Here is a 72,089-nt window from a genome sequence, read left to right on the forward strand (position 1 = left end):
GAACCTGGGTAAATCGCTCTCCCCGCTTGTCTGTGTACCGATGTCTCGTGTCAGCTTGCAGGATTCCATCAACCCTAAGCCCCTATCGGAGGGCATTGCCGAGGAGCCCCCTCGACAATTGGCGCCGTCTGTGGGAAGCCTGTCGGCACAAGGCAGGGCATCGGCAATACCAGTCACGTCCGCAGCGTTCGTGCTCGAGTCACCAACACCTCCAGATCCGAAGGACCCGATTCGTTGCGGATCCTTTGAGTTCGTACCACACCTCAAGCCGCCGCACTCGATTCCTGCAGAATCGTGTGACGACATGACCGCCACCTTTGGAGGCGTTCACTTCATCATCGACTCCGGAGGCTTTCTTCGCCTCCCTAGGACAAATACGTCCGGTTCGGGGCCCTCAGCTTCGGCAGATGACACCCCGACAGCAACTCTGGAGATCCCTCCTAGAAACGCGCATGGAGGCAGCCGAGGAAGTTTCGATCTCACAACAGGGCGAAAGAAAAAGCGAAGGGACTTGCATCATGGAGAAGAAGAACGTACAGCACCTCACCCTTGTCAGTCTGAACGGGGTCAGGAGGGCGCGCAACCGATCCACGGCCGCGCTCGTTCACCGTACTTATCGGCCACGGAGCAACTCGATGCGCCATGATACCTCCACTCCTACATCGACCCGAAGGACGGTCGGGAGAAATCTAGTCACCTATTGAGGAACTGCCGACACTTCCTGGAGATTCGACAGTTCTGTGATGACCTCAGGGGCGAAGCTATATCAAGAGTTCACATAATGGAGAAGAGGGCAAGATCATACAGCTATCGGTCGGAACCATACGTGCCAGAGCCGTACGAATCGATGGAAAAGGACGAGTATGTACCAGCCGAGATATTCCCAGAACCGCGCGGGCAGGTCAGCATGATCCACAAAACCAGCTTTTCAAAAAGGGAAATCAAGAAATTCTCGCGAGAAGTGAAGTACGCAGAAGTTGCTATGGTCGACACACCCGAATTCATCGACTGGTCAGAACAAAGTATCTCCTTCGACAGGACAGACCACCCGAAAGCTGTCCCTCGACCAGGCCATGCGGCCCTTGTCCTTGAGGCGCAGATCGGAGGGTACAACATGAGCAAAGTATTCATGGATGGAGGAAGCGGCTTAAACCTACTATTCGCCAACACGATGAGAGCAATGGGGTTAACAGTCGATATGCTGAGAGAATCTGACACAGGATTCCATGGCATTATACCGACTCGACGCGCTTATTCTCTCGGAAAAACGTCATTGGATGTAGTCTTCGGTACGCCCACCAATTTCAGGAAAGAAAAGATCGAGTTCGAAGTAGTCGACTGGGAGTCTCAATATCATGCCATTCTCGGCAGGCCGGCGTTTGCCAAATTTATGGCCGTACCTCATTATGTGTACCTAAAACTGAAGATGCCAGGCAACAACGGGACCCCAATAACCGTTCACGGGAGTTTTGCCCGATCAGACACCTGCGACAGGGAGTTCCAGAAGATCGCCTCGAAATTCGGCGCTAAGGAGGAACTCAATGCGATCGATGCTGCCGTGGATCATACGCAGCCGCCAGCCGACAACCAAAACGTAAGATCCGACGAGTTTGATGCTACAAAGGAAGCCAAGAAGCTGAAGGTGCATCCCACTGACCCGAAGAAAATGGTCAATATATCGGCTGATCTTACGGTCACATAGGAAGGCGCGCTCATCGAGTTCCTCCGTGAGCGCTGGGAGATATTTGCATGGGAACCATCCGACATGCCAGGTATCCCCAGGGAACTCGCTGAGCACGCCCTTAACATTGACCCGATAGCCAAACCAGTGCAGCAGTCGATGCGTCGATTTTCTGAACCAAAGAGGAGAGCAATTGGTGAGGAAATCAATCGACTCCGTAAGGCAGGATTTATCCGAGAACTCAAGGAATCAGAATGGGTGGCCAACCCTGTCATGGTGCCCAAAAAGGACACCACCGCTCTGCGTATGTGTATCGATTACACTGGCCTCAACAAACACTGTCCGAAAGACCACTTCCCGCTGCCTCGAATGGACCAGATAGTCGATTCCACAGCCGGATACGACCGCCTCTCCTTCCTTGATGCCTACTCTGGGTATAATCAGATCAAACTGAAGAAAGAAGACCAGGAGCTAACCGCGTTCATCACCCCACACGGCGTTTTCTGTTACAACGTCATGACCTTCGGATTGAAAAACGCGGGAGCAACTTACCAACGTTGCATGCAAGCTTGCCTTGGAGAGCAGATCGGGCGAAACATCGAAGTCTATATAGACGATATCGTGGTGAAAACAAAGCACACTGCCACCCTTGTCGATGATCTGCGGGAGACCTTTGATAACTTAGACAGGTATAAGATCAAGTTGAATCCCAAAAAATGCTTCTTCGGAGTACCAGGGGGGCAAGTGCTAGGATACTTCATCTCAGCCAGGGGAATCGAAGCCAACCCTTTGAAAATCAAAGCTATTCTCGACATGGAGCCGCCAAAGAATCTGCACCAAGTGCAGCAATTGGCAGGACGGTTAGCAGCGCTCAGTAGGTTCATCGCCAAGCTAGGAGAAAAAGCTTTGCCTTTCTACAATTTGATGAAAAAATCTGAAAAGTTCGAGTGGACAAAGGAGGCGCAGGAATCCTTCGACAACCTGAAGAAAATCTTGTCGACATCTCCAGTCCTCGTAACCCCCCGTGAGAAGGAAACGCTGCTCATGTACATAGCCGCAACAGCCCAAGTCTTCAGCAGCGTCTTGGTCGTCGAACGAGAAGAAGCAGGGAGAGTCCATGGCGTGTAGAGGCCCGTTTATTATCTCATTGAAGTGTTCACACCAACAAGACAGAGGTACCCTCATCATCAGAAGCTGGCATACGCAGTGTGGAGGTCAGCCCGCAAGTTACGGCATTACTTCACAGAGCATCTGATTCTCGTCGTGAGCGAAGCACCATTGAAGAACATCATGACCAATCTAGAGGCCACGGGTCGAGTGTCCCAATGGGCTATCGAAATCGCACCACACGACATAACTTACGTTAACCGGACAGCTATAAAATCCCAAATCCTCCCAGACTTTGTGGCGGACTGGATCCAATCCCAGACACCAGCGCCACCCGATATGTTGGGATCGTGGACAATGTACTTCGACGGATCGAAACGAAGCACAGGCGCAGCAGCAGGAGTGGTGCTGATATCACCACAGGGAGATAAGATGAAGTATATACTACGTATGAACTTCTCTTTGCCGACGAACAATGAAGCAGAATACGAAGCGCTGCTGCATGGAATGAAGATGGCAAAGGCGTGTGGGGCAACTCGCCTGGAAATCTACGGAGACTCAAACTTGGTAGTACAACAGTCAATGAATCTGTGCGACGCAGTCAGCGACAACATGATCGCCTATCGGCAGCTGTATCAAAATATGGAAGCCAAATTCGAGGGATGTGAGCTCAAGCATATCGGCAGAGCCAACAACGAGGAAGCCGACACCTTAGCAAACATCGGCTCCATGTGCTCCCCCATTCCAGACGGAGTGTTTTACGAGGTGATCACTCAACGATCAAAAAAAGAAAAGGCGTCGGCACCTCTAAAACCATCGACTGACGAAGCAGGGGCAAACCCACAGCAAGTTGCCGACGAAGCCCCAATTCTCCCTGCCGAACAAGTACTCCTCCTTGAGCCACTATGGACCAAACCGTTCCTAGCATATCTAACAAAGCAGGAACTGCCGACGGATCCAGTAGAAGCAAAACGAATCGTCAGGTGATCGAAAGCCTTCACCATAGTAAACGGTGAACTCTACAAGCGCAGCATTTCCGGTATCTTCCAAAGGTGCATTGCCATTGACGACGGAAGAGCACTATTGCGTGAGATACACGAGGGAACTTGTGGGCATCTTGCGGGAAGTAGGGCTCTCGTAGCAAAAGCCTTCAGGGCAGGATTTTATTGGCCAACGGCGGCGTCGGATGCTCGAGATCTGATCATGAAGTGCGATCCCTGCCAACGGTTCTCCCCAAAACCGCACGCCCCTGCAACAGACCTGATGACGATACCATTGGCGTGGTCGTTCGCTCAATGGGGACTCAATCAAGTTGGACCGCTGCCGAGATCATCGCCTGGAGGACACATGTACTTATTAGTCGCAGTCGACAAATTCACAAAGTGGATCGAGGCAGTACCAGTGCGAAACCAGAAAGCAACAACAGCAGTCCAATTCTTCAAGGAAATAACATGTCGATTCGGCGTGCCTCACATTATCGTCACAGATAATGGAACTAACTTTGACTCCAAAGAATTCCGAGAATTTTGTGACGACAGGGGAATAAAACTGAAATTCGCATCAGTGGCTCACCCGCAAACCAACGGCCAGGTGGAAAGGATCAATGGTCTAATAGGGGACGGTATCAAGAAATGTCTTACAGGCGCGGAAGGAGCTTGGGTCGAAGAGTTACCATCGGTACTTTGGAGTTTGCGTACCACACCTAACAGGTCGACGCAGTACACCCCATTCTTTCTGGTACATGGAGCCGAAGCAGTCCTGCCAGCCGATGTTCGATTCGAAGCCCCTCGAGTGATGGCATACACAGAACCCTCCTCCAACATCGCACTGCAGGATGCCGTAGACCTCCTAGACGAAGCTCGAGACATTGCTCTAGCCAGAACCACAGTATACCAGCAGGAGCTGAGGAACTATCACAGTCGACGAATACGCAACCGATGCTTTAGTGTTGGAGACATGGTACTTCGGCTAAAACAAAAAAGACCCTCGAAACTCGAGTCTCCATGGGAAGGACCTTACATCGTCACTGAAGTGATACCAGGAGGAGCGTACAGGCTCAAAAATCCAACTTCGGGAAAAGATGTCGGAAATCCATGGAATATTGCACACCTGCGACGGTTCTATACATAGGACGCGATCGCTTTTTTACTATTTGATAGCCTTTAAGGTTGCTTTTCGTTATGAATAAAGTTTTAATCAGGTTTTCTACCTTTTTTCTATTCAATTTAGGCCCTACCACCTCAACAGGTCGACTGCGGCCCCTACCTTTGGCTCTTACTCCCATCGGGAGCGCTGGCCCTGAAAACACGCAGTGTCATTAATTAAATACTCTCAACGGGAGCTAAGATTAGTGACACAAAAAAAAAACCAATCCAAGCCTCGAGAAAATACGCGAGTGCTGCAGTCGATGGTTACATTATCACAAAATAAGGCTCAAACCGGTGCACCGCGTGACGATGCCAAGTGTCTAATTCCCTCGACTAAGTCGACGGGTCTCGCTCTCATAAAACTTACATAAAGGCTTCGCAATAACATTGCATAATCCAACGAAGTCATCGGGAGAGCAGGTTGAACTGATCACTCAGCCGCCCTCGACAATAAAACATCAATCAGCTTAACGTAGCGTGCAACGTACGCGATAAATTCATACATAACAATCTTATGCAGGAAATAAGGCTATTACATTCATGATCGGGCCCCCCGGTCCCAATGGGCCTTCAGATCCTTCTCAAGACACGACTCCATCCGAGAAATAATGGTGTAGGCGGGACCTCTAGCAGCATCATAATATTGGCCTAAGCTCCTCTCGGTGTTTGCTACGGCTCCCAAGTCTAGAGATGGATGGCATGCCAGTATAGAAGCAAAAGCAAGCTTAGCACCAGCCAGGAGTTCCTTACGCACCAGCTGTCGAATCCTTTCGGGAGACTTGAATCGGGTGAACAAGGCAGACAAGGTTTCAGGTGCCTGGTCCAGAGGGAACAAAGTGTTCCAAACCATCGTGAGATGAGCATAGAACTTATCAAAATAATGATGCACCTTCTCCACCCGATACTTAAACTTCGCCATGACAACAGCCTTCGAACGATGCAGCCATAAATCATGCTTCGGGTGTGCTACGTCAGTCATCGCCTCGACCTCTTCATGGATCCTTTTGTTCTCTTCAGCCACATCTGAAGCTACGACTGGAAAGGAATAAGAACCAGTTAAAGGAACATTCAAACTATGGCAGAAAGCAGAAGATGGGCTAATACTTACAGCCCAAACTTTCGGTAGCAATATGAAGACCATCAAGAGCGTATTGTTCGATAGCAGTCGCTATCTCCCCCTTTTTCTTCACCAAGGCCGCCATCGCACGAAGAGAAGTGATATCTCTGTCTAAACTAGACACTTGGTCACGCAAGCGGCGAACGAGGCTTGACTCATCATTACTTGAAGGGTTCGGAAAAAGCTCAGCACGAGAAGAAGACGGAGGAATCTGCAGTACAATCCTTAGTTCAGACTAGCATCAAAGTAAAAACTCCCATCGGGAGCACTGGGCATATATGATACATTCAAAAGCATGTTCAAATTGGCAACAGAGCCGAAATAAAACTGGACTACGACAAAGTTACGACTGATCTTATTTACAACAAGTCAAATGAAAAGTTCAAGGATTCGCCGATGATGAGCCAGGGGCAGATTCGGGAGTAGGCTTGGCTTGTGCTTCATCTACCAGCGTCGTCAGAAGTTGATTGGCACAAGTTACTGCCGATCGCTTGTAAGGCTCAAGGTCGACTAAATGATTGTCATCATCGACAGGCAATGCCTTGGACAACTCCTCCAATTCTGACCCCATCCCATGGCCCATGAGTAATTGGAAAGTAAGAACCGCCCCAAATAAACGGCTACGGCGTTTCAATACCTCCACAGGCTCGGAAGGGTCAACGAGGAAAGAAGCCGCCATCTCGTCGAGAGTCTTGTCCTGCTTCATCTTCGGAAAGATCATCGAGTATAACCTCGACAGCGCTCCTTTGGCCTTTTTCAAAAGACCAAGGACTTGGACATTAGACTCGGCAGCAAGTGACAAGGCGTCGGCTGTAGAGTCCTCCCGAAGCTGATGACGTTGAGTGACGGTTAAGTCGGCAGCATCTGAAAGGAAGACAGATCAGTAATCAATAATAGAAACACCAAGACAGAAAACGGTGAACTATGGATTTTACCTAGTAAATCCTTGATGGACTCGCGAAGGACGCCTTCCTTTTTGTCGACTGCAGCCGCCGCCGCACGCCTGGCATCTTGTTCATCCTTCAGCCGCTGCTTCAGCTTCTTCACCTCTTCCTTCAGCAAGACGTTCTCATTCTTGGCATCGGTGGCAAACCTGTTGGCTTCAAGCACCTGATCAGCCGAAGATCTGATAGTCTTCCGAAGCTGGGAGTTTTCGGCCTCTAGTCGGGTGAACTCTTCGGCGAATTCCGCCACAGCATCGACTGTGGCATAAATTGGCTGCAGCAAAGTAAGATTATGAGGATTCAGTCGATAAAAAAAAACTCGGCAAAGTGAAGCAGGTTGAATACTTACATGGTCGCGACCAGCCGATGAAGTAGGAACGTCGCCAGGAGGAATAATTGTCGACACTAGAACCTTCTCTACAACCGTTCGCGAGGGAGGCGTCGATTTCGCGGGAGAAGGATTAGATTCCTTAGCCGATGCAGCTCTCTCAGAGACAAATTTGGCCCTCTTCGCAAGAGGGACTTCATCATCATCATCATCAGAGCTACTTAAATACAGTGCACAGTTAGCATGCAAGATGATACAAAGTAAATCAAGAAAGGAGTATAAGACACTTACAGGTCAAGGTCATCTTCGCCTGCAAAGAAGCTTGTTGAACTCTTCTTGACGGGAGGAGGAGTGGCAGCTTCATCGGCATCATTATCTCCTCCGCTAGGACTTTATTCAGCCGTGGTGATAAATTCATCGTGTACCTGCTTCCGACGCCTACTCCTGATGAAGGCATCATCTTCGGTAGCCTCTTCCCCTTGGACATCGCTGTCCTCAAGGGCGCGCTGGGCATCCTCGGTTCCATCAGAATCTTCATCGTCATCCTCTAGTACCACACCGCTTTCGGGTGTAGGAGGATAGCATCGGGCAGCAGCGAGCGCCTGCCGAGGAAAAAGAAATTTGTGAGACACGGCAGGAGAAGGAGTAACAACAGCAAAAAAGCAAACAAAGGATTACCTCGGTTGGGGGATGATCAGAATCATAAGGAGAACGAGCCGATGTCAGGACGATGTTGTCCTTCATACTAAGGCACGTTAAGCGGCGGACTCCGTCTCGGAGGTCTTCAGCCGAAAGATCGGCAGAGCTAACTCTGGACTCATCATCCTTGCCCGTGTAAAGCCACAACTGATGGGGGAGAGACATTAACGGTTGCACTCGACGTTGTAGGAACACTGAGACAACCTCAGTGCCGCACATTGTCAAGCCTCCCGTGTTCTTCAGGATGACGATTTGGTCAAACAGCCTGTCGGCTGTCAATCTCTCTTCGGGAGAAAGGGTATTTTGCCAAGATTTCTTCGGCTTAGCTATCAGTTTATCTTCGAAGGGAGGAAGGTTTGAGCGTCGCCCAGGCACCAAAGGGTCTCGCAGGTAAAACCACTTGTTGCGCCAGCCTTGGACGGACTCCTTCATTGGATAATCAAGGTAGTCAACCTCCTTCCTAACAACAAAGCCAACGCCACCGACGACGGGGGGGGGGGGGTGGGGGCGTTGCTGTCATTGTGGCGCTTCACGTAGAAGATTTTCCTCCAGAGACCCCAGTGAGGGTCAATGCCGAGGAAGGCTTCGCAGACAGTAATGAAGATAGAAAGGTGGAGGATGGAGTTTGGGGTCAGCTGCCAGAGCTGGATCCCGTAGAAGAAAAGAAGAGAGCGAAGGAACTCGTGCGCCGGAAGAGAAAGGCCACAGAACAAAAAGGCAGTGAACATGACGATTAAGCCCTTCGGGGGCTTTGGGCGAGAAACCGCACCTGGAAGACGAATATCATCCTCGGATGCGGAGATGAATCCAAGGGCTCGCAGCTTGTTGATGTCGCGGTTGGAAATGGCGGAGGCACTCCAATCGCGGCTAACTTTGGCCGCGTCCGAAGCACTGGCACCCTTCTTTTTACCCATGGCGCCTGAAGCTTCTGAGGGAAGGATGCAGGAAGAAGGAAAGGATGGGCGAAGAAGATGAGCAGTAGGAAGCGTAAAAAAGTAAAAACGAGGAAGCCCTCTATTTATACCGTGAGAATTAGCGTGAGATCGTGGCCATAACTCCATAGGCGTCGTGGGAGGTGGAACGAATCTGGCTGTACACGTGGCGCTTGGAAAGGGAATGGAACCGGCGGCCCATTATTCCCACGTCGCGCGAAAATCGAGGAAATGCCTCGGTCGCTGCGCGTGCACTGGTCAAAACCTAAAAACTGCCCGCGCAGAACTAGGGTGGGCCCGCTAGGTCAAGTCTTGTCAATCGAGCCACGACGGCGATACATCATCAGTGACATCATGGGTGCTGCCGAAAGCACTCGAAGAAATGAAAAGCTATCGGATGGTCAATTTGAGTCATCTGCACTTAGACTCGGGGGCTACTCCCATCGGGAGCGCTGAACGCGCACCCGACGGAATGAGGACTCGAAGGAAAAACTTGACTCGAGTCTGCACCCGGACGCGAGCGCCCGTGCCCAGACTCGGGGGCTACTCCCATCGGGAGCGCTGGACGCGCACCCGACAGAACTTTTTTCAAAATTCCAGGATCATGCCCGAAGACTTGATTCTGTGTAGGGTAACGTTGTTTTGCCATCGGCAGTTAACCAACAAAAGTTGGGCACGTTATTCATTATCCCTTGCATAAAGAAAATATATTGGATGACTTACGAAGACTTGCAGGAAAAACTTCGACAGAAGATGTTCGAGTGGTACAACTTGAGGCTACGCACGGATTGCAAGCATCCGTACCTAGACTCGGGGGCTACTCCCATCGGGAGCGCTGACGCGCACCCGATAGAAGAGAGTAATACAGGCAGAAGAAAAGCAAGAATGATCAAAGAGAAGGACGTCGGAAGAAGACATGCTTCAGTCTCTACCCGAACTATGTTCGGCTAGACACTCGGGGGCTACTGACGTGGGCATTACCCTTCGGGTAACCGATGTTGCCTTACCCTATGCGGTCCAGCTGGAGGCCCATGAAGGTACCCGATGGCAAGATGGGCCACTAGGACGGTGCGGCGGAAGCTTACTTGAAGTACAAGACACGGAAGAAGCCAAACAAGGAAAGTTTAGAGATAGATCTACTGTAAACCTACTCGTACTCGATTAGACCTCTCGAGACCTGGCCACCTATATAAAGGCCAGGAGAGGGGCTGTCGAGGGACACAATCAATCTTAGCGATCTTAGCCAGCAGAAGCTTAGAGCTAGGTTACCCTAGCAATTAACCATCTCGACGAGATCACAGCCGAACTATTCGGCACCCCATTGTAACCTGTTATCATCATAATCAAGAATAGACAGGCAGGACGTAAGGGTTTTACCTCATCGAGGGCCCCGAACCTGGGTAAATCGCTCTCCCCGCTTGTATGTGTACCGATGTCTCGTGTCAGCTTGCAGGATTCCATCAACCCTAAGCCCCTATCGGAGGGCATTGCCGAGGAGCCCCCTCGACAACGACCTTGCAGCCTCCAATCCCCACAGACGGCGCCAATTGACAATGGATTAACTTGTCAATGCCTACGGATTGTAGAGTTAGGGTTTCATAAGAAGTAGAGGGCAAGTAGATCTCGAAGGTTCAGCCAAAAAGGTGCTCGACTCAAGATTACGGTGGTTTCGATGGAAAAAGATTCAATCCTTTGTTTCTCTCTCGGCTCCCCTTTATATAGGAGGTGGAGGCGAGGCTTTTCGTGTCGTTACAATCTACTCGAGGCGCATTGGGTCTTTCCTATGTTGATACAAATTCCTAATACAACTCTATTTTCCTTATACGGAGAACTCTGGGCTTCTGGGCCTCCAAAACTTCAGGTACATGGGCTCCACGTCCTCTTTATACGACCAAGGTACTTTATTCGGCATATGCCCATTAGGCATACCTATGTCATCGAGCGAGTAATATTTTTTTATTCTCTACCATGCAAAATTATAGATGTTTCGGTTTATTTTTTATAAAAGGAATATATTATTATTAAGATGATACCAATTACACTCAGCCTCCTAGACATCAAGGATGCACTTAGCCAAAAAAAATTAAAGAAAACGAAAAAAGAAAAAAAAGACCCCTATGGAGTAATCACATACTCGCAGCAACGAGAAGAACTAGTGGTGATGACATCAAGACCCCGGAAAGGCTCTCCAAAACCACGCCTCCAAAAAATTACCAGTGCACAAACATTGTCGTCGTCCGGTCTAACCAATATGGCAGATCATGGGTTTTCACCCTGGAGAAGATCCAGTCTCCACACGATGCCTCCAACAAGAAAACAACTAGAAAGCCGTCATTGCCGGGTAGAAGCAACAAAGATCAGACCACGGATTTTCTCCTCGGAGACCGAAGCCGCCAAGAATGAAGTCAGCGTTGCCATCCCTCTCTGAGAACACTGATGTGAAACACTGATCATTCAACACGCAAACTTCTCCTGATCCGGTGCAAGTACACTCTAAATCTTCACTGACTCCCAACTCAAGCCGAGCATGCGAGATTGATCTTCGAGAATTTATCCGATCTTGTACAAACACCCGCCATGATCGCTCCATCAACACCTTGGAAAATTGCAGCAAGAAAGGTGCCAAGGTGGATCCAAGGTGCAGGTGGGTTGCCACAAACTAAAGGAACACAAACTTTCACATCGGCATTGATGATGGTGGCACAACAGACTTCCATGGCGAAATCAGAGGAGGTGGAATAGCCCAATGCTCCGGTCACCACATGAGCCAATCTGGCGCCTGCAAATCACAAGTTAGCCCAGAACGCGTGTGATACGTCGTTGTCTCCTTCGCTGACCTTCTCAACCTTGCCATCGTGACGCTGCCACCAAACTCATCGGCCTGGCGAGATCCCAATTCAATAGATCGAGATGTAGGGCCACCCAAGCCAGCGACACTGGCGAATAGCGTCCATGGGCTCTGTAGAGGTGTTCGGTAGCGCAACATGGAGCGCACCACACGAGGCCAAGCCAGCCATAGGCGGAGGGAGATCAGTACATGAGTGTACAAATGTACACCCATTGTTTTTTACAAAAGCTTGTACACATGTGCATAGTTCACATGTAGAGCAATAAAATCAAGTAAATAAGCAGAAATATGAGTAAAACGATGACTATGTACACCCATTATTCACATGCTAACTCCGCCCCTTAGCCGGGGCGCTGGATCGGAATCCACCGAGGACAACAACCATAGAAGATCAAAGGGAAAAATCAACAGCGGTGAATGAAACTGCTAGGGACAAAGAAAGGAAAAGCTAAAAAGGAGGCACACCACCGCCGCCGGTAGGGTGAATTGCGCGACAGCACAATAGTTTGTTCAGTGGGTAGACAACCATTAAGCTTGAGTACCAGGTTCAACTTGGGTCTCAAGTATAAATAGGAATCTAAATTCGTGTTCGTGAATATTTGACCTCAGGTTTTGGTTTGTACATCGACTTCCCCAACCAGTTGAGTATGCTCACTTCCCTATGTAATCATTTCTTCCTTTGTTTCTTTCATTAGTATTACATTGTGTCTATCTATCAATTCTATAGCAAAATGAACATGTGGTGTTCTCCTCTACGCACAATGTTAATCCACATCAAAGAAAACTCTGATGGTTGGATCTCCAATTTACCGTGAGGATTTATCTGGAAATCATGGTCATATGACCACATAATCAACTTTACAGGATCTCCATCCAGACTCTTGGTGTGGAATGTGGACCCCTAAAGCAAAATGGAGTGTGGTATGTAGGATTTGAACCCATGGAAATTTTCAATTGGTAGCCGTTTTATTCAGAGTATCATCTCCCATAGGAGACAGTCTCACGGGAAACTTTCAGTGTAAATTTTATAGAAAAAATATCACTTGCTTAGATCTCATAGGAAATTCCTTCATAATAAGCAAATAGAATTCTTCTTCCCATAAGATTAAAGTAAACATTGCATCCCAATCTTATAGGTTTCCTATTCCTATAGTTTTTCTATCCTATGAATCAAAAGAGTCCATAGTTGATCAATATATTCCTACCAACTCTTTCATAGTGATTGGGATGGAACCTAGGTTCCATCTGGTTTTGTTGAGTTTAAATTTCCGTGAATATTGGTTAGAACTACTTGTAACATTTTTGTAATGTGTATGACACGAGTCATATAAACGGATATTAGGGTTTACTTTTTTCCTTTCTTCATATGTTTTCAAGTAAATTCTCGTGAGAATAATCATGCTTTTCTTGTATTGATATTTTCTAATGATATCACCATTCTTCCTTGTGCAAGCATATGACTCGTTACTAATGATCGAGCATCCACATCCATAAACATCGTACGCCAAACCTCTCTATCTTCTATTTGATGTCCATTATTGTGCCAACATGTAATGGATGATCGTACGATTGAGTTTAAATCCAATTACAAAACACCCATCTAGTTCACCTTTTGTAAGGTGACCATACTACGGAACAAAAGGTTGCACACTTTTGACCAAAGCCTTTTTTCTCTCTTGAATTTATATTAACCCAAACAAATTACTCCACAAATTTTGAACTAAAATCATTGTGTTTCTCAATTTTAAGTTTTTCTTTCAATTTCCCCATTTACTACTCAACCAATGCTTGCATGAGTACCTACTTAGCTCATCAGTTGTCGCCAGAATATATAATAGAATATACTGTATTTAGGGCTTGTTTGGCTTCCATGATTTGTAGCTAGCATCAAGATATGCATTCGTGATTTAAAAAATTAAGTTCGCTGGCTGCCACGAAATTGGTCACATAATTCATTTGAGAATTCCATGGTTTACATCCTATGCCTAACCTTAATCCTTTATGTACCCTATCATTTTGTGGATTTATCAAATAAAATGATACCATCAATATCATTCATTCCATCTCTACCAAATGAAATGATAAAATGATGGGTGCCAAATGGGCTCTAGATATTGTTGATGGCTATATGATTACTTCCCAACACATAAAACCTAAATTCCATGATATCATAACTTCAATTTTCAATCACTTGGAAAAAAGTACTAGGATGCACAACCATTTTGTAGGCTAATAAATAAAGTCAATTCCTGCAAAAAAAAATTAAAATACCATCCCTTATATTTTCTGGAACTCTCTGTATAGGTTTAATTGCTCCGGTAAATCCTGTATTCAAGTCAAGTCACCATAACATGTGGCTGATGATCGAACTAAAGCGCTTTCGATCTACTTGCCCACAATGTCTGGTAAACTTCCTTTCACCGCTCATACCTTTCTCTCCTCTTCTCCTCGCCTACAGAGCTCCAACGGCGCCGCTGCTCCTCGCACCCGCGGGGACGCCACCGCCGTACCCGATCTACCTCGTCGGCACCGCCGCCCGCGATTTCGGGCGTTGGTCTTCGAGGTACGAGCCCCCTTCCGTCACCCAGGGATCACTGAGGTCCACGGATTCCGGGCGCGCCCCATCTGGATCCGTCCCCTGAATCGTAGGGGCTCCCGGAGGATCGGATGCGGCCATGAGTTTGCCGGGGAAGAAGGCCCCGGCCGGGGCCGGCGGGATCCGGCGGTGGCTCTCCACCGTCGTGCTGTCCGCGCTGGCGCTGCTGCTGGCCCTGGTGGTGATCTCGCTCTCGTTGGGATCGCCCCTGCCCGGGGCATCGATACACGAGTACCTCACCGTCAGACCCAGTGACCCGAAGGGGTACGATGCAGCCATCGATGGGAACAATGATTCTACCATTGCTGTTCCATTATCAGAGAAAGAGTTGCAGGGTGGCCAGGAACCCTTGGCCGCGCGCAGTGACCAGAGTGGGGGTACCCTGAATTCGAGCGAAGCCTCTCTGAATGCACGAGAGTCCGACGACACAGCATCGGATCCAGCTGCGGTCGGTAACAAGATACTGGATCCAGTCGTTTTAGATGATGCCACGCCGAAAATCGAAGAGGGGACCATCCCTGGCGCACCAGATTCATCCAGTGATTCCCAAAGGCCTGATCAAGGTGAGCTTTCAGCTAATTACCTTTTTAAATTTCTGCACAACATCTTACAGTACAGTAAATGAAATGCTGTTTTGTGACTGCACTACACTGATTTATTCATGATAAGGGCATGGCGCGGATACGGCGGGTTGACCGGTGTTATTTGTGCAGGTACCTGCGATCTGTACCGCGGGGAGTGGGTTCTTGATTCGTCCGGGCCGTTGTACACGAACAACTCTTGCCCTATTATTACGCAGATGCAGAACTGCCAGGGAAATGGGCGGCCGGACAAGGACTACGAGGCTTGGAGATGGAAACCTGAGCAGTGCGTCCTCCCACGCTTTGATGGAAGCAAGTTCTTGGAGTTGATGAGAGGCAAGACGCTTGCCTTTGTTGGGGACTCGGTTGCTCGAAATCAGATGGAGTCCCTCCTTTGCATTCTGTGGCAGGTGAGATACTTCTCTCATACTATCAATGATTTATGTTCTCACTGTAATTAGCCTACCCGGAGGTAGCTTGCCAGTTACTGTTTGTGACCAACTTTAGTGACATGAATTATTTTTCCTGAAAACTGATTAAGTTATCTACAAGATCTAAGACCTTTTGATGATTGATTTAGCATTGAGTTTTATTTTTTGAACTTAGGCTTATTAAATAATGGAACAACGTTTTGCATACAAACCTGATTGATCAAATCCTCCACGCAGGGAGGGTTTGAATCAATCACCACATGCCAACACGACATGCTATTTCCTACCTGGCCAGAGTATGAGCCACACGGTTCCCTTCTCTGTTGACTTTATAAACAACACAACCTGGAAAAGAGGACAGTGGAACCTTTTATGTGTTCCACAGTCCTGGCACAAGCAGATTTGTTGGCACCCGAAGCATTTAGCTGGGCAATCAGAGATGCACAATCATTTTCTAAGCAGAGTGGCCTAGCATATACTTACAGCTATTTCCGCCGACTGACAGTGATCTATCACCCCAAGCAGACATGATCACTTTGCCTTCACTATTTCTGAGAATGCCTCCCCACGCACCCTTTTTTTCCTTCTTCCCAAAAGCTAGCAGCGAAATTCAACTTTGCCCACCCTGAATTAGGCATCCAGGTGCCTTCCCCAATCATTTGCTCAGGTTTATCTCTCTGTTGATGATCAACCAAGGAAATTTGAGTTATTGTGAAATAAATAATTTGATTAAATCGTGATACCAGCTCATGTGAGAAGCTTATCAAAGCATCAGAACAGCTGCTGATGGGCAGAAGAGGGGCAAAATAATTTCCTGCGGTGAAAGTGTAAAAGCAAAACTAGTTGTTTCTCATCGTATGCCTGACAGGCATCTTTTGCAACTTCACTATACTGATTGGTGTTTCTCATCACATCTCTTACATAATCTAGTCAGAGGATGTTTTTGAGATATTATTGCTCGAAACTGTGTACTTTGTCAAGTTATAAGGCCCCTCACATTTTGGGAAATCTTCCACTTGCAAAGTATATCTCTAATATTAAACCATATTATTAGTTTTTGATGCTTTGTTGCTTTGTCATTATGTATGACTTCTTATGTAACAGAAACACATCTGAATTGGCTTTCTTCGATGTACTGGCTTAAGGTTTAGATCGACCTTATCAACTCTGTGATCCCATATTGAATGTATCTGTAGCTTATTTCCTAGAGCAACATATTATTTGATTTTTTATGTTGATAGCAATTTTTTCTTCCCCTTTTGACAGGTAGAAACCCCAGTAAATCGTGGCAGCCGCAAGTGGAACAGGTGGATCTTCAGGTCAACATCAACAACTATCATCCGCATCTGGTCTTCTTGGTTAGTACACAGATCAAGTGAAGCTGTGGGGATTGCTCCTAAGGGTCTTGATAAGGTTTTCCTGGATATAGCAGATGAGACGTTCATGGAACATATCCCAACTTTTGATGTACTTGTCCTTTCATCTGGACATTGGTTCGCCAAACGATCAGCCTATATCCTGAATGGCAATGTTGTCGGAGGGCAGCTCTGGTGGCCTCGTCAAGCTGGAGAAATGCAGATCAACAACATTGATGCCTTTGGAATCTCAGTCGAGACTTGCCTGACTGCTTTGGCGACTAACCCAAATTTCACAGGTATAGCTGTTCTGCGCACATTCTCGCCAGATCATTACGAAGGTGGGGCATGGAACACTGGTGGATCATGCACCGGGAAGGTTAAGCCCTTGGATGAGGTGGTGAGGAATGGGTTCACAGATACAATGTATGGAAAACAAGTCGCGAGCTTCAGAAAGGCAGTGCAGAATTCTGGGAAACATAGCTCCAAATTGAAATTGATGGACATAACTGAACCCTTTGCCTTGAGAGCTGACGGTCATCCTGGCCCGTACAGAAGTCCTGACCCAAACAAGAAGACTCAGAGAGGGCCAGATGGAAAACCTCCACCTCAGGATTGTCTACATTGGTGCATGCCAGGACCTGTCGATACATGGAACGAGATGTTGTTTGAGACTATACGAAGAGAATTTGAGGGAGATAGCAGCTGAAGAAAAATGTTTGCTCATAACTTGGTACTACGCGGTACGTTCTGTGACTCTGCTAAACATCAGTGTACATGAGATCGCTTGCGATGTTGTTGTTTTACCACAAATAGGAAGGAATACAGTCTTAGATGCAAAAAAAAAAAAAAAAACAGATTAGGAGTGCTTGACAACACTTGAGATAGGACTGGGAGGTTAAGAGGAGATTCTTTTTGGTTGGTTGGGATGGTGGGAGGGTGTTGGGCATGAGATTTAGCTCTTCGAGTCCAAAACTCCCAATCCCTTGCAAGAGGTATGGAAAAGGGTGGAGATAGTGGCCATATTTTTTGCCTGGCACCTTGTCGTACAAAACAATTTGTCGCCAAATTTTGTAGAACTGAATACCCTATGGCTCAAACTGGTGTTACGAGCTCTGACTGAGTATTTGCAAGTTGCTAGGAGGGAAATGCAATTTCTCTTTTGCCCAAATAATGTTCTTCTCTTGCCACCATTGTATTATGATTATATGCAAATATTGATTGTAGAAAGCACACATGTATTTGCTCTTGCTTAGATGTGTCCAGTACTATGATATTGTTCTGTTGTTGAAGAAACGGTATAACAAACACACACTGGTCCTACTTCCTTCGGAATCATTTTAGTACTTAGCTTGGAGAGGTTGCTGTTGGTTGCTGGATTTTGAACTCTGAAGCCGTGTAATATACATGCCACTTGTTTACTGCTGGCAACAAGCTGGTGCATCTAGGATTTTCTAAAACCGTTGTATACATATTGCAAGGGAAGGATATAATATCAAAGCTTGAATTACCCTCTGTAAGACAAATGTCTAACGGAAATGGCCTAATATCAAGACCTGATACAAATGCCTTCTTACTCTTTTTTGTGCGAAGAAAAAAACTTGCTGGTTACTTGCAATTATGCAGTATGATCTGCAACACTGCTAAACATTGGTGCATATGAGATTGCTTGTGATGTTATACCATGAGTAGGAATGACTGCAGCTTTAAACGCATATACAAAAACAAATACATATTAGGAGTGTATGACAACTGAGATGGGGAATGGAGATTAAGAAGATCATTATTCTTTTTTGGTTGGTTGGGAGGGGAGGCTGCTTGAGCAATGGTGGAAAAAAGGTGAGTAATTCATATGTGTCTGGAGATATTGGCACACAAAACAATTTATCGCTGAATTTTGTGGAACTGAATACCCTATGGCTCAAGATGTTAAGAGCTCTGCCTGAGTATTTGCAAGTTGCTGGGATGGAATTGCAATTTCTGTTCTGTGCCAAATATTGTTATTTTCTTGCCACCATTTTGATGTGATTATATTCAGATATTCATTGTAGAAAGTGCACATATGATGTTGTGCTTTCTTAGATATGTCTAGAGTATTATGAAGTTGCTCCGTTGTTGAAAATGGTATAACAAACGCACACACTAGTCCAACTTTCTCCGGCAGCATTTTATTACAACTTGTTTAGCTTGGTAGAGGTTGCTTTTTTGTTGATTATATCAGATATTGATTGTAGAAAGTGCACATATAATGTTGGTCTTGTTTAGATTTGTCTGTTGTTGACAAACAGACAACAATCACACATTAGTTCAACAAACACACATAGGGTGACTCAGAGATGCCCCCAATACCTGTTGGTTTCTGTTTTTTTTTTGGGTATAAGGGCATTGTTGGGTTTGTAAGTGTTGAGTGGTGGCTTCGGGTTTTGTGATGTATGTCTTTGGCAGATCTTTGTTGAAAGCATTGCTTTGATGTAGAGAGTGGGGCTTCGGCCCCCTTTCAAAAAAAAAAAAAAAGTTCAACTTCTTCGGGCAGCATTTTATTAGTACTTATTAGCTTGGTAGAGGTTGCTTTTGGTTAGTGAAAATTTGAACGCTGAAGCCTTGTATGTGCATGTCACTCGTTTACTGCTACCAACAAGTCAAGCTGGTACATCTAGGCGTTTCTGAAACCTTTATATGCTGTGAAAGACAAACGACCGATGAAAATGGCCTACCTCAAGATTTGGCACACGCTTTCTTCTGCCCGGCGATTTTCTTGTGGGAGCCTTTATCTTTTTAATGTGTAATAATTTGATCAACAAGTGCAAGCATGATGTAGCCAGTAATTCAATACTCCAATGAAGTGTAAAATACCAAGCACCAAATAGGCTCCTCAACTGTTACCTCTTAACAACCCCTGAGAATGAACGGAGGGTCAAATGGTTAGCTCGAGTTAGTGGCTGCCTCGGAAAATCTCATTGGACGTGGGTTTGTGACTTATTTAGCATCTTCTATAAAAATATGCACCGAGTGCTAGTGTCCATGGGTCTCGTTTTTTTTTCTCCTAACAACTCCATGATTGTATCGTCTTGACATGAAAGATCTTGGCTATCTTTCCGTTCACCATGAAAAAGAGAGTTAATGGAAAGAAATTACAGGGCTCCAAACAAATTATATTCCCATCAAGACCCCAGGAGACTAAACAATGTTCCCGTGACTTGTGACCCTTCTTAGTCACTAACGTCAATTTGTTCCTGGGAGGAAGATAATATAGTTTATCTCGGTGGTCATCTGAGCGTCTTGATCTCATCTGTTAGGTTTCTATATATGCTTGGAATATGCCACTTGGCCCTTGCCTCCATGCCATCTCTTCCTCAAAGATCTCTCCAAAAGATAAACTATCATATCACATAAGATTGGTACGATATGAAACCACCTGTCATCGTGGCATTACTTCTCTTTCAGTTTTCTTTTTGCACTGAAACGCGTTGTTATCTTTTAGGGTTAGTTTATGCCCTAGCACAGAACCACCGGATCATGTCTGCTCTTCTTTTCGGCAACCATGGGAACAACGTGTCAATAGTCTACAAGCTTATTATGCATTCAGCTTACCTAGCTACTGCTAGTACAAATCAGGGTGGCTGCTCTTATCAGAATTTCATGCCGAAACTACTGCTTGGTATGAGATCAACATGTGCCACTAGTATATGCTCGTTCTTGCCAAACGACAGCAAACGGGATGTATGGTCAGAATCGTCACCGCAAACAAACACGTGCCTCACACAAAGGCCAAAGTAGAATGCAAATCCCATGGATATATATTACAGCAGTCAAATAGTAGCAGTATATTATTCCGCGGAACAAAAAAATCTGTAAGCAAATCCCTGGTCCAAATTCTGAAGAGTTCCAACAACAATAAATAAAATAAAGAAAAAAGACAAGTTCAACACGGGCTAAACCCATGGATATATATTACAGTAGTATGTGATCGAAGCCCTCCAAATCCTGTAGTCGTATAACGACCACCCGTGTAGATTGTCGCCAGGCAGAGATTTCATCTGCATTTTGACCGGGCATTTTTCATCTCTGGCCAGCCAGCATGCTGTCACCATTTTGTCACGTCAAGGCTGCGCTATCACCATGCCTATAATTGAACACGTGCCATGTGTCCATGTCGTTGTGTGTTCCAGGCCTGTCCAAACGCGTGATACGTGCTCTCCAAACACACGATTGGCAGATATCTCAGTGGTGGGTTTGTGGACGAGCCTAACTTGCGTTCCTTCACGCCCAAGACGAACAAATCTGTGGGCACGCTCCTCTACCAGCCAATGGATCGCATCCTACCTCTGTTTTTTGAACAGTCCAGAAGGGCCTGGAACCTGCATTCAATGGCCTGTGCAAACTTTTACAAGAAAGACCTCAAAGAAAAACAAAATTACATCGCAGTTCAGATATTTTGCACTAAGCACCCTAAAGGTTCTCGCAGAAACACGAGTCCGAGGTCGCCGCCGATGAAAATGGGCTCGCGTTCACGGCCATCCACACCTCCGCCGGGGATACAACAACTTGGGGAGGTTTGGACTTGCTCGGTTGCACCGAAAGCCATCGAAGATCGTCCGATGGAGGACAAAGAAATTCGAGCTAGCCCTAACTCGAGTGCAGCAGGACCACACTTGGCCGATGATAGCAGCGGGGAGCCTGCACCATTCTTTGGAGGCTACTGCAGAGATTGCAGATTCCACCGCCTTGCACCACCACCTCCACCTCGCATGGGTCGTACTCGTACCCCTATCATCCTCCTCCTCCCGCCACCACGACCGACCACAAGGATCAGGAGCACACATATACCACCGCTGAAGAAGAAATCGCCAAGAACCGACACCGTAGCCATCTTTGACCTCTAGATCTAGAGGCTGCACTTCGAGCTTATTGGAAAGTGACATTGCAACTCCGGCTCCGACCACCGAAGCTCCATGGATAGGAGAAGCACCACCGCGGGCTAGCTGACGCAGCTCGGGTGCACCATTGACTAAGACCCCCTCGACATAAAGCTAGCTCCACTAGGGGAACGACTGGTAGACCTAGACTATTGTATGTACAAAGGGCTCGGCCTCCCCTCTACCAGTCACTCCGGCCAGCGAGGCCACAGAAGGAGGGAAGCAGGCAGACGAGTGGCCATTCTCAAGGCAAGGAGAGCCAGAGAGGAGGCGAGGGTGGGGGGGGGGGGGGGGGATGAAAAAGCCCACTGCCTCGACCTCATCATACCTGAATCTATCTTTCACAAAAATGCGAGAAAAATATCATCGCGTAGAGCAGACATTTGGCATCCCCGGGAGCAATGAACACCACGGCTACACACATCTGGCTTGACCCAGCTGGTCGATATGGGTGAGATTGAGATATGGTCATCTCTCTACGGCTGGCTATAGTGCTAAGTATCATATAGTTGTATCATGCATATGATACTTATATATGATACTATCTTTATAGTGAGTAATATCATGGAGTAGTATCATAGTTGTGCTATATTTATTGCTATTTAGAATCTCAATAAAAATTGATGTACATGATTTGTTTGGTATTAACTTTTCTCGTGATATGCGCTATGATACGGTATCCACCTACGATACTCTAATCTCATCTCTCCTCCTTAATTAGCTGCCACATTAGCATTTTTGTGGGATCAATGTGCATGATACTAGCTAAGATACTACCACTACGGCTAGCCTACACACATCTGGCTTGACCCAAAACCATAATTAATCATTTATGCAATCAATCTGGCTAAAACTGGAGGTTAACAATCGGCAGTCGAGATGTCACTGGTTGAGCGGAGAACCAGAGCCTACTACACGTGGCCACTTCACCGACGGGCAGGAGGACCATTGGAAAGCGATCACACGACGATCGGTTCATTCATCGCAGATTAGATTAGCATACATACATGGTCCATGAAAACCTCTCACACCGATCAGAGACGAGTAGATTGGAGCCTCGTCAGCTCGACGATTCCGCTGCTCTGGTTTCAGTGATCGACGACGGATTGAACAGTGAGGCGCCGGGCCCCGCGCATGGCGCATGTGTGAAGAAGCTGGAGCTAGACGACGAGCCCTCGAGTGGACAGGCCTCGTCGCTAGCCCCCATTACTCGCTAGTACGTTATCCATCTAACCCTGGACCATCCTGACAATTATTTCCTCCATCCCAATCACCTTTTCCTTATCCTGCCCTCCAGTGTCCAGTCCCTGCTACTACCAGCAGCATCGCTTATCGCTATTGTTTTTTTTTTTCTCAAATGGCGGATGAGACACATCGAAAAGATGCACACATCGTTTTTTATTAATTTATTTAACAAATAACGGTTAAAGATCACACATCAAAAAATTTGAAGCCTACAAGCAATACCAACAAACCAAACAATGAATGAAGATCATGTCAACAGAGCATTATGTTTGGAACAAAATGAAATCCCTCCATCAGCTAGCACCGTGATCACCGCCATCTAGATGAAACGAGAGAGCTCATCCGTTTTACGAGACTATTAGGGAGCACCTCGAGCACACACTACAGATGTCGTCACCGCCATCGAACTAATCTTCATTGTTAAGATCCGCATAAACTTCGCCGATACTGCTGATGACGCCTCCTCCCTATAAGCGTGCCCCAACATACGTCCTCCATCGAGACTCTGCGGTGGCACGCGACCGAGAACCGCTATTGTCGACGCGGTAAGAACCACGTTGCTCCGCCTCTGAGCCCCTCCGGCTAGCATCTATTCCAAAAACGATGTCCCTAAAGAGAGAACGGTGCCATGCGTCGCTATCGTTCAATCCGGGAGAACCAGATCTAGAATATCCCTCGGAGTAACTTGGACAAGGAGACGAAGGTTGCAACAACGATGCCGTAAACAAGGTAGCAACGAGCAGGAGCTACTATTGTTCGCCATGACCAAGTAAGGCTCCTGTTTCAGGGTAGCCACGTCGCCCCAAACCCGCAACCGGCTAGATCGCCACCAACTGAAGTTCGGTGCCGCCACCATCAAGCTGTTGCGCCATGAAGCCTGACCATGCCATGGCCTCCTAGCTCGTTAACATCGGTACTACCATTGTGGCCACCGATATGCGCCGAGATTGCCTCCCCGAGATCCGCAACATCGCGCCGAAACCCACCGTCCATGAAGAAGGCATGCCACTGTTTTCCCGTTGTGTGGGTTTTTCCCAGTGGCAGCTAGGAAGAAAATGGCGAGGGTGGCAGCTAGGGTTAGGGGGTGGGGGTTGAAGAAGAAGTGCTTTAAGGTATATGTCAATGCAAGTTCCTCCTTAATCTTATTATTAAGCCTGATATGTAATGAGAGGGTGCGTAGAATATTTCGTGAACGCTACTCCATGCTAACACGGCGGCCATGTGCTTATGAAGATCCTACTGCTGCAATGCCATGACAAGATATCATACGGGTGATCACACTGCAAATTCTATCTCGCGTGATTCGTGTAAGATAACATATATAATCTCGCTTGCTTGCTTGATTGCATTGTATATTAGGATCTCGTCGCCGACAACCACCGCCGATTAAAGTAGTGCCATCATTCGACCCATGCTCATCCGGCTACACCTGCCCGCCGCGTACACCATTTCTCCATTTCCTTTTGGTGATCTCTCGTTCTTTCTGCGGTTCACTTTTTGCGCCTTTATTTTATTTTCAAGTGAAGATCAATCAATAGTTTAATGACTCCGTGCTTGCAAGAACAGTTTGCTCTTTTCATAATCTCGGCCAAAAAATTATGTACAAAAAAAAAAACGAATTGGAGACCAGCTCGAGCTGATCCAGCTTCTCTCTACATTAATTAATTAATTAATGATGGTCATCACCGGCCGGGACGCGGGCAGCGGCGCGCCGAGGGGCTGCTACTTGATCCTGGCGGCCGGCGCGGCGGTTGGCGACGGGAAGAAGCCGACCGCGCGGCACTTGATGTCCATCCCGGTGGCGCCGGGCGTCGGCATTGCCCCGGAGGCCTGCGAGGAGGCGGACGACGGCGAGCGCTTGTAGGGCCCGAGCCACTTGGCGAGCATGTAGCGGGTCTTGCGCCACGGCGGCACGTGCAGGCCGTGCGCGCGGAGGGAGCGGCGAGCGGCGTCGGAGGCCAGCCGCACGGCGCGGCCCACGGCATCCTCCCGCGCGACCACCGCCGTGGCGGGCACGGCCGCCACGACCACCGCGTACTCCGCCGTCGCGCGCGCCACCTCCAGCCCGGCCCGGAAGTCCGCGTCCACAATGTACCTGGCGGTTTTCTTCGTGCCCTTTGCGGCCGGCACGACCACGTCGAGGTACTCGTACGTCCCGGCCGTGAGGCCGCCGGAGGCCTCCCAGCGCGACCTGCACACGCCGGCGTCGTACCCGGCGGCGCGCAGCCGCCGCATCACCGCGCGCCGGAACGCGGCCCCGTGCGCCCGCAGCGGCGCCTCCGCGTCGAGCGCGGCCGCCACGGCGGCCGCCAGCCTGATCCGGAACGGGTCGTCGGCGGCCGGCGGGTCGAGCAGCTCCCGCACGGACGCGGCCGTCTCCGCTCCGTCGTCCTCGTCGTCGTCCGAGTCGCGTCCCTTGGGCGCCGGCCCGGCGCCATCCTCCCCGGCGCCGCCGGCGGGGTCCGTCTCGAGGAAGGCCTGCACGAGGTCGGAGAGGCATGCGGATGCGTCGTGGTCGCTGCCGCTGCTGGTGCAGCCCCCGTCCCCGCGGAGGCGCGCGCGCACGGCGTCGTCGAGGCGGATGTACACGGCCATGGTCGTGGTCGTCTTCGTCGCCGGCGAGCTTGCTTAACTCGCGCTCGGCTTTTGTGCGTGCGTTTGTGGTTGAAGGTTGTGCGATGCGGTGCCCGGAAGAGGTTGACGCTTCCGGACCCTGGTTTTATAGGACGGTTGGCGAGGGCGCTCCCAAGGGTTTATTCCGCGGATTAACCCTTTGCGTGATTGCGTTTGTAGGTGACGCCCTTTACTAATTTTTTTTCTGCACCCCGGATGTGAGGATTTAGGCTGGAATATGCTCCAATGGTACGAGCTTTGGGGCCAGGTTAGGTGGCCAAAATAGTCACCTCGGAACCTAATTTAATCGGTAATGGATTGATTAGTTCCACGTTTGCGAGTTGATTGACCGATGGCTGACAAATGTTAACCAGAAAGAAAAGTTGATTGGCTTCGTTTATCTTCCAGAAAAGTTCCATCCATGGTTCGACACGGTTGCCGCTGTTACAGTGTTTCAAAGATTGTGAAATGTAAACTCGTGCGATCGTGCAAATGGAACGTCCACATCAGCGTCGAAAACGTGGTATAGCTAACGTATTCTTTTTTCTGGTGTCAATCTTTTTTACGGGATGACATCGGAAAATTCGGTTGCCGCGAAATCTCATGATTTTTTGTTCATATTAATAAAAATGTAAATTCATAACATTTGTGCAGGTGGTCCGGCCAGGCACGACGAGGGCTCCGGCGACATCTACACGGGGCAAGCTGATATGGATCTGTTTCGAGCTGGCCACGAGGCAAGGCAGGGCTGGGCATCGGGATCCCAGGGCGGCGCTCGAGCTGCGGACGGAGCCCTGGTGGCGGCGACGCGACTAGGCCCTGGCTTCGGGTTGTGCCTCTGCCTGTCGATGATCTGCTCTGTGTCTGGCGGCCTGGCGCTCTCTTTTTTGCTTTTTGTCAGTTTCTCTCCTCCCCGGGTGTCTGCTTTTATTTTGATAATTTGCTTTTAGAGGGAGCGGCGCGAAGCTTTGTTCTATGTTGCAATTAGATGATATTCTGGTTCCTGGTAAAATCAGAGGCGGGAAATATCATGAAAGCCGTATTGAGGAAATAGCAATAGAGGTTTGAGTCTCAATGCTATTGAGGGACTTGCTTGGTGTTGTAGGTTTCACACCAGCAATGTGCAAGTGAGGGCGGCAGCAAGGGTGAAGTTTGGAGTATTACCTTTCGGTGTAAAATTTCAAGATCTAGCCTTAATTGGTGTACCTGATAATGGCCTTTATTGAAGGCATTATTTTGAGAGCAGGGATTATCTCCATGGTGAAACCTAAGAAACGTTGTGCGGGCGACGGCAGTTTTATGCATTGTTCACATCTTGGAGGTATCGTTTTTGTAGAGTATGGAGTTCAGGTGTTGTCTTGGTGATGGATGTGTTGTTGTTGGTAGAGCTGGAATACCATAGCAAGACTTTTAAATTGCTTAGTTTTTTATTTATTGTTGTGTGTATCCGTATTGTTATTAAGGTATGACGATGTTGCAGATGCTGGATGTTACCACAAGCTACTGGTATTACGCCAAGGGTATGATGCTGGTATGATGACGTGTATATCCATGATATTTCTACTACTAGTGATGCTGGTTAGGGTTGTAGTAATTTTGTGTGTGGGTGACAGCAGCAGGCCAGCAACCCAGCTGTTGTAGAAAGCGTTTACTAGATGTTGGTGACCCTCCTTGACCGTGAACGGTTCAGGGATTGAGCATATTCGGCGGTCGATTGGGTAGCGCGATTAGGCGGAGCGTCTTCTGGTGGAAACTTTCCGGAAAGAAAGTACAGGTGGCATGGTGGCTTAGCAGACAGGCAGGATATACCCTCTCGCGGCCGGGGCCGGGTCCGGGGCCATGCAGCGGCGCGCGTCGCGGGAAATGGAATTGGACGGGATATGCCGCGGCATCTGGCGAGGGGTGTCTATCCTCATCCTGTCCGCCGCTCCGCTCTGCCGGTCACCGGGTCCGGCGAGGGGCCGACAGGTGAGCACGTGCGGCTGCGTGCCAGGCTCGAGGCGACGGCTTTGGCCCTTGGCGGTGGCGTGGGGACGTGCCTGCGTTGCGTGCGCCGCCGCGGGGCGTCGCTGTGGATGGTCGCGGCTGCGTTTACTTGCCCTGGGACGACGGCTACGAGAGGGACTACTTGCCCTTTGGCCATCACGGTCACCCATCTCCTCCTCTCATAGCTGGACATCAATCCGTAAACTACATACATGTGCACCTGTTCTAATGGATAAACATATCTAGCCACCCGCGCGCGAATGTGTGGAGTACTGCACTACCTAGCTAGATCCGGCGCGCGCACCGACTGGATGCGTTTAACTATTCCTGACTCGAGAGCACACGTCCGACTCGGCCGCTCCTCCTTGCTTTTCAAACGACGGCGCTCGGGTCAAGCTTGGAGGACACGACGAGGATCCAGTCCCACACGCGCGCTCCCTCGCTCACCCCAAGAGCTCCTCTCCTCCATCGGCAAACCTGGCAAAGCGGCCGTAGCTTCGAACAAGAACAATGCACATTTTCATCTCCAATTCTATATGTGGGTCTCTTTGGTTAACTGCATGCTTGAGATGCTCGGCTAAAACAAGACCCCTTAAGGCCTTAAACCCTAACCTGCAACGCATTTGCGGACAGTTTTAAGGGTTTGGACATTGTTTTGGGTCTCGCAAAATATATGTCGGGTCCTATTTCTAGCCCGCATCCACCGCTACATATCAGGGTCAGAGCGGCCGATGTGGGTCGATACCCTTTCCCCCATCCGCCGTTTCACCTGCCGCTCTACTGCATTCACCACCTCCATTTTAGGGCGCATTTTGTACATAAATGCCGCACTTTTGTATGTATGTAATGATCAAAAGTCAAACATAACACGATTTTGCCATATGTGGTATGCGCGAGCAAATTTCGATCTGCAAAACATGATTCTTCCGGCCTGCATCCGCTCTTTTGCAGGTTACACTTTGAGGGGCTCTAAACCCATGCTCAACCTGGTCTTCGATCCTTCACCCACCGTGGCTAGGTTTGAGCCTCGGCTTTTTCTTCCGTGTGACCTACTCCCTCGGTGCGTGAATAAGTGTACTTTTTTTTTTCAAAAGTCTAACATTTTTCAAACTTAACCAAAGTTTTACAAAAAATAGAAACATATGTGACATAAAATCACTATATTATCATGTCAAGATGAATCTAGTAATATTAATTTAGTGCTATAAATGCTTCTATTTTTTATAGGTGTTAGTCTAAGATAATAATGTTTTGCATAATACATGTTTAAACATACACTTATTTGTGGGTGGAGGGAGTATATATGAGCTTGAATGTTTAGTGTTTGTGTACACATGACGTGGGGTCTTCATGGCAATGCCAATTGTTTCTGGATTTGGGTTTTAGGGAAGAACGTGCGCTGGCGAGTTCGTCCGCTAAAAAGAAAAAAAGGAGGCACGATTTTCCTAGGTTCAGACCCCCGGAGGGTAAAAACCTACTTCATTCGTATATGTTCTTGATTGATTGATGATGATGATGATGGTTACAAGGTCACCGTGATGGATATGGTGTTGTCTCGGTGTTGTCTCTCTAGTTATCTCCATCTGTATCAAAAATCCTCCTACCAGCAATCCCTCCCAACCCATATAAAGGAGGCTAGTTCTCAGGTATCGTGTAAAGGTCGGTTACAAGTTGGATGCGAACTCTAAGGTTTTCTATCTTGGGTATGTCCTTGTTCCACATGCCAGAAATATGGGCCTTGAGTTCCTGATGATTCCCATATTGTCTTGAGCTTCTTGATCTTTAGCAGGTCGTCAGGTGAGCCTCTGGTTACTCCACACCAGGTATGTTAATGTAGGGCACCTAAAGGGCCATGCCCATGTCAACATCCATCTTTTTTGCTCGACTTGTGCATAAATGTGTGGTGTTTAATTTATTGTATCCTTATAAGTGTGATTTGATCGGAGAGCACCATGCCTAAGGAGATACATTTCGGGGGCATGACAAGTGTGGGATAACAATGACGGATCCAATTATGCTAACTTCCTCTGGTCCATATCAAGTTTGTGGAGGATTTCAATAACCGCGCACGAGAGCCTACAAGTGCTAACAACAATGGAGGTGCAGCCAAATCTCTTTTGGGGAACTAATGCAGAAAAATGGTAATTTCTGTTTAGGTACCTAGTGGTACCGATGCATTACAAGATATTAGCTAATAGTGATTAGAAAGACTTGGAGGAAAAGGTTGGGAAGAAGGCTGTTTTTTTGAAAGGGGATTTAATTTCGATTGATACTAGATCGATTCTAGTTTAAACTTGTGTGTGTAATGTTACAAGTTTTATGATGTCTTTTTTACGGTTCCTAAGGGAGTAGTTAATTGATATGACTTCTTTAGAGCTAGATTACTTTGGCAGAAAAATACAAGGAGTTCGTCGTTGGACTGATGTGTGTCAACCCAAAGATCTGGGAGGTTTAGGGGCTACGAGTATTATTGTTAAAAATATTAGTTTACTTTGTAAATGGATTTGGAAGCTGGAAAATGAAGATGGGTTATGGCAGAAGGTAATCAGAACAAACTAGTTGAAAAAAAGACTTTCACTCAATATGCGCGGCTGCGGCGTCCCTTGCGGTCGCTGCGTTTTAGAGCAAGTTCAATAGTATAACTAGCTGCTGGTTATAAGCCAAGTGTCATATCATCTATAGCTAACTTAGAGCCAACATATACAATAGTGAGCTATAAAAATTTAGTATTTTATCAATGTATGGCCCATATTTCACTCTCACAAAGTGCTAAGGAGCACGTGCTAGAGCTGGCTCTTGCATAAGGCTGGTCATAGTGGTAAGTATCATGTAGTACTATCATGCATATGATACTTGTGTATGATACTATCTCTATAGTGGTTAGTATCATAGTCATGCTATATTTATTGCTTTTTAGAATCTCAATGCAAATTTGTGCACAATATTTGTTTGGCATTAACTTTTCTTGTGACATGCGCTATGATACAGTATCTACATATGCTACTCCCTCTCTCACAGTTTATAAGGCGCGCGCGTACCCCTAGGTCGCAAATTTGATCAAGTTAGCATTAGTTATATGTTATAAAAATTATATCATTAGAAAGTTTAGATGTTCTACTTTCTAATGATATAATTTTTACATTATATAATTTAAAATATATAGGTTAAATTAACGACCTAGGGGTACGCGCGCGCCTAATAAACTGTGAAGGAGGGAGTACTCTAATCTCCTCTCTCCTCCTTAATTAGCTGCCACATCAGTATTTTTGTGGGACCAATGTGCATGATACTAGCCATGATACTAGCACTATGGCTAGCCTAAGAGCTCGCTCCTCTTCTCTCTCCTCCTCTCTCTCCTCCAACTAAGCAATAATATAATATTTTAATCCTTATAGCGAGCTGACTAGAATTTATTAGAAAGGATCTAATTGCCCTTTGACCCTCTCATCTATCTAAAATCTCTCTGCCAGCCTGGCAGGTCTCCCAGGCCAAATCCCAACTCCGTAGCTCAACATCCATCCATTTCCATATCCTACACACATGTGTACCTATTCTAATTCTGTAATTCATACTCTATCTAGCTGAGGGTGCGTACTCCCTCCGTCCACAAATAACTGTACATCTAGGTTTTTTGATAAGTCAAATTTTATTACATTTGACCACCTTTTTAGGAAAAAGTAGCAGCATTTATGACACTAGATTAGTATCACTAGATCCACCTTGAAATGTAGTTTCATAATATAGTAATGTAATATCACATATGCGTATAATTTTTGATAATAAGTTGGTCAAAATTAAACAAGTTTGACTTATCCAAAAACCTAGATGTACACTTATTTGTGAACGGAGGGAGTAGACGAAAACAAAACAACTGCACCAACTTATTGGATCCGGCGCACCCACCGACTCCCGATCTGTTTAACTAATCGTGACTCGAGAACACAGGTCCGACTCGTCCGCTCCTCCTCCTTGCTTTTCAAATGACGGCTCAGGTCAATCTTGGAGGACACGTTCAGGATGCATTTCCGCTCTGGCACGCGCGCTCCCTCGCTCACCCCAAGAGCTCTTCTCCTCTCCTTCGGAAATATGGCAAAGCGGTACTACTAGCTTTGAACAAGAACAATCCACCTTTTATTCTCTGAGTTCTAATTGATATGCTGCTGCGAGGGGACGATCAAACCGGCGTAGCGGTAGGTGAAACCGTATGGTTCAGCGCTTTGTTCCGTGTAAACTACGATTGGATGAACTCGCCCAACGTTCACTACCAGTGGTCCTTGCCTAGTTACACGTGGATCATGTATCACCAATATGGTGCTACAACCGTAAGTAGAGGGAGAATGTTTTCCGTAGACGAAAAAGCAACCAAATATATAATCAAGTATCCCAAAAATACATTGGCGATAAAGGCACCGACATGATCGTCTTAAAATACCGACATAAGTTCGATACATTCACTAGTAGAAAAAGGGGCAATAGGCCCGGTCCATTTGGGCCTTCAGTCCCGGTTGCCGAACCGGGACCAATTAGGCGGGACTAAAGGGGGTACCCTTTAGTCCCGGTTCAAAGATTAACCGGGCCTAAAGGCCTCGACACGTGGTGCGGCCAGGGAGCTCGCGGTGGAAGGCCTTTGGTCCCGGTTCGTGGTACGAACCGGGCCTAGGTTTCTCTGCCGCGGCAGAGAATTGCTATTTCTCTGCCGCGGCACAGATTTAGGCTGTACCAGCGTTTCTCTGCCGCGGCAGAGTTTCAGCAATGCATATATATCATTCAAAAAACCACAAAAAATCGTCATGAATATATATAGACATCGTCAACAGTACACGACATAGTCAACACAGTACACGTAATGCATGCATATTTACAATACAACATCTCCTCGACGAATATCCTCCGCCGTCACGATCTTCCGATAGTGCTCTCCACCTGGGGTAAGGACCTCGGTAATAAAGAATCCCGCGATTTCCTCTTGAATTGCTTTTATTTGATCCGCTGTTATGAGAGTGTCCCGCAGGCGTGTCATCTATATTTAAAAAAGGAGATCAATATATGAATGGAACTCAATACAATAGATGGTACTAATTAAGATTAATTGTGAAATTTTGTTATCGTACACGAGTGTGGTGTATACGGGCATCCCCACCCTTGGGACAGGCCATGTCACGCATGAAGGTGCAGACGTAGTATCCACATAAGTTATTCCCTTGTTCCTGCCTCATACACTTTACGAAAAAATAGTTCGATCAAACTAATAATCAAGCATCGTATTGAAAGTAAATATCATATATAAAGTTTCACGGACATAGCTATATATATAGTACTACTTACAGGGTAATCTTCAAATGTAAGCTCCGGTTTCCATTTACCCGGAACAGTATTGATGAACCGTTTCCAAGCCCTGCCCGGCAAAAAATAATGAGTAAATGAGTAATTGATTAGTTGATGATATCTTCGAATTAGAGCAGATGAAGATGCCAATACGAAATTGATTGAAACTACCTCTGGAGGATGGCAGCCATGTCCGCCCATTCCGCATATTCTTTACGTTTCGAGTCCATGACTTTTACGACTCCAAGGTGAAGATCAATGATTAGGAGAATAAAGTGGAAACTGCACAAGCATAGCTCAATGATTACGAGAATAAAGTGGAAGGTGCACAAGCATAATGTATGTTATATATAACACTCACTTGAAGTTGTAGGGAAAGAATATATCCTCTTTGTCTGCTTGCTTCTCTAAAAATATTACGATGTTGTCCTCTGTGTCCTTGGCGAAGTCTCGAACCGTAACTTCATGAACTGTGTTTGGGTCTATGAACCCCGGCGGTAGGAGCTTGCCTCTTTTGTATTCCAGCTTCTTCATTCTGCATAATTAAATGTATAGCGTACACAAAGAATATAATGAGGATAATTGTTAGTGCAAATGAATGAGCTACAAACTTAATTACACAAATAAATCACTTACAGGTAGTAGCAACTGATGACAGCTTTGTCGAGGGCGTCTTGATTGAATAACTGAAACAGTTCTTCTAACTCAAGGTTTATCTCGTCTTTCCCCCGGAAGTAATGCTCATCTCTAAGATACACCGTGAGGTAGGCATCACCTCTTCGACAGGCTTTCAGGTACCAGTCATGCAACCTTCGCATCTGAGTCCCTAGACGCGCGAGCTCGCCAGGTTTGACGAGATCAGATCCGTATCTATACTTGTTTACCACTTGAGCCGTTGGATAGTAATCTTCGTACTCAACTGATGCTCCCTGAGCTCTAGCCGCCCGTTCGATCATCGATGCCGTCTCTGGATCATGATAGGGCTCCACGATGAAGTGGGGTACGGCCTGAATGTCCTGCTTTGTCCAAGCCGGGCGACTTTTTGCTTCTTTGCTCGCTCTAGAGGACTGTCCAAGAGAGCGGTCATAATCAGCTCTCGGCTCAGGTCTCTTCATTCTCGTCTCGGCAAAGTGCTTCACCGTCTCTGCGGTGGAATAAACATCTTCTTCGGCGCAAGAAACGCCTTTTGCTCTTCAGTCTGCTCATGTGGTAACAACTCTGGAGTCTGTGCCCTCATTGGAGTTGATGATCTCTTCGGAGCTGTAGGAGGTGCCGCGGACCGCTTCCTCTTTTGCTTAGGTGGAGGCGGCGGAGTCTCCTGACGAGGAGGAGGAGGCGGCGGAGTATTTTCACGCGGAGGAGACTGGTCATGGATAGGGGAATCATCATCGTGCAGAGGAGAATCATCACGCGGAGGAGACTGCACAGGTGGCGGAGGAGGCGGAGGTGGCTGCTTGTTGGCTTCTCACCTGGAAACACAATGTTCTCCTTCCGCCATTGCACGGTGGTTCTACGGGCTTCTCCCAGTTCTTTGATTTCCCCATCTTCACCTCGGGGGTGCTCAAGCACCAACCCCTCATAATCTCTCAACACTTCATCCACCATCACAACAGCAAAGTCGTCTTGGACCGGACGGCAATGGTAAGACCTTGTAGGTAAGAGGATGCCGACCGCCGCCTTGAAGGATAGGTTGAAAACTTTAACATGCAGCTCACAAGGACGGCTCTCAGTGAGATCATCCACGGGGGGGTAGCGAGGAGGCTCGACCACCTGGTCATCATCATCATCATTATCCACCTGCTGAGAGGAAGCCACGCTGCTTTTCCGGTGTGGTTGAGATTACGACGGGCGAGGGCATTGAGCAATGCAGGATCTACAGCCTGCCCCCGAGCCATCCGAGATGTAAGTACTTGGGTTACCATGGTTAATTGGGCTTTCATGGTGCTCATACCCTCCTCTAAGTTAGCCGGGCGGTCTGTTTCCCTTGCCTTCCTCCTCTCATGGCTTTTATCAGAAATCTCTTCCTTTCCGCTGGAAAGCCATACTTCCACGGAACGGAGCCTTCTGTGCCTCGTGTTCGTCCGGAGTGTTCTTTGTTCCCAAGGGCGCGTGTCAGCTCATCGTTCTCTCTTTCGGGCTGGAACAACCCCGCCTCCACGTCCCTATGTGCTTTTTCCAGGGCATCAATGGGAACCTTTGGATGAGCTTTCTTATAGATGCACTTCCCTGTTTACGGATCCAACGTTCCCCCAATCCCGTAGAACCACTCCTTGCACCGTTCGATCCAACCGTGTGTCCCTAATCTGATCCCTTTATCGGCCGGTTCCGCCTCGGCTGCTCGCCACTTAGGACGGTTAGCCCTGCTTTCCACTGGACCCCGAGAATTTGGTGATATAGCTTCAACGCAGCATTTGCCTTATTTATTTCCGACCTTCTCTTAAATTCTTTTGACTCCGTGCTGTACTTCACGAATTCGTCCCAGTGATTTTTTACCTTCTCACTGTCCGGAGTCTTCTTTACCTTGATAAGGCGGCGCAATCTTTTCTTGTGGTGCTTGAATAGTTCGGCCATCTTCTTCTTGCCAAACTCGCGGAGGGCCTGCTCCATCTTGGCCTTTTCAGCGTCACCCCCCTCTTCGGGTACTATGTTGAAATGTGACATGAGCTTGTTCATAATGCTGTTTTTGGCTACATCATCGATATAAAGACCTTGAGCTTCTTCCTCTGCAGACATCACTAGTCCCTTCGGCTTGTGCCATTCTCGAACGGTGATCGGGACGTGGTCCCTAACAAGCACTCCGCATTGAGCTATAAATGCCTTTGCACCTTTCTCTGGAGCAATCGGTTTACCATCCTTTTCGATGTGGGTGATGTCGTGCCTAACACCGTCATCCAACTTTTTGGCCGGGCCTCGCTTCCTCGACTTTACAGAAGAAGTGCTCGATCCGGAGGGCTAAAAAAGAAATAATTCATAGTCAGTACAATTTAATTAGTTAATGCATCTAGTCGATCAACAGCGGCTTAATTAATTTATATACCTCGGTGATAACTACAGTTCGGGAGCCATTATGATGATCTTGTTCCTCACCGGCGCCACTAGGATCTTCTTCCTCAATATTCTCCGCTCCCTCACCGGAGTCATTCAAATAAGTTGCGGTGACATCGTCACCGCCATCATCTGGAATAACGTCGTCGTCGCGATCATCCAGAGTACCGTTTGCTATGAGTTCCTCCATGAAATTTTCTTGAATTTCATCTCTGTCCATGCTTTCTACAACGACCTGCAAGCTATACATAGGAACCATCATATGATCAAATTAAGGATAATGCAGAAAACTGAAAATGGAGTTACATATGTAGTTCTTAACTAAGGATCGATAATATAGTCTTTGAAAGCAGAATCTAGATTACATGCATACATAGATCGGGTTCATGTTTATTTAACCCTAATACATATCAATCACTACTACAACCACTCAACCGCGCAGACCGGGTCCTGAGCCGCGCTGGGTGTACCCCCAAAGCCACGGAACAACAACGGGAGCATAGCTAACATGAGATCCCCGCATAATGCTCCATCCGGTCCTATACATGTTGTCTAACGCGTACATGTAACGGCGAACGTGCTGGTCCTCCGCTTCAATGCGCTGAGCTACCTCCTCCGGCGGTGCCGGCTCCCTCTGAAACGACCGTGGCCCATAAGACCTCCACCAAAGAATATCCGGATCGACAACGGGACCCGGATTCCGCACCAAGGTGCGCGACCCGGAAGCTAAGACCTCCCAGTGCCACCCCGGCGGAGCCCAGTCCCGGACCTCCCCCATCTGCTCCATCTCCTCTAGAAGAGTCAGACCACGGCGCGGCGGCTGTCGCGGCATCGTAGCTACGAAAACAAATCATATATATATGTACCAACGTTAACATAAATTAAAAAATAACTTCACTATATGTTAGTCGGCGCCGGCACTACCATTTGGGGGGCGCCGGCTGATGTCTACTTCCCCCTCCTTTTCCTGTAGACAGTGTTGGGCCTCCAAGAGCAGAGGTTTGTAGAACAGCAGCAAGTTTTCCCTTAAGTGGATCACCCAAGGTTTATCGAACTCAGGGAGGAAGAGGTCAAAGATATCCCTCTTATGCAACCCTGCAACCACAAAGCAAGAAGTCTCTTGTGTCCCCAACACACCAAATAGGTGCACTAGTTCGGCGAAGAGATAGTGAAATACAGGTGGTATGAATAAGTATGAGCAGTAGCAACGGTGCCAGAAAATAGCTTGCTGGCGTGTAGTTGATGGTGGTAGTATTGCAGCAGTAGTAACGCAGTAAAACAGTAAACAAGCAGCGATAGCAGTATTTAGGAACAAGGCCTAGGGATTATACTTTCACTAGTGGACACTCTCAACATTGATCACATAACAGAATAGATAAATGCATACTCTACACTCTTGTTGGATGATGAACGCATTGCGTAGGATTACACGAACCCTCAATGCCGGAGTTAACAAGCTCCACAATTTGTTCATATTTAAGTAACCCTATAGTGTAAGATAGATCAATATAACCAAATAGATCACATCAATACCATCATAGCGATAATTAACTCCACAATCTACAAGAGATCATGATCATAGCCTACGACAAGAACCACACGGTGCACACACTAGTCACCTTTACACACGTGCAGGAGGAATAGAACTACTTTAATAACATCACTAGAGTAGCACATAGATGAATTGTGATACAAAACTCATATGAATCTCAATCATGTAAAGCAGCTCATGAGATCATTGTATTGAAGTACATGGAGAGAGATTAACCACATAGCTACCGGTACAGCCCCGAGCCTCGATGGAGAACTACTCCCTCCTCATGGGAGCAGCAGCGGTGATGAAGATGGCGGTGGAGATGGCAGCGGTGTCGATGGAGAAGCCTTCCGGGGGCACTTCCCCGTTCCGGCGGCGTGCCGGAACAGAGACTCCTGTCCCCCAGATCTTGGCTTCGCGATGGCGGCGGCTCTGGAAGGTTTCTGTGGGTTTCGTCCAACGCATCAGGGTTTTCGCGACGGAGGCTTTATATAGGCGAAGAGGCGGCGCAGGAGGGCTTCTGGGGGGCCCACACCATAGGGCGGTGCGGCCCCCCCTCTGGCCGCGCCAGGGTGTGGTGTGGGGCCCCCAGGGCTCCCCTCTGGCGGCTCTCGGGTGTTCTGGATGGTTCCGGGAAAAATAGGAACCTGGGCGTTGATTTCGTCCGATTCCGAGAATATTTCGTTACTAGGATTTACGAAACCAAAAACAGCGAGAAAACAGAACTGCACTTCGGCATCTTGTTAATAGGTTAGTTCCAGAAAATGCACGAATATGACATAAAGTGTGCATAAAACATGTAGATAACATCAATAATGTGGCATGGAATATAAGAAATTATCGATACGTCGGAGACGTATCAGCATCCCCAAGCTTAGTTCTGCTCGTCCCGAGCAGGTAAAACGATAACACAGATAATTTCTGGAGTGACATGCCATCATAACCTTGATCATACTATTTGTAAAGCATATGTAATGAATGCAGCGATCAAAATAATGGAAATGACATGAGTAAACAAGTGAATCATACAGCAAAGACTTTTCATGAATAGTACTTAAAGACAAGCATCAATAAGTCTTGCATAAAAGTTAACTCATAAAGCAATAATTCAAAGTAAAGGCATTGAAGCAACACAATGGAAGATTAAGTTTCAGCGGTTGCTTTCAACTTGTAACATGTATATCTCATGGATACTTGTCAATGCAAAGTAATATAACAAGTGCAATATGCAAGTATGTAGGAATCAATGCACAGTTCACACAAGTGTTTGCTTCTTGAGGTGGAGAGAAATAGGTGAACTGACTCAACATTGAAAAGTAGAAGAATGGTCCTCCATAGAGGAAAAGCATCGATTGCTATATTTGTGCTAGAGCTTTGATTTTGAAAACATGAAACAATTTTGTCAACGGTAGTAATAAAGCATATGCATCATGTAAATTATATCTTATAAGTTGCAAGCCTCATGCATAGTGTACTAATAGTGCCCGCACCTTGTCCTAATTAGCTTGGACTACCGGATCATCACAATGCACATGTTTTAACCAAGTGTCACAAAGGGGTACCTCTATGCCGCCTGTACAAAGGTCTAAGGAGAAAGCTCGCATTGGATTTCTCGCTATTGATTATTCTCAACTTAGACATCCATACCGGGACAACATAGACAACAGATAATGGACTCCTCTTTTATGCATAAGCATGTAACAACAATTAATAATTTTCTCATATGAGATTGAGGATATATGTCCAAAACTGAAACTTCCACCATGGATCATGGCTTTAGTTAGCGGCCCAATGTTCTTCTCTAACAATATGCATGCTTAACCATAAGGTGGTAGATCGCTCTTACTTCAGACAAGACGAACATGCATAGCAACTCACATGAAATTCAACAAAGAGTAGTTGATGGCGTCCCCAGTGAACATGGTTATCGCACAACAAGCAACTTAATAAGAGATAAAGTGCATAATTACATATTCAATACCACAATAGTTTTTAAGCTATTTGTCCCATGAGCTATATATTGCAAAGGTGAATGATGGAATTTTAAAGGTAGCACTCAAGCAATTTACTTTGGAATGGCGGAAAATACCATGTAGTAGGTAGGTATGGTGGACACAAATGGCATAGTGTTGTTTGGCTCAGGATTTGGATGCATGAGAAGTATTCCCTCTCGATACAAGGTTTAGGCTAGCAAGGTTGTTTGAAGCAAACACAAGCACGAACTAGTACAGCAAAACTCACATAAAAGACATATTACAAGCATTATAAAACTATACATCGTCTTCCTTGTTGTTCAAACATTTTACTAGAAAATATCTAGACTCTAGAGAAACCACTCATGCAAACCAAATTTTAACAAGCTCTATGTATTTCTTCACTAATAGGTGTAAGGTATATGATGCAAGAGCTTAAACATGAGCACAACAATTGCCAAGTATCACATTACCCAAGACATTATAGCAATTACTACATGTAGCATTCTCCAATTCCAACCATATAACAATTTAACGAAGAGAAAACTTCGCCATGAATATTATGAGCTAAGAACACATGTGTTCATATGCAACAGCGGAGCGTGTCTCTCTCCCACACAAGCATGATGTAATCCAATTTATTCAAACAAAAACAAAAACAAAAGCACACAGACGCTCCAAGTAAAGCACATAAGATGTGACCGAATAAAAATATAGTTTCAAGAGAAGGAACCTGATAATTTGTCGATGAAGAAGGGGATGCCTTGGGCATCCCCAAGCTTAGACGCTTGAGTCTTCTTGATATATGCAGGGGTGAACCACCGGGGCATCCCCAAGCTTAGAGCTTTCACTCTTCTTGATCATAGTATATCATCCTCCTCTCTTGACCCTTGAAAACTTCCTTCACACCAAACTTCTCATAAACTTCATTAGAGGGGTTAGTACATAATCAAAAACTCACATGTTCAGAGGTGACACAATCATTCTTAACACTTCTGGACATTGCTCAAAGCTACTGGAGTTTAATGGAACAAAGAAATCCATCCCACATAGCAAAAGAGGCAATGCGAAATAAAAGGCAGAATCTGTCAAAACAGAACAGTCCGTAAAGACGAATTTCTAATAAATACTTCCGTTGCTCAAATCAGAAAACTCAAAACTAATAAAAGTTGCGTACATATCTGAGGAACACGCACGTAAATTGGCATATTTTTCTGATTTTTCTACAGAGAGAAAATCCCAGATTCGTGACAGATAGAAATCTGTTTCTGCGCAGAAATCCAAATCTAGTATCAACCTTCGATTAGAGGCTTCACTTGGCACAACCAAACATAAAACTAAGATAAGGAGAGGTTGCTACAGTAGTAAACAACTTCCAAGACACAAAATAGAAACAAATTACTGTAGCAAAATAACACATGGGTTATCTCCCAAGAAGTTCTTTCTTTATAGCCATTAAGATGGGCTCAAGAGCAGTTTTGATGATGCACTCGCAAGAAATAGTATTTGAAGCAAAAGAGAGCATCAAGAGGCAAATACAAAACACATTTAAGTCTAACATGCTTCCTATGCAAAGGAATCTTGTAAATAAACAAGTTCAAGAAGAGCAAAGTAACAAGCATAGGAAGATAAAACAAGTATAGCTTCAAAAATTTCAGCACATAGAGAGGCATTTTAGTAACATGAAAATTTCTACAACCATATTTTCCTCTCTCATAATAACTTTCAGTAGCAACATGAGCAAACTCAACAATATAACCATCACATAAAGCATTCTTATCATGAGTCTCATGCATAAAATTATTACTCTCCACATAAGCATAATCAATTTTATTAGTTGTAGTGGGAGCAAATTCAACAAAGTAGCTATCATTATTATTCTCATCATCAAATATAGGAGGCATATTGTATTCATAATCAAATTCATCCTCCATAACAGGTGGCAACAAAAGACTACTATCATTATAATCATCATAAATAGGAGGTAAAGAATCATCAAAGAAAATTTTCTCCTCAATGCTTGGTGGACTAAAAAGATCATGCTCATCAAAACCAGCTTCCCCAAGCTTAGAATTTTCCATATCATTAGCAACAATGGTGTTCAAAGCGTTCATACTAATATCATTGCTACTAGCATGCAAATAAGATTCCATGGGTTTTTTAATTTTCGCATTAAACCATTCATGTCTTGACTCAGGAAATAGAATAAAAAGCTCACAGATGTTGTCCATTATGCCTTACTAGTGTAAACAAGAAACAAAAAGTTGCAATTGCAGGATCTAAAGGAAATAGCTTCGAGCACAAACACAATGGCGCCAGAAAAGTACTTTACCTGGAACCGAAGTATGAGTGCCTTTTACCTTTCCTCCCCGGCAACGGCGCCAGAAAAGTGCTTGATGTCTACTTCCCCCTCCTTTTCCTGTAGACAGTGTTGGGCCTCCAAGAGCAGAGGTTTGTAGAACAGCAGCAAGTTTTCCCTTAAGTGGATCACCCAAGGTTTATCGAACTCAGGGAGGAAGAGGTCAAAGATATCCCTCTTATGCAACCCTGCAACCACAAAGCAAGAAGTCTCTTGTGTCCCCAACACACCAAATAGGTGCACTAGTTCGGCGAAGAGATAGTGAAATACAGGTGGTATGAATAAGTATGAGCAGTAGCAACGGTGCCAGAAAATAGCTTGCTGGCGTGTAGTTGATGGTGGTAGTATTGCGCAGTAGTAACGTTATGATAAAACATGAAACAAGCAGCGATAGCAGTATTTAGGAACAAGGCCTAGGGATTATACTTTCACTAGTGGACACTCTCAACATTGATCACATAACAGAATAGATAAATGCATACTCTACACTCTTGTTGGATGATGAACGCATTGCGTAGGATTACACGAACCCTCAATGCCGGAGTTAACAAGCTCCACAATTTGTTCATATTTAAGTAACCCTATAGTGTAAGATAGATCAATATAACCAAATAGATCACATCAATACCATCATAGCGATAATTAACTCCACAATCTACAAGAGATCATGATCATAGCCTACGACAAGAACCACACGGTGCACACACTAGTCACCTTTACACACGTGCAGGAGGAATAGAACTACTTTAATAACATCACTAGAGTAGCACATAGATGAATTGTGATACAAAACTCATATGAATCTCAATCATGTAAAGCAGCTCATGAGATCATTGTATTGAAGTACATGGAGAGAGATTAACCACATAGCTACCGGTACAGCCCCGAGCCTCGATGGAGAACTACTCCCTCCTCATGGGAGCAGCAGCGGTGATGAAGATGGCGGTGGAGATGGCAGCGGTGTCGATGGAGAAGCCTTCCGGGGGCACTTCCCCGTTCCGGCGGCGTGCCGGAACAGAGACTCCCGTCCCCGCATCTTGGCTTCGCGATGGCGGCGGCTCTGGAAGGTTTCTGTGGGTTTCGTCCAACGCATCAGGGTTTTCGCGACGGAGGCTTTATATAGGCGAAGAGGCGGCGCAGGAGGGCTTCTGGGGGGCCCACACCATAGGGCGGCACGGCCCCCCCTCTGGCCGCGCCAGGGTGTGGTGTGGGGCCCCCAGGGCTCCCCTCTGGCGGCTCTCGGGTGTTCTGGATGGTTCCGGGAAAAATAGGAACCTGGGCGTTGATTTCGTCCGATTCCGAGAATATTTCGTTACTAGGATTTCTGAAACCAAAAACAGCAGAAAACAGGAACTGGCACTTCGGCATCTTGTTAATAGGTTAGTTCCAGAAAATGCACGAATATGACATAAAGTGTGCATAAAACATGTAGATAACATCAATAATGTGGCATGGAACATAAGAAATTATCGATACGTCGGAGACGTATCAGCATCCCCAAGCTTAGTTCTGCTCGTCCCGAGCAGGTAAAACGATAACACAGATAATTTCTGGAGTGACATGCCATCATAACCTTGATCATACTATTTGTAAAGCATATGTAATGAATGCAGCGATCAAAATAATGGAAATGACATGAGTAAACAAGTGAATCATACAGCAAAGACTTTTCATGAATAGTACTTAAAGACAAGCATCAATAAGTCTTGCATAAAAGTTAACTCATAAAGCAATAATTCAAAGTAAAGGCATTGAAGCAACACAATGGAAGATTAAGTTTCAGCGGTTGCTTTCAACTTGTAACATGTATATCTCATGGATACTTGTCAATGCAAAGTAATATAACAAGTGCAATATGCAAGTATGTAGGAATCAATGCACAGTTCACACAAGTGTTTGCTTCTTGAGGTGGAGAGAAATAGGTGAACTGACTCAACATTGAAAAGTAGAAGAATGGTCCTCCATAGAGGAAAAGCATCGATTGCTATATTTGTGCTAGAGCTTTGATTTTGAAAACATGAAACAATTTTGTCAACGGTAGTAATAAAGCATATGCATCATGTAAATTATATCTTATAAGTTGCAAGCCTCATGCATAGTGTACTAATAGTGCCCGCACCTTGTCCTAATTAGCTTGGACTACCGGATCATCACAATGCACATGTTTTAACCAAGTGTCACAAAGGGGTACCTCTATGCCGCCTGTACAAAGGTCTAAGGAGAAAGCTCGCATTGGATTTCTCGCTATTGATTATTCTCAACTTAGACATCCATACCGGGACAACATAGACAACAGATAATGGACTCCTCTTTTATGCATAAGCATGTAACAACAATTAATAATTTTCTCATATGAGATTGAGGATATATGTCCAAAACTGAAACTTCCACCATGGATCATGGCTTTAGTTAGCGGCCCAATGTTCTTCTCTAACAATATGCATGCTTAACCATAAGGTGGTAGATCGCTCTTACTTCAGACAAGACGAACATGCATAGCAACTCACATGAAATTCAACAAAGAGTAGTTGATGGCGTCCCCAGTGAACATGGTTATCGCACAACAAGCAACTTAATAAGAGATAAAGTGCATAATTACATATTCAATACCACAATAGTTTTTAAGCTATTTGTCCCATGAGCTATATATTGCAAAGGTGAATGATGGAATTTTAAAGGTAGCACTCAAGCAATTTACTTTGGAATGGCGGAAAATACCATGTAGTAGGTAGGTATGGTGGACACAAATGGCATAGTGTTGTTTGGCTCAGGATTTGGATGCATGAGAAGTATTCCCTCTCGATACAAGGTTTAGGCTAGCAAGGTTGTTTGAAGCAAACACAAGCACGAACTAGTACAGCAAAACTCACATAAAAGACATATTACAAGCATTATAAAACTATACTTTCTAGTAAAAGTGTTTGAGCAACAAGGAAGACAGTGTAGAGTATTATAATGCTTGCAATATGTTCTTATGTAAGTTTTGCTGTACCGGTTCATACTTGTGTTTGCTTCAAACAACCTTGCTAGCCTAAACCTTGTATTGAGAGGGAATACTTCTCATGCATCCAAAATACTTGAGCCAACCACTATGCCATTTGTGTCCACCATACCTACCTACTATGTGGTATTTCCTGCCATTCCAAAGTAAATTGCTTGAGTGCTACCTTTAAACAATTCAAAATTTATTACCTCTGATTTGTGTTAATGTTTTATAGCTCATGAGGAAGTATGTGGTGTTTAGCTTTCAACCTTGTCATTTACTTTTGACGGACTCTCATATGGACTAGTGGCACATCCGCTTATCCAATAATTTTGCAAAAAGAGCTGGCAATGGGATTCCCAGTCCCAAATTAATCAAACTAAATAGACACTCCTCCATGGTATGTGATTGTTGGACGGCACCCGAAGGATTCGGTTAGCCATGGCTTGTGTAAGCAAAGGTTGGGAGGAGTGTCATCATAATAAAACTAAAATAAAAAGGCACTCCTTCATGGTATGAGATTGTTGGCAGGCACCCGAGGATTCGGTTAGCCATGGTTTGTGAAAGAAAGGTTGGAAGGAGTGCCACACAAAAATTAAATAAAATGGGAGCCGCTCTTGAAAGTCCGGTTGGCGAGGTAGTTAGTGTACCCATTACCATTCGTTGACAACAACATACACCTCTCAAAACTTTACTTTTTATGCTCTCTTTATGTTTTCAAAACCAAAGCTCTAGCACAAATATAGCAATCGATGCTTTCCTCTTTAAAGGACCATTCTTTTACTTTTATGTTGAGTCAGTTTACCTACTTCCTTCCATCTTAGAAGCAAACACTTGTGTTAACTGTGCATTGATTCTTACATACTTGCATATTTGCATTCATCATATTACTTTATGTTGACAATATCCATGAGATATGCATGTTGAAAGTTGAAAGCAACCGCTGAAACTTATATCCTCCTTTGTGTTGCTTCGATGCCTTTACTTTGAATCTATTGCTTTATGAGTTAACTCTTGTGCAAGACTTTTGATGCTTGTCTTGAAAGTACTCTTTATGAAAAGTTTTGCTATATGTTATCTATTTGTTAGCAACTATAGATCATTGCCTTGAGTCACTTCATTCATTCCATATGCTTTGTAATAGTATGATCAAGGTTATGTAAGTAGCATGTCACTACAGAAATTATTCTTTTTATCGTTTACCTGCTCGGGACGAGCAGGAACTAAGCTTGGGGATGCTGATACGTCCCCGACGTATCCATAATTTCTGTCGTTCCATGCTTGTTTTATGACTTACATGTTTTGCTTGCACTTTATGATGATTTCATGCATTTTCCAGAACTAACCTATTAACGAGATGCCACAGTGCCAGTTCCTGTTTTCTGCTGTTTTTGGTTCCAGAAAGGCTATTCGGGCAATATTCTCGGAATTGGACGAAATCAACGCCAAACCTCCTATTTTTCCCGGAAGCATCCAGAACACCGAAGAGGAGTCGGAGAGGGGCCAGAGGGCCACCAGACCATAAGGCGGCGCGGCCTGGCCTGGGCCCGCGCCACCCTATGGTGTGGCGCCCCCAGGTGCCCCCCTGCGCCGCCTCTTCGCCTATAAAATCCCTTTCGACCTAAAAACGCGATACCAATTGACGAAACTCCAGAAAGACTCCAGGGGCGCCGCCACCATCGCGAAACTCCAATTCGGGGGACAGAACTCTGTTCCGGCACCCTGCCGGAACGGGGAAGTGCCCCCGGAAGCCATCTCCATCGACGCCACCGCCTCCATCATGCTCCGTGAGTAGTTCCCCCATGGACTACGGGTTCTAGCAGTAGCTATGTCGGTATACTCTCCCCCATGTACTTCAATACAATGGTCTCATGAGCTGCCTTACATGATTGAGATTCATCTGATGTAATCGGTGTTGTGTTTGTTGGGATCCGATGGATGATACATTATGATTAGTCTATCTATAAAGTTTGTGAAGTTATTGTTGCTGCAATCTTGTTATGCTTAATGCTTGTCACTAGGGCCCGAGTGGCATGATCTTAGATTTGAGCTCTATACTTATTGCTTAGATTGTATCTACAAGTTGTATGCACATGTCACTGTCCGGAACCAATGGCCCCGAAGTGACAGAAATCGGAACAACCGGAGGGGATGGCGGTGATGTGAGGATCACATGTTTTCACGGTGTGTTAATGCTTTGCTCCGGTACTCTATTAAAAGGAGTACCTTAATATCCAGTAGTTTCCCTTGAGGCCCGGCTGCCACCGGCTGGTAGGACAAAAGATGTTGTGCAAGTTTCTCATTGCGATCACGTACGACTATATACGGAAAACATGCCTACATAATTAATAAGCCTGATGTTCTTTCTTAATGCTTTGATTCCTATCAATTGCCCAACTGTAATTTGTTCACCCAACACTTGTCACTTATTGGAGAGTTACCACTAGTGTAGATCGCTGGGAACTCCGGTCCATATCTCATCATAATATACTTGTTCTCTATGTCATTGGAAGTAGTATCAACTATCTTCTCGTGCCATCGCTCTCATATTGCTATCACTGCTGCGTATTCTTTGTTACCTCTTTGCTCTCATATTCTTGTTACTTTCACATCACCCCTGTTGCTAGTGCTTTTCAGTGCGTACTGAATTGACAACTCAGTTGTTAAGACTTATAAGTATTCTTTACCTCCCCTTGTGTCGAATCAATAAATTTGGGTTATACTACCCTCGAAGACTATCGCGATCCCCTATACTTGTGGGTTATCAGGGCCCACACCATAGGGCGGCGCGGCCCCCCCTCTGGCCGCGCCAGGGTGTGGTGTGGGGCCCCCAGGGCTCCCCTCTGGCGGCTCTCGGGTGTTCTGGATGGTTCCGGGAAAAATAGGAACCTGGGCGTTGATTTCGTCCGATTCCGAGAATATTTCGTTACTAGGATTTCTGAAACCAAAAACAGCAGAAAACAGGAACTGGCACTTCGGCATCTTGTTAATAGGTTAGTTCCAGAAAATGCACGAATATGACATAAAGTGTGCATAAAACATGTAGATAACATCAATAATGTGGCATGGAACATAAGAAATTATCGATACGTCGGAGACGTATCACCGGCACTACATATATACCCTATATATTTTGGGGGCGCCGGCAGGGGCGTCGGCACTATGTCGCGGCGGCAGCGCCACGGACTCGGCACAGCCACGGGCGCCGGTAGGGGCACCGCCACGGACTCGGCACCGGCACGGGCGCCGGTAGGGGCACCGCCACCGACTCGGCACCGGCAAGGCCGCCCGCACGACCGGATTAACTATACTAACAATTTTCTAACTATAATTTTCACTACTTTTTCTAACATATCGGATTAACTATACTAATAATTTTCACTACTATAATTTTGTAACTATAATTTTCTATCTTATTTCTAACAAATATTATTTTCATAACTTTTTCTAACTATAATTTTCACTACTTTCCTAACATATAACTTTTTATCTAACAAGTACTTATAACTAATTTTTCTAACTATAGTAATAGTAACAACTATACTATTTCTAGCTAACTATACTAATTAACATACTAACATTTTTTCTAATTAAGTACTATACTAACAATTAATATACTAACAACACAATAATTTTACAAATATAAATAACAATAAAAAAAGAGGGGGCCGGCCGGCTCACCTCTTGCTCATGGGAAGGAGGAGCCTTGATCGACGCAGAGGCGGCGACGGCGGCGGTTGCGGCGAGAGGAGGCGCGGAGACGGCGGCGGTTGCGCGCGGTGGAGACGGCGGCGGTTGCTGCGGAGAGAGGAGGCGGCGGAGACGGCAGCGCGGCGGTTGCGTGCGCGGCTGAGGAGGAGGCGGCGTCGTGCGGCGGCGTCGTGCGGCGGCGGCGTCGTGCGGAGGCGGCGGTTGCGTGCGGCGAGGCGGCGGCAGCGACGGCGCGCGAGTTTTGGGCAGCACGGCGGCGTGCGCTCGTTCGTCTCCGCGGGATTGATCTCCGCGGAGACGAAGGAGTTGCAGTTATAGTGCCCCCCCCCCCCTTTGGTCCCGGTTCGTCTTACAAACCGGGACCAAAGACCCCCCTTTGGTCCCGGTTTGTAATAGAAACCGGAACTAAAGGCAATTTTTGCTGCGTTTTCGCTGCGCGCGCAAAAAAGGCCTTTAGTCCCGGTTTGTAATACAAACCGGGTCCAAAGGCCACTTTTTTTAAAAAGTTTCATTCCCGCCTTATTTCAAATGAAAAAAAAGCCACCGCACTGCCACACGTGTCCACCGCCGCCACCGCCATGCAGGTACAGGCCACCGTCGCCACCGCCACCGCCTGGCCACCACCGTCACCGCCATGTACGGGCCACCGCCGTGTACTGCCCACCACCGCCACCGCCTGGCCACCACCGTCACCGCCATGTACGGGCCACCGCCGTGTACTGCCCACCACCGCCACCGCCATGTACAGGCCACCGTCGCCACCGCCGTGTACTGGCCACCGTCGCCACCGCCACCGCCTGACCACCACCGTCACCGCCATGTACGGGCCACCGCCGTGTACTGCCCACCACCGCCACCGCCATGTACAGGCCACCGTCGCCACCGCCACCGCCTGGCCACCACCGTCACCGCCATGTACGGGCCACCGCCGTGTACTGCCCACCACCGCCACCGCCATGTACAGGCCACCGTCGCCACCGCCACCGCCATGTCCGAACGGTAGGTTCTACGCCGAGATGCGCCGGTGGCTTCCGGCTCACCCTCGGCACGTACAACACCCCGGAGCTGGCGGCGCGCGCTTACGACGCGGCCGCATGGCGATTTCGGTGGCCACGGTGCGACATGAACTTCCCAGACGTTGAATCGCTAGAGGAGGCGGAGTTCCTCGCGCCAACGCCGTGCCTCGTCGACGACGAGGACCGTCGCCGCCACCGCAAGGTGCAGCGCCGGATCGCAATCGCCGAGCACGACGAGGAGTTGATGCGCCAGTGGAGGGCGCAGTTCCCCAACGATGTCGACAACACCGCCGCGTTCTTCGCTGACCTCCGGGCACAACGCAGGTCCAACAGGCGCCACCGTCGGGCCGTCGCCGTGTTCGAGCTCGATAACCCGAATACAACTTGGGCCGACAACGACCCTCGGTGGGACGACATTTGGACCGAGACAACCTCCGACGACGAGTAGATCGACTAGACTAGTTGTTTATCTATTTTAATTGTATTTTCAATAAAGTCGTTGTGGCAGACGCTGATGATGAGAAAAGTTTCCCGCCAGATTACATGTGGAATTAAAGTACAGAACTCAACTGAAAATTAATTAAGATACATGGCCAGATAGTACTCGTGCCTAGCCCTATAGTACTCGTGCCTAGCTCAACTGAAAATTAATTAAGATACATGGCCAGATTCGACTGTTCGAGTCATTCAGTCATACTCGTGCCTAGCCCTATAGTACTCGCCACTGTAGTCGTCGTAGTCGCCGTCATCATCGTCGCTGGCATCGGGGTCGCGGTAGTCAAACCTCGGCGGGAGAGCACGCGTGGGCTGGGACTGAGGGTAGCGCAGGCGGGGGCCACGGTGGGCCATGACGCCCTGGAGAGTCCGGTCGCGCCACCACAGCCGACGGCCGGCCTCGTTGAAGTTCGAAGGAGGCGGGCCGCCCTCCTCGTGCCTGGCGAGCGCCCTCTCACGCCGATTGATGAAGAAGCTTTCCCAAGTCGGGCTGTAGTCGGGATGCCACTGGGGATTCCTCCGCTGCTCTGGCGTGAGCTCGAAGTAGTAGTGGTTCGTGATGGCCATCTCGCGCGCCACACCTAGAGGGACAGGAGGGACCGGTACCCCTCCGACGCTCAGCAACCAGCCGGTAGGGACGCGGTAGCCCGGCGAGCAGGGGTAGTTCGACGCGCAAAGCGCCTCCGCCTCCCGGAGGGTTAGAGATACGATGGAAGCCATGTGACCTGGTGATGAGGTTTGCAGATATGAGTCTAGATGTGATATGTAAATGGAGGCCAAGCCAACATATATATAGTGAAAAAATGGCGGGAGGACGGAGGCGGGAAGCGATGGAAAGCGCGGGAAGAAAATAGGCGGGAACGCATCGGCGCCAAAAACCGTCGGTGGGATAAGGACGTGTGGGTAACCTTTAGTCCCGGCTGGTGGGTACAAACCGGGACTAAAGATCCTTTTTTGTGTCATCTAACAAAGCGTCGGTGGGATAAGGACGTGTGGGTAACCTTTAGTCCCGGCTGGTGGGTACAACCGGGACTAAAGATGTCGGCGAGGATAAGAACGCATGGGTGGACGCTGTGTTCGATGAGATAAAGCATGTAGCGCACGACGCCCTGTCGAAGGAACAAGACAAAGTAGAAGAGGTGCCGTGCCTATAAAAGGAGCATCGATACGCCTTGCCATGCAGATCAACAAGCCAAGCAGAGTTTCATTCCCATGGATGAAGGGAAGGGTTGGGAAATCTCCCGTGGCGCAGCTTCTCGAAGATGTCGTTGGTGCACACGCCCTACGACATCTTCGGAAGCTGCTCCTTGAAATTTTTCCCTGCAAGCCCCTAGACGACTACATCTCCTCTAACCGTGGTGGGGACAGGGTTGGGAAATCGCCCGTGGCGCGATTTCTCGAAGATGTCGTTGGTGCACACGCCCTACGGCATCTTCAAAGCTGCGCCTTGGAATTTTTCCTGCAAACCCCTGAACGACTACATCTCATCTAACAGTGTTGGGGAAAGGGTTGGGAAATCTCCCGTGGCGCATCTCCACTTTTAATATCTTACATACAGTTACATGATTACACAAAAATAAATGGGAAATTGATTTCCATGTTGAGATACTCATTTGTGCCATGAACATTCTTCAATTAACTTGATGATGGAGCATCTTCATCATTTAATTAATCTTCTTCGGCCGTAACCATGGAGCATCTTCATCATTTAACTTGATGCTTGGATCAATGTTCACTCTGAAGGGTGGAATTTCATCAAACTGATTATAATCTTCGACATGTCTGTCTTGTCCTCCACTCCCACGATGTTTCTTTTTCAGAGAAGAACTATGTGGCGCTTTGGCTCATCGTTTGATGTATTTGTTTCCTTATGTTTCCTTTTTCTTGGTTTGGTAGACATATCCTTCACATAGAAAACCTGGGCCACATCCTTGGCTAGGACGAATGGTTCGTCTCTATACCCAAGATTGTTGAGATCCACTGTTGTCATTCCATACAACTTGTCTACCTGAACCCCGCCTCCTGTTTTGTTGACCCATTTGCACCTAAACAAAGGGACCTTAAAAGAAGGTCCATAGTCAAGTTCCCATATATCCTCTATGTAACCATAATATGTGTCATTTGGGCCTTCATTCATTATTGCATCAAACCGGACACCACTGTTTTGGTTGGTGCTCTTTTTATCTTGGGCGATCGTGTAAAATGTATTCCCATTTATCTCGTACCCTTGGAAAGTCACTACAGTCGAAGATGGTGTCTGGGCCAGCAAGTACAACTGATCTTCAATATCTTTGTTATTCAGGAGATGTTTTTGCAACCAACCGCCGAAAGTCGACATGTGTTCACGTCTAATCCAATCGTTCGTTTGCCCGGGTTACGGGAGCGTAGAAAGTTCTTGTGGTCACCGATATACGGAGCCACCAAGCTGGAACTTTGTAGAAGCGTGTAGTGTGCTTGAGTCAAAGAAATCCCGTCCCTACATATCATTGATTTCCTTCCTAGCGTGCCTTTTCCACTTAGTCTCCCTTCATGCCGCGATTCAGGAACACCAATCGGCTTAAGGTCAGGAATAAAGTCAACACAGAATTCAATGACCTCCTCTGTTCCATAGCCCTTGGAGATGCTTCCTTCTGGCCTAGCACGGTTATGAACATATTTTTTAAGACTCCCATGAACCTCTCGAAGGGGAACATATTGTGTAGAAAAACAGGACCGAGAATGCAAATCTCATCGACCAGGTGAACGAGGAGATGTGTCATAATATTGAAGAAGGATGGTGGGAACACCAGCTCAAAACTAACGAGACATTGGACCACATCATTCTACAACCTCGGTAGAATTTCTGGATTTATTACCTTCTGAGAAATTGCATTGAGGAATGCACATAGCTTCACAATGGGCAGTCGAACATTTTCCGGTAGAAGCCCTCTCAATGCAATCGGAAGCAACTGTGTCATTATCACGTGACAGTCATGAGACTTCAGGTTCTGGAATGTTTTCTTCTCCATATTTATTATTCCCTTTATATTGGAGGAGAAGCCAGACGGGACCTTGATACTGCTCAGACATTCAAAAAATATTTTCCTTCTCTGCTTTTGTAAGAGCGTAGCTGGAGTAATGACGTCCTTTAACTCTCTCATGCAGTTTTTTGGGGTCTTTCCTACGTTGCTGGTCCTCCTGTGCTTCTGGTGTATCTTTTGTCTTCCCGTACACGCCCAGAAAGCCTAGCAGGTTCACGCAAAGATTCTTCGTCACGTGCATCACATCGATTAAAGAGCGGACCTCTAAGACTTCCCAATAGGGTAGATCCCAAAATATAGATTTCTTCTTCCACATGGGCGCGTGTCCGGCATCGTCATTCGGAACAGACCGTCCGCCAGGACCCTTTCCAAATATTACATCTAGATCCTTGACCATACCAAATATATCAACACCATCACGATGGAGAGGCTTCCTCCGGTGATCAGCCTCACCGTTGTAATGCTTGCCTTTCTTTCTTACGGGATGGGTAAGCCTAAGAAATCGACGATGCCCCAGGTACACGACCTTCTTACATTTTTCCAAATAATCAGGTACACGACCTTCTTACATTTTTCCAAATAATCACCTTCGAGCTCATGTAAACAGTGCGTGCATGCATTGTATCCCTTGTTTGACTGTCCTGAAATGTTACCAAGAGCAGGCCAGTCATTGATGGTTACGAAAAGCAGCGCTCTTAGGTCAAATTCCTCCTGCTTGTGCTCGTCCCACACACGTACACCTGCTAGAGACCACAGCTGTAGAAGTTCTTCAACTAATGGCTTCAGGTACACATCAATGTCGTTCCCGGGTTGCTTCGGGCCTTGTATGAGCACTGGCATCATAATGAACTTCCGCTTCATGCACAACCAAGGAGGAAGGTTATATATACAAAGAGTCACAGACCAGGTGCTATGGCTGCAGCTCTGCTCTCCAAAAGGATTCATGCCATCTGTACTTAGACCAAACCGTAAGTTCCTTGCATCCTGTGCAAAGTTTGGAAACTCTCTATCGATTTTTCTCCATTGGGAGCCATCAGCAGGGTGCCTCAACATCACGTCTTTCTTACGGTCTTCTTTGTGCCATCGCAACAACCTAGCATGCTCTTTATTTCTGAACAAGCGTTTCAGCCGTGGTATTATAGGAGCATACCACATAACCTTGGCAGGAACCATCTTCCTGGGGCGCTCGCCCTCAACATCACCAGGGTCATCTCGTCTGATCTTATACCGCAATGCAGTGCACACCGGACATGCATCCAAATTCTCGTACTCATCGCGGTAGAGGATGCAGTCATTAATGCATGCATGTATCTTTTGCACATCTAATCCTAGAGGGCAGACAATCTTCTTCGCTTCGTACGTACTGGCGGGCAATTCGTTACCCCTTGGAAGCTTCCTCTTAATTATTGTCAGCAACTTTCCAAATCCTGAGTCAGTGACACCGTTCTTTGCCTTCCATTGCAACAATTCCAGTGTGCTGCCTAGCTTCTTATGGCCATCTTCGCAAGTTGGGTATAACAATTTATTGTGATCTTCTATCATCTTGTCGAAGGCCAACCTTTCCTTTTCAGTTTCACATTCTCTCCTTGCATCAGCAATGGCCCGGCCAAGATCATCATCAGCAGGCTCATCTGGTGCCTCTTGATCTTCTACTTCATTGTCTTCATTGCCTTCTGCAGTATCATCGTATTCAGGGAAATTGGGATAACCGTCATCATCCTCTTCCTCTTCGTCATTGTCTTCCATCATAACCCCTCTTTCTCCGTGCTTGGTCCAACAATAGTAACTGGGCATGAAACCGGATCGCAGAAGGTGGCTGTGAATGAGACTCGAGTGAGCGTAATTTACGGTATTCTTGCAGTCCACACATGGACAATACATGAAGCCACCATGTTTGTTTGCCTCCGCCACGGCCATAAAATTATCCAGGCCCGCAGTGAACTCGTCAAACCGTCGGTCAATGTACATCCATTGCCGATTCATCTGCATGATATAATTAAGCTGATCAAAACCATTACAGAACATCACGATGTATATATACACATGCATTTTATCAATTGCAGATGAAAAGGATAAAATTGTTAACCTCGATGAAAAAGAAAAAAGCAAGTTAAGTGTGGCTTGATTTGTGTAAACTCAAGTGGCAAATCCTCTTAAGCATTTCATCAAACACCTCTTGTGCATGTGAAGAAGAGAGGAAACCAATACACCCCTCTTGTGAAGATAGTGAAAAAATGGCCAAGTGTGGCTCACACTTGGGCAGGGGCAAGGTTATATAGCCAGAGGCGGGGCCTTTGGACCCGGTTTGTATTACAAACCGGGACTAAAGGGTTCCCCACGACTGACACGGCCTGCGGCGCCCTGCGGTGGACCCTTTAGTCCCGGTTTGTAATACAAACCGGGTCCAAAGGCCACTACAGGACAGGCGCCAGCGGGTGGGGTCGTCCTGGGCAGAAACGAACCGGGACCAATGCCCCCATTGGACCCGGTTTGGTTCAGCACTGGGACATTTGCTTGGGACCAAAGGCCTCTTCTCCACTAGTGATTTTTAGCGGGAAGTTTCACATTTGTGTGCTTAGAATCTTGTGACCACTTTGCGTATATCTACCCCCGGATAGACAGGTGGGCGCGTGTTCAATGGTTATTCTTCCGATGAGTATGGATTTCAATACACGTATTTTGAACAATGTCGAGAAGTTTCCAATTTGCCTTGGTCAATGGTTCGATGGATTATTTAAGTCTAGATTAATACAAATATTGGACCAGACTTTTAAGCATTACCGTTGGAAACCCATGTATATGCAATGACATTACATTCATCTAACTTGATCTCTCGTGAACCAAAATCCAACGATGTTTAACTCGGTTCCCATAAACGCAAGATCAATGATAAATAAAACAAATACTAACAATTTTCTTCCAATATGTAATAATACCCATTTAACCGAACTTCCACTTTTAGCGTATCATCGAGTGTTGATCTGAATTCTATAACAAGAATCATACTCCTAGCACATAGAGTGAGCTAGAAAACCAGTACTCCATATTATTTCAAAGTGCAGTGGTTTAACTAACACATCGAACCCATTCCTTACATCAACACTATTAATTCAGTTTCGGACCCGTGCATTATTGTTTACATATAGTAATTGTTAAATTATGGAGAGCGTGCATGATGCTACTATTTAATTTGCTTCTGAGCTATAAGTATGTGTATGCACAAAGAGATCATTATCGTAAAACAAAGAAATTCATTATCATTTCCGACTCTCCATAACTTCAACACTGGGACATATATATCATGTGTGCGCACAAGTGTAGCATCGTTAGATATGTGAACATATCGGTTACTCTAGAATGTTTGTGATCTATCTGATATATGCCTTGCTGGTGAATAGCAGAATGTTGGAGCGTCTGTGGTAAAATGCTCTGCGTCAGGGACGTACGAGCATACCCCAGACCGCCAGCAAGTGCGACAAGCCCACAGGTCCTAGAAACGCCCACCGAGAGTCCCAACCTCCCAGGACGTTCGTGGCCAACCTCCATCGATCCGCCATGAATCATGTATGGGCTGTAGCGGCGTTGGGACACGGCGAGAGGTAGCCTAACACGTAGCGTGAAGTCGGAGAGCGACGAGGGCGCCGCGCTGTGGCCCATGCGGATGACGAATTGTTAATAAGGCGGGTGGCTGGTTGGCAACTTGGCATCACCGAGCAAGCAGTGAAGGATGATAGCGCTGGTCGGTCCTTCCAGACACGATCGTACCGTACGTACCCACTGTTTCGCACTTGCACCGGTTGCACGCATTCCACTACCGGTTTGTGCCGTCCGCGGTTTGCCCCCCGGACCCGATCGATAGACATCCACGCCTACGTAACCCAACCCACGACCACGAAAGGCCAATCCCGCCTGTTCCCCGAAGGCTGTAGCTCGCAGCGCCGGCGAACGAACCCCATCACACGTAGTAGTGCATTATTGTACTCCCGTCCCCCGTGATTTTCAATTTCGGGTGCAATATTTTGTTAGGAGTATCAGAGTTATAAAATCACAGTCATGATTTTGAATACAAGTCCAATACTGTCGGTTCTTCAAACATAGACCACATATCGAATTACATTTGTTTGGAGCGCACACTTGTATAGTTAAAGACTTGGACTAACCTTTCTCTTTAGTGTCTAGATACATAAATCTAGACAATGCTGAGTTAATTAATTTGAAGCCAAGAGTGTAGTACAGTAAGCCACTACTGGAAAACATGTCTTTGCCTAGTATTTTCCTCTTTACCAAGAGAACACTCGAAAAAGACACCTCAAAGAATTTCTTTTGCTGAGTGTAAAAAAACACACTAGGCATCGGGGAAAATACCATGAAGTGCCAAAAAGCTAGCAGCATCAATAGGTATATGAACCGTGGTGTAGAAGAGGTCCTCTAATTTTGTGCATAGTTTTCGTACGATTGCAAATTGCGCTTCGTGTAGTTGCTTACAAAAAAATCCATTTCAGAAAATTAAAAAAATGGGTTTTTCGTGGCTAGGAGAAAAAACTAATAAAGGCAACATTGTTTCCCATTCCAAGACCCACGCATATGCTTAATATAGGCTCGCTAGGTCATGAGCTAACTCATTTGCCCTAAGGCCATAAACTTCGTAGGTGGTAGCCCATTTTGTGAAGGGTCTTATTCCAAGTTAGTAATTTTCTACCTAAATAGGTAACACAAAATGATGCCTTGTGAGTTGTGAAGATAATTTTTTTTTTCTAAACTTAGTGAGTTGTGCTTAATTTGGGACCCACTAGAAGTGATATTTCCCTAGAAACGTCGCTACGGGCACAAAAAGGAGTCGGGTGAAACTAACATCGTACCTCTTATAAAACAACAAATTGTGGACCTAAGAAAGATTTTTGCAAAAAATATAAAACGAGCAAAAGTAGACGCTTTGCTCGAATCTGGTCCGCTTTCAACAAAACCGGCAAGACACCATAAAAAATACCGTGAATTCCCAGAAATCTAACGCCATCAGCAGGTATGTGAAATGTAGCATAGAGGTGGTCTTCTATTTTTACAATAAGTGCTTATTGTAGCTACGTAAAAAAACAACCGTTTCTTCTCTTCGAAAATAAAAAAATGGTTTTCGTGGGTAGAAAAGGAAAATCATAAAGTCACCATTGTTTGTCATTCCAAGGCCCACGGATGTACACAATATGGACTCAGTTATGGAAAACGATGCCATGCTTAATGCCATGGTTTAGCTCATGTGCTCTAAAAGCCATAATACTTCATGACAAGTGAGATGGTTATGATCTTAACCATTACATAGTTTATCGGAACGAGCCCGTATTTTACACGTGTGTACCTTGGAATAGTGAATAGTGTTGACGAAGGAAATTTCAATTTCTTTGCACAGAAAATTTATTTCTCATTTCGCTTTATTTAGAGGGCAAAATCTTTGTTGAGTACAGTCAAAATACACTCGACAAACTTTTGTCGAGTATATTTTGATACTAGGCCAAAAAAAAATCTCCCGTAGTATCCACGAGTGTCCGAATGATCACGGACCGCTCGGTCTAGCAAGCTAGCTTTTGTGTGTGTTTGTGACCCAAACCGGCGGGTTGAGATCCTCTGCAATTGTGTTAATATTTCAACCGTAGAGGAGCCGAACGCCAGACCGGCAGAGGCTCTGCCGAGGAGATAGTTACGGCATCTCCAACGGCCCAACGCATTTCGGATGCTAAAAATGACCGAGCACGTCTGTTTGTGTGGGGCCGTGGACGCGGAAATGATCGACGGGCTACAATTGTATGTTTGCGTCTTGGGGTGTCCCCAACGGCCCAACGCATTCTATCGGCAAGGCTGGTTTAAGGTTACTTGCACCACTAAAATATTGTATTATTACAACCAAATAAACAAGAAAGTCTACATGCATCAAGCATTAAAATACATAGATCATAATCTACAATTAACAAATAAAAGTAGATGAGATTGCCATATGTTGATGCCCAACCAATGGCCACTCATAGTCAGTCAAATCCTTTTGGAGACGTTTCGAAATATTTCTATCAGAGATTTCAACGTTCATATTTAGGAACTCTTCCGAGGTACCTGCCACAGGGTTTTCTCAACCAATTCACCCTGAAAGTCCCATCCATGTTCATTGCGGCTATTAGGACACTTTGTCTCAATGATCATGTTGTGCATGATTACACAACAGGTCATCACCTCATGCATGGTTTGAAGAGACCATATTTTAGCTGGGTGACGAACAATAGCTCACCGAGCTTGGAGCACACCAAATGCACGGTCGAGATCTTTCCTACAAGCCTCTTGCACCTTGGAAAATCTCTTATCTATTTTCTGTTTGGGGATTACGAATTGTCTTCACTAGTTTGACCCGGTCAGGATAAATTCCATCATCAAGATAATATGGTTTATCAATATGCATTGCAATTGATCTCATAGTTCACCTTTGGAGCAGTGCCTTCCATAAGCCGGTTGAACACTGAGAGAAGTTGAGCACATTGATGTCATTGTGAGAACAGGCCATGCCAAAGAAACAATAGTGCATCCCTCAGCATGTACGTGTATTGAACCTTCCATGCAGATGGACAGTTCTTCCACTGCCAATGCGCGCATGCAATGGATGCTACCGATCACGCCCGGGAACCTTCTAGCCTCATTGATCGACAACAACCATCTAGTGTCCTCATCAGTTGGGGATCTCAAGTAGAGTTCGCCGAACACCCCATTCATGGCTCGGCAAAACTGGTACATGGATTCATGGTAGGTGCTCTCACTCATTCGCAAGCACCAGACATTTCATATGAAAGCATGTGAATAGCTGCCGAGCATTTCTTGTAGGAGGTGAAACCTAGCTTACCAGTGGCACCGAGACTGCATTGGAAGTAGGGGTCAAAGTCTCCGACGCCCCGTAGAACTACCATGAATAGGTCTCTTGGCATCCGGTACCGCTGCCAGAATATGTGCTCCTTGTACACCGGATCGGTGAGGTGGAAGTAGTCTCGGTAGAACCGGGCATGCCCGTCGACTTGGTCACGCGGTGCCCCGGAGCCCTTCGTCGAGCTCCGATACACCGACATTTTCTTGGCATGGTGCTCATGAAGGATGTATGCCGCAACAACCATGAGCTGCGTAGCTTGGACGACTCTTCGTTGGAAGAGATGTCATTGCATTCCCTGAGCAACCTCTCGAGCGACTGCCGGATGTCCATCTGCGAGGCACCAATAGTGCATCAATACCAAGTCATACTAGCAGAAAATGGCCGGAAATTCCATCTGAAAAGTTCATCAGGATCATGCCAGCTATTTATCGAACAGGTCCCGGGAATCGAGGCCGGTAGACGCTTTTCTGCAGATGCGCAGCATCCAAGGACGGGAGCGACACATGCAGGACCTCTCCACTACCCTAGCTCCGAGCCTGGACCAAGGAGGAGGCGTGGCACATAGAACCCTGGTCGACAACGGTGGTGTGGCGCGGATGCGGTGTGGTGACGGCGTTGCCCTAGGGCTGCATAGAATGGACATGGGACGTGAGCGAACGCTGTTTATTTTGCTGTCCCTAGCGTGCGGAGCTGGCTAATACAAGGTCATGAAACGCGTCACACCGACGTATTCGCGGTGCAAATTGGGACCGCGTTTGCGTCCCCGTGGACATGCCCGTTATTTATGTTGGGTCGCTAGGCTGGGGTGTAGACCTATTTTCAACCGCTTGGACGCAAACGATCACTTCGGCCCACTAAAGATGCGAAAATTCGCTGATGGACCTAGGTACTCATGATCCAGCGTGGAAAAAATCGTATATCCCGACATCTAAAAATTCATATAGAAATTTTCACATGTAAAGGACACACGTACGTATGTACTTGCCATTTTTCGTACTGAAATTTAAAAATATGTAGCTTAGGGAACAGTCTAAAGGAATCCCGTAAGTTTTCGAAAGGTATGTAACTTAGTACGTGAATATCATGTAACTTAAAACAAACTGTAAGTATAATCAAATTTGGAACTGTTCTAATCAGGTTCAGCAATATCATGTTCCAAAAATGCATGCACGTTAACTAAAGATGTCCTTAGCTAGCCTGTTGCATAATCCAGGAAGGCGTCCATATGAACTTTGCAGCTGGAATGTGTCCAGATACGTCGAACCTTGTAATGCATCTTAGGCATGCACCATTCCTCATTTCCTCGTCTCAACGTACCCTCTAGGAGCCAGTCAGCGATCACTACCAGTACTGCATAATTTTTAGCAAACCTCCTGTGCCTCAGTTTGGCCCGCTAAGCGAGCGATGCGTTGTGTATCTGGACAGGTTTATGCCAAGCGCGAGGTGGACGAATGTAGACGTGTAGCCACGTCCTTGCATGCATAGACAGTGACGATGGTGACGGTACTGTCGTACTGATTTATTACCTGAATGGGCGATACCAGAAGAAAAATGAACGTGATATGTGGGGTCAGAAATTGGAGGTGAATAGGTGATAGATGAGGTCGATTGGGACGACAACCATCCCTCACCGCCTCACCGTCGACAGATGCTATGGTCAATGGGTAGATTTATGGAAAAAGCGATTCAAGGAATAAGGCGTTCTCGTTTTACGTGTTTTTTTGTTTGACTAAGTATTACTTTAAATATATAAATATTATTTGTATAAAATTAACATCATTAGAAAGTGCTTTTCAATACGAATCCAACGATACTAATTACATATATTATAATCAAGATTTTGTTGCCCAATTTTTATGATCAAAGTTCATCTTCAAATACGCGTGCGCCTTATTTCTTCGGACGGAGGTAGTAGTGACTTGCATAGCTATTGCCATGTGTTACACATACACCTCTGTGCATGATGTTCCTGCAATTGGTTTTCAACTGTTAAAGAGAAAGCTGCATTGCGGTCGTGGGTCCTTAAAATTGCGGAGTAGTATAGCTCAAGAAGCTGGAGTTTGAGTCCAAATCTTAGGCTCTGTTTGACACCAAACTATTTTTGAAGCATGCAGGGAATATTTCAGTCTCCAAAAATACTAAAGTATTAAATGCTTTAAGGTGTTTGGATCCCATAAATATTACGATCTTAAAACTGAAGTGTTCTCTAAAACTGTGATTTTTCTAAAATATTGAATAAATAGGTCTGATCCTTTTTTTTTTGTAAAACTGAGAAAGGAGAAAAACTGAAGTACTGCTTTGTTGGGCACTAAAATACTATGGGATGATATACTTTACTTTTGGAAAAAAGCTTTGTTGTCAAACTAGACCTTAGTTCCTTCGTTCACAATTTAGGATATTTATTAAAAATATATTACATCTATCCGTAAAAGGACGTAGTAAAATTATTTAAACATAAATGTATCTAGACGCTCTTTGCTGTATAGATACATCTAAATTTAGACAAATCTCCGACATGTTTCTATGGACGGAGAGAGTATCACATTTTTAGTTTGTAGGTTCAATCATTTTGATTTGTATCTACTATCTAGTTCAATTTGAAACATCTAAAATGTTTTATATTATTAAACCTGTTGGACACATTTTAGCCTACATTTTACTTAGATCTGATATAAATATTTAGGGCCGGAGGGAGTACTATTTTAGGAGTATTAAACGTTCAATAATATTTTGCCCTCTATACCCATAAAAATAAAATTGAAAAAAATAGTAGGAACCTTACTGACTACCAGCAGGTAATAAAATCTATCCTATAGTTAAACTACTCCACATTCAATGTTGTTATTATAAAAACCTTGACCATGTTTGATGGCTAGGTGCATACGCTTCCACGTGATCCCATTTTCGTGCGGAAGATCTGCATCGATAGGAAACGCACAGCTAAGCTGAGCTCGGAGTCTATGGGTGCCCCGCGCGCTCCCGAAGAGCCCTTCCGGTCGGCCGGTCGATATCGCGCGGCCGTAGCATTTGACACAACACGTTAATGATGTGGCCTTATCCACAGGCAGGAAGCTTTCCACGTAGTACGTACGTGGAATACGCACGTCGATCGGTGTTTACCAGGAACCCAAATTACGCTCTGCTCACAAAGATTTTTTCTCTTCGTTTATTAATGCTAAGTCAGTCAAGCCCGTCAGATCATGATCGCGAAGCAAAAAAATAAAAAGATCACTTAGTACGTGTCAACCCTGGCCACTTTAATTAGGTCATCAACAATGTCTCCAGCCGCTAAACGGGCCCTTCTCCTTCGTAGCTCCTTTAATTAGGTCCGATTAAGCGCACAACCGTTCAACCTAAAGTATGGATTGGGTGTTGGAGTGGGGGCACGTACGATACATAACCATCAGGAAGATCGCTGGATGATAATATTGTCCCCCAGACCTGCTTCTGCTAATCTCCCTTTTCCGATCGATTCGATCAGGATATGCATAACATATAATGGTTGAGATTATCATGCATCGGGGAAGCAATAAACACCAGCACAATACAGTGACATAGCATCACACGTGGAAAGTGAACATTATCCAGATCAATAGTGTGCTTTGGGTGCAGTCTCGGTTTAGTATTGACCTGGGATTGGGAGTCGTGATAAGCCTCGCACTTTTTCTTGCCTACCAAAGCAGGGCTGATATTTGTTGCTTTTCCCGTTTCCATCGACAATCCATGGCGATCCTTGCAAAAAAACATTGGCTGGTCAACTGAAACGCTTTTCTAAGTATTAGAGCATCTCTAGTCGGGTCCCCAAACGTCCCCAAACCGCGCCGGATTGAGCATTTGGGGGATGTGTTTCGTTCGTGCCGCGTTGGGGGATGTCGCTCCCCAGCCGCGTCCCCCAAACGCCCCCCCAAACATTAAAAATACTTTTTTTTTGACATTTTTATTTTAATTTCCACAAACTAATACATAATTGAGACACGAAGACATAATTTGGAACATGGTTTTTCACAAACTAATACATAGTTTGAACCATGGTGGACACAAATATAAAATATTGAAAAAAAACTAAACCTAACTAGGCCGTGCATCGAAGGTTTCGTGTGTTCGTGATACGTCTCCGACGTATCGATAATTTCTTATGTTCCATGCTACTTTTATGATGATACACACATGTTTTATACACACTTTATGTCATTATTATGCATTTTCCGGAACTAACCTATTGACGAGATGCCGAAGGGCCAGTTCCTGTTTTCTGCTGTTTTTGGTTTCAGAAATCCTAGTAAGGAAATATTCTCGGAATTGGACGAAATCAACACCCAGGGTCCTATTTTTACACGAAGCTTCCAGAAGACCGGAGGGGAGACGAAGTGGGGCCACGAGGTGGCCAGACACTAGGGCGGCGCGGCCTGGGCCTTGGCCGCGCCGGCCTGCTGTGTGGGGCCCTCGTGTGGCCCCCTGACCTGCCCTTCCGCCTACTTAAAGCCTCCGTCGCGAAAACCCTACCACGTTCGACGAAACCAGAGAAAACCTTCCAGAGCCGCCGCCATCGCGAAGCCAAGATCTGGGGACGGAGTCTCTGTTCCGGCACGCCGCCGGGACGGGGAAGTGCCCCCGGAAGGCTTCTCCATCGACACCACCGCCATCTTCATCAACGCTGCTGTCTCCCATGAGGAGGGAGTAGTTCTCCATCGAGGCTCGGGGCTGTACCGGTAGCTATGTGGTTCATCTCTCTCCTATGTACTTCAATACAATAATCTCATGAGCTGCCTTACATGATTGAGATTCATATGATGATGCTTGTAATCTAGATGTCATTATGCTAGTCAAGTGGATTTTACTTATGTGATCTCCGGAGACTCCTTGTCCCACGTGTGTAAAGGTGATAGTGTGTGCACCGTGTGGGTCTCTTAGGCTATATTTCACAGAATACTTATTCACTGTTATGAATGGCATAGTGAAGTGCTTATTTATATCTCTTTATGATTGCAATGTGTTTTGTATCACAATTTATCTGTGTGCTACTCTAGTGATGTTATTAAAGTAGTTTATTCCTCCTGCACGGTGTAATGGTGACAGTGTGTGCATCGTGTAGTACTTGGCGTAGGCTATGATTGTGATCTCTTGTAGATTATGAAGTTAACTGTTGCTATGATAGTATTGATGTGATCTATTCCTCCTTTCGTAGTGTGAAGGTGACAGTGTGCATGCTATGTTAGTACTTGGTTTGGTTATGTTGATCTGTTATGCACTCTAAGGTTATTTAAATATGAACATTGAATATTGTGGAGCTTGTTAACTCCGGCATTGAGGGTTCGTGTAATCCTACACAGTTAGTGGTGTTCATCATCCAACAAGAGGGTGTAGAGTCTAGCATCTATCTATTTATTCTGTTATGTGATCAATGTTGAGAGTGTCCACTAGTGAAAGTATAATCCCTAGGACTTGTTCCTAAATACTGCTATCGCTGTTTGTTTACTGTTTTACTGCATCTTTACTTCCTGCAATATTACTACCATCAACTGCACGCCAGCAAGCACTTTTCTGGCGTCGTTGTCGGGGAGGAAAGGTAAACGGCACTCACACACCGGATCCCGGCAACGAAGCTATTTTCTGGCGCCGTTGCCGGGGAGGAAAGGTAAAAGGCACTCATACTCCGGTCCCAGGTAAAGTACTTTTCTGTTGCCGTTGTGTGTGTGCTCGAAGCTATTTCCTTTAGATCCTGCAATTGCATCTTTTTGTTTCTTGTTTACACTAGTTAGGCATAATGGACAACAATGAGCTTCTTATTCTATTTCCTGATTTAAGACATGGATGGTTTGATGCGAAAATTAAAAAACCTATGGAACATATTAGTATGAACGCTTTGAACACCATTGTTGCTAATGATATGGAAAATTCTAAGCTTGGGGAAGCTGGCTTTGATGAGCATGATATTTTTAGTCCCCCAAGCATTGAGGAGAAAATTTACTTTGATGATACTTTGCCTCCTATTTATGATGATTATAATGATATTGGTCTTTTAGTACACTTTGTTATGGAGGATAAATTTGATTATGATTACAATATGCCTCCTATATTTGATGATGAGAATAATAATGATAGCTACTTTGTTGAATTTGCTCCCACTACAACTAATAAAATTGATTATGCCTATGTGGAGAGTAATAATTTTATGCATGAGACTCATGATAAGAATGCTTTATGTGATAGTTATATTGTTGAGTTTGCTCATGTTTCTACTGAAAGTTATTATGAGAGAGGAAAATATGGTTGTAGAAATTTTCATGTTACTAAAACACCTCTCTATGTGCTGAAATTTTTGAAGCTACACTTGTTCTATCTTCCTATGCTTGTTACTTTTTTCTTCATGAATTTGTTTATTTACAAGACTCCTATGCATAGGAAGCATGTTAGACTTAAATTTGTTTTGAATTTGCCTCTTGATGCTCTCTTTTGCTTCAACTACTATTTCTTGCGAGTGCATCATTAAAACTGCTGAGCCCATCTTAATGGCTATAAAGAAAGAACTTCTTGGGAGATAACCCATGTGTTTATTTTGTTACAGTACTTTTATTTTGTATTTGTGTCTTGGAAGTTGTTAATACTGTAGCAACCTCTCCTTATCTTATTTTATTGCATTGTTGTGCCAAGTAAAGTCTTTGATAGTAAGGTTCATACTAGATTTGGATTACTGCGCAGAAACAGATTTCTTGCTGTCACGAATCTGGGCCTAATTCTCTGTACGTAACTCAGAAAATTATGCCAATTTACGTGAGTGATCCCCAGATATGTACGCAACTTTCATTCAATTTTAGCATTTTCATCTGAGCAAGTCTGGTGCCATTTTAAAATTCGTCTTTACGGACTGTTCTGTTTTGACAGATTCTGCCTTTTATTTCGCATTGCTTCTTTCGCTGTGTTGGGTGGATTTCTTTGTTCCATTACCTTTTAGTAGCTTTGTGCAATGTTCAGAAGTGTTAAGAATGATTGTGTCACCTCTGAACATGTGAATTTTTGATTATGCACTAACCCTCTAATGAGTTTGTTTCGAGTTTGGTGTGGAGGAAGTTTTCAAGGGTCAAGAGAGGAGGATGATATACTATGATCAAGGAGAGTGAAAGCTCTAAGCTTGGGGATGCCCCTGTGGTTCATCCCTGCATATTTCAAGAAGACTCAAGTATCTAAGCTTGGGGATGCCCAAGACATCCCCTTCTTCATCGACAAATTACCAGGTTCCTTCTCTTGAAACTATATTTTTATTCGGTCACATCTTATGTACTTTACTTGGAGCGTCTGTGTGCTTTTGTTTTTGTTTTTTGTTTGAATAAATGCTTGTGTGGGAGAGAGACACGCTCCGCTGGTTCATATGAACACATGTGTTCTTAGCTTTTAATGTTCATGGCGAAGGTTGAAACTGCTTCGTTAATTGTTATATGGTTGGAAACGGGAAATGCTACATGTAGTAATTGATAAAATGTCTTGGATAATTTGATACTTGGCAATTGTTGTGCTCATGTTTAAGCTCTTGCATCATATACTTTGCACCCATTAATGAAGAAATACATAGAGCTTTCTAAAATTTGGTTTGCATAATTGGTCTCTCTAAGGTCTAGATAATTTCTAGTAAAGAGTTTGAACAACAAGGAAGACGGTGTAGAGTCTTATAATGTTTACAATATGTCTTTTATGTGAGTTTTGCTGCACCGGTTCATCCTTGTGTTTGTTTCAAATAACCTTGCTAGCCTAAACCTTGTATCGAGAGGGAATACTTCTCATGCATCCAAAATCCTTGAGCCAACCACTATGCCATTTGTGTCCACCATACCTACCTACTACATGGTATTTCTCCGCCATTCCAAAGTAAATTGCTTGAGTGCTACCTTTAAATTTCCATCATCCACCTTTGCAATATATAGCTCATGGGACAAAATAGCCTTAAAAACTATTGTGGTATTGAATATATACTTATGCACTTTATCTCTTATTAAGTTGCTTGTTGTGCGATAACCATGCTCCTGGGGATGCCATCAACTCTTTGTTGAATATCATGTGAGTTGCTATGCATGTTCGTCTTGTCTGAAGTAAGGGCGGTTTTCACATCAAATGGTTTGAGTATGCATACTGTTAGAGAAGAACATTGGTCCGCTAACTAAAGCCATGAATCATGGTGGAAGTTTCAGTTTGGACATAAAACCTCAATCTCTTATGAGAATATTATCTGTTGTTGAATGCTTAAGCATTAAAAGAGGAGTCCATTATCTGTTGTCTATGTTGTCCCGGTATGGGTGTCTAAGTTGAAGAATGATCAAAAGCGAGAAATCCAATGCGAACTTTCTCCTTAGACCCTTGTACAGGCGGCATAGAGGTACCCCTTTGTGACACTTGGTTGAAACATATGTTATGCAATGATAATCCGTGTTAACCCAAGTTAATTAGGACAAGGTGCGGGCACTACTAGTATACTATGCATGAGGCTTGCAACTTGTAAGATATAATTTACATGATACATATGCTTTATTACAACCGTTGACAAAATTGTTTCATGTTTTCAAAATAAAAGCTCTAGCACAAATATAGCAATCGATGCTTTCCTCTTTGAAGGACCTTTCATTTACTTTTATGTTGAGTCAGTTCACCTATTTCTCTCCACCTCAAGAAGCAAACACTTGTGTGAACTGTGCATTGATTTCTACATACTTGCATATTGCACTTGTTATATTACTTTGCATTGACAACTATCCATGAGATATACATGTTATAAGTTGAAAGTGAAGGAGATATGCCCTAGAGGCAATAATAAAGTGGTTATTATTTATATCTTTATGTTTATAATAAATGTTTATATATCATGCTATAATTGTATTAACCGAAACATTAGTACATGTGTGATATGTAGACAAACAAAGAAGTCCCTAGTATGCCTCTTAACTAGCTTGTTGATTAATGGATGATTAGTTTCATAATCATGAACATTGGATGTTATTAATAACAAGGTTATGTCATTGTATGAATGATGTAATGGACACACCCAATTAAGCGTAGCATAAGATCTCGTCATTAAGTTATTTGCTATAAGCTTTCGATACATAGTTACCTAGTCCTTATGACCATGAGATCATGTAAATCACTTGTACCGGAAAGGTACTTTGATTACACCAAACACCACTGCGTAAATGGGTGGCTATAAAGGTGGGATTAAGTATCCGGAAAGTATGAGTTGAGGCACATGGATCAACAGTGGGATTTGTCCATCCCGATGACGGATAGATATACTCTGGGCCCTCTCGGTGGAATGTCGTCTAATGTCTTGCAAGCATATGAATGAGTTCATAAGAGACCACATACCACGGCATTTAGTAAAGAGTACTTGTCAGGAGACGAGGTTGAACAAGGTATAGAGTGATACCAAAGATCAAACCTCGGACAAGTAAAATATCGCGTGACAAAGGGAATTGGTATCGTATGTGAATGGTTCATTCGATCACTAAAGTCATCGTTGAATATGTGGGAGCCATTATGGATCTCCAGATCCCGCTATTGGTTATTGGTCGGAGTGAGTACTCAACCATGTCCGCATAGTTCACGAACCGTAGGGTGACACACTTAAAGTTGGATGTTGAAATGGTAGAACTTGAATATGGAATGGAGTTCGAATATTTGTTCGGAGTCCCGGATGAGATCCCGGACATCACGAGGAGTTCCGGAATGGTCCGGAGAATAAGATTCATATATAGGAAGTCATATTCCAAGTTTGGAAATGATCCGGTGCATTTATGGCAGGTTCTAGAAGGTTCTAGAAAAGTCCGGAAAAATGGCACTATGGAAGGTGGAGTCCCGGAGGGACTCCACTAGCATGGCCGGCCAAACCCTAAAGGGGAGGAGTCCAAGGTGGACTCCACCTTGGTGGCCGGCCAGCCCCACCTCAAGGAAAGGTGGGAGTCCCACCTTGAGTAGGACTCCCCCCTTGAGTAGGTTTCCCACTTTTGGGAGGTTTTAGTGTTGGGGTCTTATTCGAAGACTTGGACTAGAACTCTTGGGGCTTCCACCTATATAATGAGGGGCATAGAGAGGGGGCTGACCACTTCAAGCCTCAGCCTTGGCCGCACCCCTTAGAGGGCCGGCGCCCAACCCCCCTCTCTCCCCAAACCCTAGCGGTCTCTCTCCTCCACCACATCCCGCACGCTTAAGCGAAGCTCCGCCGGATTTCTCCACCACCACCGACACCACGCCGTCGTGCTGTCGGATTCAAGAGGAGCTACTACTTCCGCTGCCCGCTGGAACGGGGAGGTGGACGTCGTCTTCATCAACAACCGAACGTGTGACCGAGTACGGAGGTGCTGCCCGTTCGTGGCGCCGGAAGCGATCGTGATCAAGATCTTCTACGCGCTTTTGCAAGCGGCAAGTGATCGTCTACCGCAGCAATAAGAGCCTACTCTTATAGGCTTTGGAATCTCTTCAAGGGTTAGTCTTGATCATCTCCTCGTTGCTACCGTCTTCTAGATTGCATCTTGGCTTGGATTTCGTGTTCGCGGTAGGAAAAATTTTGTTTTCTATGCTACGTCATCCTACAGTGGTATCAGAGCCGTGTCTATGCATAGATGGTTGCACGAGTAGAACACAATGGTTTTGTGGGCGTTGATGCTCTTGTTGTCTTTAGTTTGAGTACTTTGCATCTTTGTGGCATAGTGGGATGAAGCGGCTCGGACTAACTTTACATGACCGCGTTCATGAGACTTGTTCCTCGTTCGACATGCAACTTGTATTGCATAAGAGGCTTTGCGGGTGTCTGTCTCTCCTACTATAGTGAAGATTCAACTTACTCTTCTATTGACAACACTAGTATCACCGTTGTGGTTCATGTTCGTAGGTAGATTAGATCTTACACGAAAACCCTAAACCACGTAAAATATGCAAACCAAATTAGAGACGTCTAACTTGTTTTTGCAGGGTTTGGTGATGTGATATGGCCATGATATGATGATGAATATGTATGAGATGATCATTATTGTATTGTGGCAACCGGCAGGAGCCTTATGGTTGTCTTTAATTTTCATGTTGAGTAGTATTTCAAAGTAGTTGTAATAGTTGCTACATGAGGTGAACAACCATGAAGACGGCGCCATGAACCTTGACGCTACGCCGACAATGATGGAGATCATGCCCGTTGATGATGGAGATCATGTCCGTGCTTTGGAGATGAAGATCAAAGGCGCAAAGACAAAAGGGCCATATCATATCACATATGAACTGCATGTGATGTTAATCCTTTATGCATCTTATTTTGCTTAGATCGCGACGGTAGCATTATAAGATGATCCCTCACATTAATATCAAGATAATAAAGTGTTCTCCCCTCGTATGCACCGTTGTAACAGTTCGTCGTTTCAAAGCATCTCGTGATGATCGGATGTGATAGCTTCAACGATTCACATACAACGGGTGTAAGCCATGTTGCACACGCGGAATACTTGGGTTTGCTTGACGAGCCTAGCATGTACAGACATGGCCTCGGGACAACGGAAACCGAAAGGTTGAACACGAGTCATATGGATGATATGATCAACATGTTGATGTTCACCATTGAAGCTACATCATCTCACGTGATGATCGGTTTTGGTGTAGTGGATTTGGATCGTGTATCACTTAACAACTATGAGGGATGTTGTATTAAGTGGGAGTTCATTAGTAATTAGATTAAAACATGAACTAATTATCATAAACATAGTCTGAGTAGTATTTTGAATTAATTTTGTAGTATTGGCATCCGTTTTCTACCATGCGCTAGTCTTGTTATTTGAGATAGAAATACTGTTAAAATCTGACAAGAAACTTTACGGATTGGTACCGTATTGTTAAAGAATCAAGAATTGATTAAGTCCTATTACAAACTTTTAGTAAACCTCACATTGTTGATTCAAAGAGCTATGTTTTCAATTAGTACCTAAAGTTATCTTGTCTCCGTCAAACTTGAAGTTCAAATTTGTTTGAAAAGTAAGGAGCTGAAAATTTAGTTTTCAGAAATAATCAAGGTATGAGATATATGTGATATCTAAGACCTTATTACAAGATAATAGAATATAATTTGGTGAGACTACATAAACTCATAAGTTTTATGGGAATGTATGAAGGTTGAAGACGCCAGGCGTCACAATCCTCCAACTATTGGGGCACTAACAATATTCGCATATCCATGAAGTGACTATCCTTAAT

At 45.6% G+C, this 72,089-nt stretch overlaps 3 protein-coding genes across 3 annotated transcripts; 1 reads left to right on the forward strand and 2 right to left on the reverse strand.

Annotated features, from left to right (window-relative positions):
* Positions 1 to 14,241: 14,241 nt before the first annotated feature.
* On the forward strand, positions 14,242 to 18,123 carry LOC127345325 (protein YLS7). The gene is made up of 3 exons (XM_051371788.2): positions 14,242 to 14,962; positions 15,113 to 15,390; positions 16,678 to 18,123. Exons 1-3 carry the CDS (start codon positions 14,479 to 14,481, stop codon positions 17,473 to 17,475), a joined length of 1,560 nt encoding a protein of 519 aa, XP_051227748.1. The 5' UTR covers positions 14,242 to 14,478; the 3' UTR covers positions 17,476 to 18,123.
* Positions 18,124 to 24,481: 6,358 nt separating this feature from the next.
* Positions 24,482 to 25,632, reverse strand: LOC127345326 (uncharacterized). Its single transcript, XM_051371789.2, has one exon. It carries the CDS (start codon positions 25,520 to 25,522, stop codon positions 24,650 to 24,652), a length of 873 nt encoding a protein of 290 aa, XP_051227749.1. The 5' UTR covers positions 25,523 to 25,632; the 3' UTR covers positions 24,482 to 24,649.
* Positions 25,633 to 32,323: 6,691 nt separating this feature from the next.
* LOC139837704 (uncharacterized) lies at positions 32,324 to 33,126 on the reverse strand. Its single transcript, XM_071827008.1, has 4 exons — positions 33,023 to 33,126; positions 32,852 to 32,921; positions 32,638 to 32,745; positions 32,324 to 32,546 (listed from the first exon to the last, which is right to left on the reverse strand). Exons 1-4 carry the CDS (start codon positions 33,079 to 33,081, stop codon positions 32,385 to 32,387), a joined length of 399 nt encoding a protein of 132 aa, XP_071683109.1. The 5' UTR covers positions 33,082 to 33,126; the 3' UTR covers positions 32,324 to 32,384.
* Between the last annotated feature and the right edge of the window lie 38,963 nt (positions 33,127 to 72,089).

This window comes from Lolium perenne, chromosome 3 (genome assembly GCF_019359855.2).
Source record: "Lolium perenne isolate Kyuss_39 chromosome 3, Kyuss_2.0, whole genome shotgun sequence".
NCBI lineage: Eukaryota > Viridiplantae > Streptophyta > Magnoliopsida > Poales > Poaceae > Lolium > Lolium perenne.

Excerpts from the sequence above, each read along its gene's own strand:
- LOC127345325 (XM_051371788.2), top strand. The coding sequence starts at position 14,479 with ATGAGTTTGCCGGGGAAGAAGGCCCCGGCCGGGGCCGGCGGGATCCGG. Across the intron at positions 14,963-15,112 it reads TTCCCAAAGGCCTGATCAAG|GTACCTGCGATCTGTACCGC; the intron begins GTGAGCTTTCAG and ends TTATTTGTGCAG. Across the intron at positions 15,391-16,677 it reads TCCTTTGCATTCTGTGGCAG|GTAGAAACCCCAGTAAATCG; the intron begins GTGAGATACTTC and ends CCCTTTTGACAG.
- LOC127345326 (XM_051371789.2), bottom strand. The coding sequence starts at position 25,522 with ATGGCCGTGTACATCCGCCTCGACGACGCCGTGCGCGCGCGCCTCCGC.
- LOC139837704 (XM_071827008.1), bottom strand. The coding sequence starts at position 33,081 with ATGGACTCGAAACGTAAAGAATATGCGGAATGGGCGGACATGGCTGCC. Across the intron at positions 32,922-33,022 it reads ATGGCTGCCATCCTCCAGAG|GGCTTGGAAACGGTTCATCA; the intron begins GTAGTTTCAATC and ends TTTGCCGGGCAG. Across the intron at positions 32,547-32,637 it reads CCCGTATACACCACACTCGT|ATGACACGCCTGCGGGACAC; the intron begins GTACGATAACAA and ends TTTTAAATATAG.